The sequence below is a fragment of the Hesperophylax consimilis genome, chromosome 20, assembly GCF_061612785.1.
Source record: "Hesperophylax consimilis isolate HC1 chromosome 20, BYU_Hcon_1.0, whole genome shotgun sequence".
Lineage (NCBI taxonomy): Eukaryota > Metazoa > Arthropoda > Insecta > Trichoptera > Limnephilidae > Hesperophylax > Hesperophylax consimilis.
Window position 1 is genome coordinate 10,933,312 of NC_142855.1, and position 57,319 is coordinate 10,990,630.

Here is a 57,319-nt window from a genome sequence, read left to right on the forward strand (position 1 = left end):
CAGTATCCCCAGGCCGTCGAAGCAATAAAAAACAAAACATTACATGGACGACTATTTAGATAGTGTAAATTCAGTAGAAAGTGCGAAGAAATTAATACAAGATATTACATACATACATGCTCAAGGCGGGTTTAATATCACCGGCTGGGCAAGTAACGCGCCAGAGGCGCTAGAAAACATTCCCGTAGCCCACAGGTCGAAGAATGTTGTTTGTTTCGAACAAGGTGAGGAAAACATACAGAGAACATTAGGTTTGCAATGGGATCCAAATTCAGACACATTGTCATTCGATCTAAGCTTCAAAAAAATTCCCGGGGATATTATTTCTGGGAAGCAAAGACCCACGAAAAGGCAGATGTTGAAAGTCATTATGACAATATTCGATCCGCCCGGGTTTTTAGCACCCCTGACAGTTCGGTCTAAAATACTACTGCAAAATGTATGGAGGTCGGGTACTGACTGGGATAAGAAATTAAATGATCGTAATTTTAATGAATGGCTTCATTGGTTGGAAGCCTTAAGGTCAATAAGTAAAGTTAAAATTCCTAGGTATTACGAGATTTTATGCGATGGTGAAAACGCCGTAGACAGACAACTTCATATTTTCTGTGATGCGAGCGAAAAGGCAATGTGTTGTGTAGCTTATAGTCGTGTTCAAAATGCTAATGGTCAGGTCTTCGTAAATTTTATTGCTAGCAAAACCCGCGTAGCCCCAATCAAGCCGATGTCAATTCCGCGCTTAGAATTGCAAGCAGCCCTTTTAGGTAGTAGATTATATAAATGTATAATCGGTGAACACACGCTCACCTTTAACTCGAAACATTTTTGGACAGATTCAAAAACCGTAATGTGCTGGTTAAAATCTGATTCAAGAAATTTTAAGCCTTTTGTTGCGCATAGGTTAGGTGAATTGGAAGAAACAGTTGGTTCAGAATGCTGGCGGTGGCTTCCAACTAAAGATAATATAGCAGATGAGGCTACCAGAGATACTAGGATGACAGATTTAGGATTAGAGGGGCGATGGTTTTCTGGTCCCGAATTCCTAAAATCACCTCCAGAAGTATGGCCGCAAGAGAATTTGGCTAAACAGTGTGATAGCATAAACAAAGAACTATTAGAGTTAAAACCATCGGCTATCTTACTCACCACATCGGCGGCATGTTTCATAGACTTAAATAAATTCTCCAAATATTCAAGATTATTAAGAGCTACAGCGTACGTTTTTAAATTCATCAACAAATGTAGAGGCAAACTAATTCTCTTACTGCTGATGACTTAACTTCAGCAGAACATTTTCTTATAAAAGAGTCTCAGAAAAGAACGTTTCATAGAGAAATTATAATTTTATCCAAAAACGAAAGATTGCCAAAAGATAGTAGATTAAGACAATTGAGTGCGTATTTAGATGTAAATGGAATAATACGCATACAGGGTAGAATTGCGGCAATTGAAGACGTACAATTAAGTACAGTCTTCCCGATAATTCTCGACAATAAAGATAAGTTAGCTCAATTATTAATTACACAGTTTCACGAGATGTCTAGCCACGGTGGAGTTGAACACGTCTTAAATGCAATAAGACAAAAGTATTGGATACTTAATGCGCGTCAGTCCATTAGAAAAATTAAATATATATGTCAAACTTGCAAAAATAAGAGAGCCCAACCACAGGCACCTCTAATGGGATGTTTACCTATGGAAAGGTTACAACATCATATACGTCCTTTTACACACACAGGCATGGATTACTTTGGTCCCATGAAAGTAACAATAGGGCGCAGAAATGAAAAACGGTACGGTGTTTTGTTTACATGTTTATCAACAAGAGCCGTGCATATTGAAATCGCGGATTCCCTGACTACGGATTCCGCCATACTAGCAATCAGACGTTTTATTGCTAGGCGCGGTTACCCACTAACTATTTGGAGTGATAATGGAACAAACCTCAGAGGTGCTGATAAGGTATTATCAGAATCATTATCATCTCTAAACCAGGACAAATTAAATAACGAAATGTCGGTAAGGAAAATAAATTGGAAATTTAATCCGCCAGGATCTCCTCACCACGGAGGCTCCTGGGAAAGTCTAATAAAATCAATTAAAACTACGTTTTACGCCATATTACGCGAGCAAGCACCACGCCCGGATACTTTGCACACATTGCTGTTAGAAGCAGAAAATATAGTTAATAGTAGACCACTCACACACGTTTCTCTCGATAGCAAGGATTTTGAAAGTCTAACACCAAATCATTTCCTGTTAGGTTATAAATATGACACCCCAATCGTAGGGGTCTTTGATCACGGCGATTTATGCCTAAAAAAGCAATGGCGTATTGCACAATTTTTTGCCGACCAATTTTGGTCACGATGGGTAAAAGAATATTTACCTACACTGGTAAAACGTTCTAAATGGCATGATGTTATACCACCTATAAAGGTAGGCGATGTAGTTATCCTATGTGACAACACGTTGCCCCGGAATACCTGGCCAAAGGGTATGGTAGTAAAAGTATACCCCGGAGCCGATGGACAAGTCCGCGTTGTAGATATTCAAACAAATCACGGTACGTTTCGCAGACCGGCTACTAAAGTAGCAGTATTGAAGATACAACCATCGCATTCGTTTTATCCGCTAGGTGAAATGAATTCACGGGGGGAGGTGAATGCGAAATTACCTACTACAACCATTTAGTCATAAGATATACATTTTTACGGGATTTCTAGTTTTAAGACATTACCTACTACACGATATTTAGTCATAAGATATACATTTTACGGGATTTCTAGTTTTAAGACATTACCTACTACACAATTTTTAGTCATAAGATTTACATATTCCACGGAATTTTTAGTTTTAAGAGTAGCATAAATATTTTTATTTTAGTAATTTTAATAAATTTAACTGGTAATTTTTGTAGACAAGCAGTAGGTACCTAATAAAGATAACAGTCGCATTCTTTGCCTATTTTGTGAAGTATCTTCACGGGAGGAGGTATGTATCTTCCAGAATGCGACGTTTACATATTGCTCAATAAAATTTAGCCTTCAGGCGCATTCCCACAGTTCGTATTTTCAAGTTTAGTGTAGTTTCCCACATTTGCAGATTCGACCCTACAATAAAACAATTCATTGGCCTGGTATTTTTATAAACATATTGTCTTGTTTGTATCATTTATGATTTAAGAATTAGTGACATTTTACTGCAAGCAGCGGCAGTTTTCAAATAGAGCTGTTCGCTTTCTATTTTATGATGACCCTAGTTAAACCATTATGCCTAAAAATATTTGCCAATACCTTTCCCACCCCTGTCCCATAGTAATAAAAACCCCAAATAAAGTTTCATCTCCCTCAAAATAATTCCTTTAAAATATTTGTATTGTTTAAGTCACGTTTGTATCATTAAGAATAGTTAAGTGCATTTTATTTTATGTTTAAGAATGTTGTTTTCCGACGAGCGGGTGGAACAACTTTATTTTTGTAATATGTCCTTCAAGAATTTAGCTTAAATACAGATACCTCCCAGAAAAAAAGTCAGTATTGCAGTGTTGCTATAACTGGTAGGTACATGCGTACCTAGGCAGTCAGTCGTGAGATAATTACTAGGTTTATGTAAACCTAGGGAAAACTGAAGAATAGAGGAAACTAGACCTTTATTTCTTTCAGTTTAAGTTTTAGCAGAGGAAAATAAGATCCTCTGCAATTATATTGTGAATTAATAAATTTATATGTCAAGAAGAAGAAGTGTTTTCCTGCATTCCATCTGACGGCGTGTTCTCGTACCAGGATAGCAGAAACAATATGATTGAGATAAATTAATCTTTTTTCTATCGTTTCGCTTCAGTAGAATACAAATAAAAAAATTAATCCTGAATAAAAAATATAAATGTAAACTACATAAATGTAGAATACAAATAAAAAAATAAATTATTGAATAAAAAATATAAATGTAAACTACCAAAAATTTTTTTTTTTAATAAAAATGTATGAACCTGTTACATAAAAAAAAACTAAAAAAATACAATTTCATAGCTGAAATTATCTGCGACAGTTTCGCTCGATTAACTTTTTGCTTTCTCATAACATTATTGACAAAATAAATAATAACGAGTTTTGTGAATTCTTGAAATCGAGCGTTTCCAGACCTCCGTTTGTCCAGCAATTTTATTGCCTACAACCTACAATATGAGGTATACCAAGAATATACACAGTTTTGGTTTGTAACTTAAAGCGAAGCTTAATGCTAAATCACTATTTTGATTAACCTTATAACGAATTGGTTTAGATTATGAAAACCAAAAAATATGCTTGAGATAAATTGAAGGTTTTCCGATCGTTTAGACTCCGTTTGTCAAGCGATTTAAATGCCTACAACCTACAATATGAGGTATATCAAGAATATAAACAGTTTTGGCTTGTAGCTTCATCTTAAAGTGAACCTCAAAGCTAAATCACTATTTTGATTAATCTTTATAACGAAATGGTGTACATTATGACTACCAAAAAATATGATTGAGATAAATTAATCTTTTTTCTATCGTTTCGCTTCAGTAGAATACAAATAAAAAAATTAATCCTGAATAAAAAATATAAATGTAAACTACATAAATGTAGAATACAATTAAAAAAATAAATAATTGAATAAAAAATATATACGTAAGCTACTAAAAATTTTTTTTTTCAATAAAAATGTATGAACCTGTAATATAAAAAAACTCAAAAAATACAATTTCATAGCTGAAATTATCTGCGACAGTTTCGCTTGATTAACTTTTTGCTTTCTCATAACATTATTGAAAAAATAAATAATAACGAGTTTTGTGAATTCTTGAAATCGAGCGTTTCCAGACTCCGTTTGTCCAGCAATTGAATTGCCTACAACCTACAATATGAGGTATATCAAGAATATAAACAGTTTTGGCTTGTAGCTTCATCTTAAAGCGATGCTTAAAGCTTAATCACTATTTTGATTAATCTTTATAACGAAATGGTGTACATTATGATTACCTAAAAATATGATTTATATAAATTGAACTTTTTTCTATCGTTTCGCCTCAGTAAAATACAAATAAAAATATTAATTAAAGATTAAAAAATATAAATGTAAGCTATTAAAATTTTTTTTTTTCAATTGAAATGTATGAACCTGTACTGGAAAAAAACTTAAAAATACAGTTTCATAGCTAAAATTATCTGCAACAGTTTCGCTTGATTATTTTTTTGCTTTCTTACAACATTATTGACAAAATAAATAAAAACGAATTTTTTGAATTCTTGAAATCGTGCGTTTCCAGACTCCGTTTGTCAAGCGATTTTAATGCCTACAACCTACAATATGAGATATTCCAAGAATATAAACAGTTTTGGCTTGTAGCTTCATCTTAAAGCGAAGCTCAAAGCTAAATCATTATTTTGATTAATCTTTATAACGAAATGGTGTTCATTATGACTACCAAAAATATGATTGAGATAAATTAATATTTTTTCTATCGTTTCGCTTCAGTAGAATACAAATAAAAAAATTAATCCTGAATAAAAAATATAAATGTAAACTACATAAATGTAGAATACAAATAAAAAAATAAATTATTGAATAAAAAATATAAATGTAAACTACCAAAAAATTTTTTTTTTAATAAAAATGTATGAACCTGTTATATAAAAAAAACTAAAAAAATACAATTTCATAGCTGAAATTATCTGCGACAGTTTCGCTTGATTAACTTTTTGCTTTCTCATAACATTATTGACAAAATAAATAATAACGAGTTTTGTGAATTCTTGAAATCGTGTGTTTCCAGACTCCGTTTGTCAAGCGATTTTAATGCCTACAACCTACAATATGAGATATTCCAAGAATATATACAGTTTTGGCTTGTAGCTTCATCTTAAAGCGAAGCTTAATGCTAAATCACTATTTTGATTAATCTTTATAACGAATTGGTGTAGATAATGAAAACCAAAAAATATGCTTGAAATGAATTGAAGGTTTTCCTATCGTTTCGACTCCGTTTGTCAAGCGATTTAAATGCCTACAACCTACAATATGAGGTATATCAAGAATATAAACAGTTTTGGCTTGTAGCTTCATCTAAAAGTGAGCTCAAAGCTAAATTACTATTTTTATTAATCTTTATAACGAAATGGTGTACATTATGACTACCAAAAAATATGATTGAGATAAATTAATCTTTTTTCTATCGTTTCGCTTCAGTAGAATACAAATAAAAAAATTAATCCTGAATAAAAAATATAAATGTAAACTACATAAATGTAGAATACAATTAAAAAAATAAATAATTGAATAAAAAATATATATGTAAGCTACTAAAATTTTTTTTTTTCAATAAAAATGTATGAACCTGTAATATAAAAAAAACTAAAAAAATACAATTTCATGGCTGAAATTATCTGCGACAGTTTCGCTTGATTAACTTTTTGCTTTCTCATAACATTATTGAAAAAATAAATAATAACGAGTTTTGTGAATTCTTGAAATCGAGCGTTTCCAGACTCCGTTTGTCCAGCAATTTTATTGCCTACAACCTACAATATGAGGTATACCAAGAATATACACAGTTTTGGTTTGTAACTTAAAGCGAAGCTTAATGCTAAATCACTATTTTGATTAACCTTATAACGAATTGGTTTAGATTATGAAAACCAAAAAATATGCTTGAGATAAATTGAAGGTTTTCCGATCGTTTCGACTCCGTTTGTCAAGCGATTTAAATGCCTACAACCTACAATATTAGGTATATCAAGAATATAAACAGTTTTGGCTTGTAGCTTCATCTTAAAGTGAACCTCAAAGCTAAATCACTATTTTGATTAATCTTTATAACGAAATGGTGTACATTATGACTACCAAAAAATATGATTGAGATAAATTAATCTTTTTTCTATCGTTTCGCTTCAGTAGAATACAAATAAAAAAATTAATCCTGAATAAAAAATATAAATGTTAACTACATAAATGTATAATAAAATAAAAAAATAAATTATTGAATAAAAAATATAAATGTAAACTACTAAAAAATTTTTTTTTTTCAATAAAAATGTATGAACCTGTAATATAAAAAAAACTAAAAAAATACAATTTCATAGCTGAAATTATCTGCGACAGTTTCGCTTGATTAACTTTTTGCTTTCTGATAACATTATTGACAAAATAAATAATAACGAGTTTTGTGAATTCTTGAAATCGTGCGTTTCCAGACTCCGTTTGTCAAGCGATTTTAATGCCTACAACCTACAATATGAGATATTCCAAGAATATATACAGTTTTGGCTTGTAGCTTCATCTTAAAGCGAAGCTTAATGCTAAATCACTATTTTGATTAATCTTTATAACGAATTGGTGTAGATTATGAAAACCAAAAAATATGCTTGAGATAAATTGAAGGTTTTCCGATCGTTTCGACTCCGTTTGTCAAGCGATTTAAATGCCTACAACCTACAATATGAGGTATATGAAGAATATAAACAGTTTAGGCTTGTAGCTTCATCTTAAAGCGACGCTTAAAGCTAAATCACTATTTTGATTAAACTTTATAACAAAATGGTGTACATTATGATTACCTAAAAATATGATTTATATAAATTGAACTTTTTTCTATCGTTTCGCCTCAGTAGAATACAAATAAAAATATTAATTAAAGAATAAAAAATATAAATGTAAGCTATTAAAAAAATATTTTTTTTCAATTGAAATGTATGAACCTGTAATGGAAAAAAACTTAAAAATACAGTTTCATAGCTAAAATTATCTGCGACAGTTTCGCTTGATTATTTTTTTGCTTTCTTACAACATTATTGACAAAATAAATAATAACGAGTTTTGTGAATTCTTGAAATCGTGCGTTTCCAGACTCCGTTTGTCAAGCGATGTTAATGCCTACAACCTACAATATGAGATATTCCAAGAATATATACAGTTTTGGCTTGTAGCTTCATCTTAAAGCGAAGCTTAATGCTAAATCACTATTTTGATTAATCTTTATAACGAATTGGTGTAGATAATGAAAACCAAAAAATATGCTTGAAATGAATTGAAGGTTTTCCTATCGTTTCGACTCCGTTTATCAAGCGATTTAAATGCCTACAACCTACAATATGAGGTATATCAAGAATATAAACAGTTTTGGCTTGTAGCTTCATCTTAAAGTGAACCTCAAAGCTAAATCACTATTTTGATTAATCTTTATAACGAAATGGTGTACATTATGACTACCAAAAAATATGATTGAGATAAATTAATCTTTTTTCTATCGTTTCGCTTCAGTAGAATACAAATAAAAAAATTAATCCTGAATAAAAAATATAAATGTAAACTACATAAAAGTATGATAAAATAAAAAAAAAAAAATTATTGAATAAAAAATATAAATGTAAACTACTAAAATTTTTTTTTTTTCAATAAAAATGTGTGAACCTGTAATATAAAAAAAACTAAAAAAATACAATTTCATAGCTGAAATTATCTGCAACAGTTTCGCTTGATTAACTTTTTGCTTTCTGATAACATTATTGACAAAATAAATAATAACGAGTTTTGTGAATTCTTGAAATCGTGCGTTTCCAGACTCCGTTTGTCAAGCGATTTTAATGCCTACAACCTACAATATGAGATATTCCATGAATATATACAGTTTTGGCTTGTAGCTTCATCTTAAAGCGAAGCTTAATGCTAAATCACTATTTTGATTAATCTTTATAACGAATTGGTGTAGATAATGAAAACCAAAAAATATGCTCGAAATGAATTGAAGGTTTTCCTATCGTTTCGACTCCGTTTGTCAAGCGATTTAAATGCCTACAACCTACAATATGAGGTATATCAAGAATATAAACAGTTTTGGCTTGTAGCTTCATCTTAAAGTGAGCTCAAAGCTAAATCACTATTTTGATTAATCTTTATAACGAAATGGTGTACATTATGACTACCAAAAAATATGATTGAGTTAAATTAATCTTTTTTCTATCGTTTCGCTTCAGTAGAATACAAATAAAAAAATTGATGCTAAATAAAAAATATAAATGTAAACTACATAAATGTAGACTACAAATAAAAAAATAAATTATTGAATAAAAAATAAATATGTAAACTACTAAAATTTTTTTTTTTTTCAATAAAAATGTATGAACCTGTAATATAAAAAAAACTAAAAAAATACAATTTCATAGCTGAAATTATCTGCGATAGTTTCGCTTGATTAACTTTTTGCTTTCTCATAACATTATTGAAAAAATAAATAATAACGAGTTTTGTGAATTCTTGAAATCGAGCGTTTCCAGACTCCGTTTGTCCAGCAATTTTATTGCCTACAACCTACAATATGAGGTATACCAAGAATATACACAGTTTTGGTTTGTAACTTAAAGCGAAGCTTAATGCTAAATCACTATTTTGATTAACCTTTATAACGAATTGGTGTAGATTATGAAAACCAAAAAATATGCTTGAGATAAATTGAAGGTTTTACGATCGTTTCGACTCCGTTTGTCAAGCGATTTAAATGCCTACAACCTACAATATGAGGTATATCAAGAATATAAACAGTTTTGGCTTGTAGCTTCATCTTAAAGCGACGCTTAAAGCTTAATCACTATTTTGATTAATCTTTATAACGAAATGGTGTACATTATGATTACCTAAAAATATGATTTATATAAATTGAACTTTTTTCTATCGTTTCGCCTCAGTAGAATACAAATAAAAATATTAATTAAAGATTAAAAAATATAAATGTAAGCTATTAAAAAATTATTTTTTTTCAATTGAAATGTATGAACCTGTAATGGAAAAAAACTTAAAAATACAGTTTCATAGCTAAAATTATCTGCGACAGTTTCGCTTGATTATTTTTTTGCTTTCTTACAACATTATTGACAAAATAAATAAAAACGAATTTTGTGAATTCTTGAAATCGTGCGTTTCCAGACTCCGTTTGTCAAGCGATTTTAATGCCTACAACCTACAATATGAGATATTCCAAGAATATAAACAGTTTTGGCTTGTAGCTTCATCTTAAAGCGAAGCTCAAAGCTAAATCATTATTTTGATTAATCTTTATAACGAAATGGTGTACATTATGACTACCAAAAAATATGATTGAGATAAATTAATCTTTTTTCTATCGTTTCGCTTCAGTAGAATACAAATAAAAAAATTTATCCTGAATAAAAAATATAAATGTAAACTACATAAATGTAGAATACAAATAAAAAAATAAATTATTGATTAAAAAATATAAATGTAAACTACTAAAATTTTTTTTTTTTAATAAAAATGTATGAACCTGTAATATAAAAAAATACAAAAAAATACAATTTCATAGCTGAAATTATCTGCGACAGTTTCGCTTGATTAACTTTTTGCTTTCTCATAACATTATTGACAAAATAAATAATAACGAGTTTTGTGAATTCTTGAAATCGTGCGTTTCCAGACTCCGTTTGTCAAGCGATTTTAATGCCTACAACCTACAATATGAGATATTCCAAGAATATATACAGTTTTGGCTTGTAGCTTCATCTTAAAGCGAAGCTTAATGCTAAATCACTATTTTGATTAATCTTTATAACGAATTGGTGTAGATAACGAGAACCAAAAAATATGCTTGAAATGAATTGAAGGTTTTCCTATCGTTTCGACTCCGTTTGTCAAGCGATTTAAATGCCTACAACCTACAATATGAGGTATATCAAGAATATAAACAGTTTTGGCTTGTAGCTTCATCTTTAAGTGAAGCTCAAAGCTAAATCACTATTTTGATTAATCTTTATAACGAAATGGTGTACATTATGACTACCAAAAAATATGATTGAGATAAATTAATCTTTTTTCTATCGTTTCGCTTCAGTAGAATACAAATAAAAAATTAATCCTGAATAAAAAATATAAATGTAAACTACATAAATGTAGAATACAAATAAAAAAATAAATTATTGAATAAAAAATATATATGTAAACTACTAAAAATTTTTTTTTTCAATAAAAATGTATGAACCTGTAATATAAAAAAAAACTAAAAAAATACAATTTCATAGCTGAAATTATCTGCGACAGTTTCGCTTGATTAACTTTTTGCTTTCTCATAACATTATTGACAAAATAAATAATAACGAGTTTTGTGAATTCTTGAAATCGAGCGTTTCCAGACTCCGTTTGTCCAGCAATTTTATTGCCTACAACCTACAATATGAGGTATACCAAGAATATACACAGTTTTGGTTTGTAGCTTCATCTTACAGCGAAGCTTAATGCTTAATCACTATTTTGATTAATCTTTATAACGAATTGGTGTAGATTATGAAAACCAAAAAATATGCTTGAGATAAATTGAAGGTTTTCCTATCGTTTCGACTCCGTTTGTCAAGCGATTTAAATGCCTACAACCTACAATATGAGGTATATCAAGAATATACACAGTTTTGGCTTGAAGCTTCATCTTAAAGCGACGCTTAAAGCTAAATCACTATTTTGATTAATCTTTATAACGAAATGGTATACATTATGAATACCTAAAAATATGATTTAGATAAATTGAATTTTTTTCTATCGTTTCGCTTCAGTAGAATACAAATAAAAATATTAATTAATGAATAAAAAATATAAACGCAAACTACTAAAAACATTTTTTTTTCTATCGTAATGTATGAACGGGTAATGGAAAAAAACTGAAAAAATACACTTTTATAGCTAAAATTATTTGCGACAGTTTTGCTTGATTAACTTTTTGCTTTCTCATAACATTATTGACAAAATAAATAAAAACGAGTTTTGTGAATTATTGAAATCGAGCGTTTCCAGATTCCGTTTGTCAAGCGATTTTAATGCCTACAACCTACAATATGAGGTAAATCAAGAATAAACAGAGTTTTGGCTTGTAGCTTGATCTTAAAGCGAAGCTTAATGCTAAATCACTATTTTGATTAATCTTTATAACGCATTGGTGTAGATTATGAATACCAAAAAATATGCTTTAGATAAATTTATGGTTTTCCTATCGTTTCGCTTCAGAAGAATACAAATAAAAAAAAATAATTATTGAATAAAAAATATAAATGTAAACTACTAAAAAAAATTTTTTTTTCAATAAAAATGTATGAACCTGTAATGGAAAAAAAACTAAAAAATTCAATTTCATAGCTGAAATTATCTGCGACAGTTTCGCTTGATTAACTTTTTGCTTTCTCATAAAATTATTGACAAAATAAATAAAAACGAGTTTTGTGAATTCTTGAAATCGAGCGTTTCCAGATTCCGTTTATCAAGCGATTTTAATGCCTACAACCTACAATATGAGGTATACCAAGAATATACAAAGTTTTGGTTTGTAACATCATCTTAAAGCGAACCTTAATGCTAAATCACTATTTCGATTAATCTTTATAACGAAATGGTGTACATTATGACTACCAAAAAATATGATTGAGATAAATTAATCTTTTTTCTATCGTTTCGCTTCAGTAGAATACAAATAAAAAATTAATCCTGAATAAAAAATATAAATGTAAACTACATAAATGTAGAATACAAATAAAAAAATAAATTATTGAATAAAAAATATATATGTAAACTACTAAAAATTTTTTTTTTCAATAAAAATGTATGAACCTGTAATATAAAAAAAAACTAAAAAAATACAATTTCATAGCTGAAATTATCTGCGACAGTTTCGCTTGATTAACTTTTTGCTTTCTCATAACATTATTGACAAAATAAATAATAACGAGTTTTGTGAATTCTTGAAATCGAGCGTTTCCAGACTCCGTTTGTCCAGCAATTTTATTGCCTACAACCTACAATATGAGGTATACCAAGAATATACACAGTTTTGGTTTGTAGCTTCATCTTACAGCGAAGCTTAATGCTTAATCACTATTTTGATTAATCTTTATAACGAATTGGTGTAGATTATGAAAACCAAAAAATATGCTTGAGATAAATTGAAGGTTTTCCTATCGTTTCGACTCCGTTTGTCAAGCGATTTAAATGCCTACAACCTACAATATGAGGTATATCAAGAATATACACAGTTTTGGCTTGAAGCTTCATCTTAAAGCGACGCTTAAAGCTAAATCACTATTTTGATTAATCTTTATAACGAAATGGTATACATTATGAATACCTAAAAATATGATTTAGATAAATTGAATTTTTTTCTATCGTTTCGCTTCAGTAGAATACAAATAAAAATATTAATTAATGAATAAAAAATATAAACGCAAACTACTAAAAACATTTTTTTTTCTATTGTAATGTATGAACGGGTAATGGAAAAAAACTGAAAAAATACACTTTTATAGCTAAAATTATTTGCGACAGTTTTGCTTGATTAACTTTTTGCTTTCTCATAACATTATTGACAAAATAAATAAAAACGAGTTTTGTGAATTATTGAAATCGAGCGTTTCCAGATTCCGTTTGTCAAGCGATTTTAATGCCTACAACCTACAATATGAGGTAAATCAAGAATAAACAGAGTTTTGGCTTGTAGCTTGATCTTAAAGCGAAGCTTAATGCTAAATCACTATTTTGATTAATCTTTATAACGCATTGGTGTAGATTATGAATACCAAAAAATATGCTTTAGATAAATTTATGGTTTTCCTATCGTTTCGCTTCAGAAGAATACAAATAAAAAAAAATAATTATTGAATAAAAAATATAAATGTAAACTACTAAAAAAAATTTTTTTTTCAATAAAAATGTATGAACCTGTAATGGAAAAAAAACTAAAAAATTCAATTTCATAGCTGAAATTATCTGCGACAGTTTCGCTTGATTAACTTTTTGCTTTCTCATAAAATTATTGACAAAATAAATAAAAACGAGTTTTGTGAATTCTTGAAATCGAGCGTTTCCAGATTCCGTTTATCAAGCGATTTTAATGCCTACAACCTACAATATGAGGTATACCAAGAATATACAAAGTTTTGGTTTGTAACATCATCTTAAAGCGAACCTTAATGCTAAATCACTATTTCGATTAATCTTTATAACGAAATGGTGTACATTATGAATACCAAAAAACATGCTTTAGATAAATTAAAGGTTTTCCTATCGTTTCGTTTCAGTAGAATAAAAATAAAAAAATCAATTACTGAATAAAAAATATGTAAACTACTAAAAAAATTTTTTTTCAATTGAAATGTATGAACGGGTAATGGAAAAAAACTAAAAAAATACAGTTTTATAGCTAAGATTATCTGCGACAGTTTTGCTTGATTAACTTTTTGCTATATTATAACATTATTTACAAAATAAATAAAAACCAGTTGTGCTTGAATTCGATCGTTTCTAGACTCCGTTTGTCAAGCGATTTTAATACCTATTACCTACGATATAAGGTACGAGTATACCAAGAATATACACATTTTTGGCTTGTAGCTCCTCTTAATAATGTGTTGCGTTACCCTAAAAGTCAAAGTGCTGATTATAAACTTATAAATATGGTAGCCGAGATTTGAACATCGCATTGTGTCTTCAAATCAGAACTGAAGCGGTGCTTTTTGTTTAAATTCATTGTCGTGAAAAAATCATAATGCGTTATTTTGTAGAGATTGTGTTTACGTTATTAATGTTGGATTGTGTCGTGGGACTTCAGAAAGGTAATAATTCTATCTATTTACTCTTTTGCGGATGCGTGAAATGTTTTGTGCATTTCATATTATATTAAAACTTATTTCAACTTGTCGATTTCATTTTTCAAATTATAGATCAACTTTAAAAAATACCTTTAGGGACCATAAATTTAACATTTTATATTTATTTTTGAATAACTCCTAAGCATAACATGTTATTTTAATTTTAATCAGAGATTTACAATCCATAAGATTTATTTTTTAAAACATTACACAGTCCTATCTTCAAGTCTTTTTTTATTCGGGAACATTTTTGTCAAAATATATATTTTTTTTGGATATATATATTTTTAAATTTGGAATCCTGAGCTTCTCATTTCTTTTTACTTTTCTAAAATTATCTAATAATCGAGAAAATGTTTTTTTTTCCTTCTAACACAGTAAACTTATTTTGTGGCACCATTTTAATTGAAATTAATAAAATACTTCGTTTTTACCACTTTTATTGTTTATTACCAACATGTTTCATGAGCAACGCTCACTTCTTCAGGGTTTTTAATAAAACTTTATTAAAAACCCTGAAGAAGTGAGCGTTGCTCGTGAAACATGTTGGTAATAAACAATAAAAGTGGTAAAAACGAAGTATTTTATTAATTTCAATGTTTTTTTAAATTCATATTTTGTATTATAAAATATAATAGAGAAAATTTTATCTAAAACAATTAAAATCTTGTTGTTACATAATTACAAGTAAACATAAAATACCGAAAGAATTAAATATTTAACTGCACAGGTCAGGGGTTCTCAAACTTTTTAAAATATGATAACCAAAATTATTTATTATCTGAAATTAATTTTTTAATAATCAAATGAAAATATTATAGAACCGAAATAGTTATTATTATAGAATAAATATTATACATCCGAAATACATATTATTGTTGAGAAAATATTATAGAACCGAAATAGTTATTATTATAAAATAAATATTATACATCCAAAATACATTTTATTATAGAAAAAATATTATAGAACTGAAATAGTTATTATTATAGAATAAATATTTTTTAAATATTATAGAACCAAAATCATTTTTGGGAAATAATATATATATTTTTTAATCAAATTATTTTGGCACTCGTCGATAATTTAAATTTTGATTAAATGATAATAAAAAGAAAATATGAGCCACCCACTAAAAGTTCTCAAACTTTTCATAAAGGCATATCCATTATATCCAATCTACAAATTTATGAATGATTTATTTTTCTAATTATTAAATTATTTGCCAAAAATTAAAATTTTCTCTCTTAGAAATATTTGAAACCCTCTAACCCATGTTTTGTATCCGCTGAGGTGAGGTCTTACAAAAGTGGCGCTATATAAATTAGCCAAGAATAAATAAATATACATATTTCATGATATTTTTTATTTAATGTTTTTATAAAAAAAGTCTCCGAAAAATTAATTATTTTATTAAATATTTAATTTTTTCTCTGGCCTGTGTTCTGTAATATTTTTGTTATTTTGTACATCAAAGCATATATATGGCAAAAAGTAAATTTTTTGTAAAAAAATATCTCTTTCAGTAATGTTCGGCAACCGTTGACCCATGTTTTAATGTATCTTTTCTTTTGTTAGTCTATATTTTCACGTGTTGTAAATTATATTTTCTCAAATAATAAATTTCTATAAAGTCTATAATTTTATGAACACGAAAAATTTCAATGTTTGAGAGCCCCTGAAATCTGTTTTATAATATTTTCAAATAGAAGATTAATATTGGGGAAGTCCTTTTATAATATTTTCAAGTCTAGAGATAGAGAAAGATAATATTTTTGCTTGAACATTTTGGGCAGAAATAGTCATACACAATATGTGTACTAAGTATTTTCGCATTAGCCTGGAAAATACCCATTGAAACGTGTATAGTAATATATTCCTTGTGCACAAAGCAGAAAGGATATAACTATGTATCTTTTCATAATACGTTTCTTGTATTTGGCTTTTGATATGCCACGACTTTCTTCTCTCTTGGTGTATTAAGGTTATTACACGTCATGGTCTGGTCTATTTCAGCACATCGCTCGAATCACTACCAATGGGAATGTATGTCTGATAGCGTGTCTGTATGTGTCACCTGTTATTGTGCTATGTTACAGGTGATTCTTGCACCATGGAGAGTACCAGGCGGCCAGGCATATGCAGGCATATATCTCAGTGCCGCGTCGTCATTGATGCCTTCCAAGAAGGAATACCTCTTCAGGTGAAACCACTACTTGATTCTGTTATAGATCATCGTAACCAATCTGTACATACACTGTACTATACATACATATCACAGATATTAAATGAGATATCTTTCATTGTGAAATAATATTGCCTGCTATCAAACCTTTCTGAATTTTTTATGTTATGTGAAGTAAATACATATATTTTTTTTAGTAAATAATTTTAGAAAAATGAAATACAAAAAAAGTATAATTTTATAGTGTTACGGTTTTAGCGTGATCCCCGGTTTAATTCTCGGTGGCAATCTTTTTACTTGCTCTTTGATATTCTAATCTCAGAAATGGGATAGGTCTATGCCTGAATAATCTAGAAGCTCTGAAATATATAAATACTACAATAAACGGTTAGATAATGCGTTTTAAATTACCATTAATATTGTTTTCAGATATGCGATCATGAGGGAACCGTTCCGATTGTCTGCTGTCCTCGGGAGTCAGTATTAGAAGGTACAGTACTTATCCAGTAGACGATGGTCCTTCCATATGTAGCCTGGTGTATCTTGGTGGTGTGTGATTGTAGTAGGCGATGGTCTCTACCTATGTACCCTGGTGTATCTTTAATAATAATAATGACTTATTGTTTTCTTTTCTTAGTAACATATAGAGATAATTACGATTGGAGAATACTTTTTGGACGCGAGGCCTTCTTCAGAATGACTAGTTTAAAATACTAGCTACGTTTTTACAATTGACTGTAATTTTCCTCTTATTTTGAACGTCAGCAAGAGGTAGGGATACGTGTCGTTATTTTTTACACTAAAGAACGATTGCAAAATAGACCATCATTTTACCTACCTCAAAATTAGTAGGCTGACAAAGAAAATGGATTTAGATAATACACACGGTGTCCGGAAACTCGTAGCACAACCGTGAAACTGGTGAATTTGCCCCTGCAGAAGGTACCTCACTTTCATTTCAAACGCTTTATTCACCATCACCGGTTGTGTTGTATAACCCAGGTATGTCTGTTTTTTCGTAGGTGATAACTGCACGATGGTGGACACGGGAAGGGCGGGAGTGTGCAGTCGATTCGCCAACTGCCAGACAGCGAAGGAGGCCTCCAGTAAAGGCATTTTGCCACAGGTACTGTTCCTCCCTTTGTGAATCTGACAAGATCAAGTTTTCAAATTTATTTTCTACTACATATAATCAAAAATAAAATCAGCAATGAACAAACTGTTTGAAAGCAATTATCTTTTCAGCTGTTTTTCCTAAATCACTTTCATAAAAACAAGAAGTGTCCGGTGACAACAACAAAAACAATTTTATATAAATATAGTACCTTCAATAAACAAAGGTATGATAACATATAAACAATGCAACAATTCTTAGCGTTCAAACGCAATCGATGTAGACATCCGAAGCAATTCGGCGAGTTAGTCCCACAGGCCGGGAGATAAAACAGTCTTTAAAGAAAAGATCAGGATCAGGAACATAAAAATTAATTCAACAATGAATGCAAGTGGAGACTCATAATTCATAATACTTTTGAACTCTGAGTTATTTAACTGTTTTGGCCTCAAATCCAAATTTGATGTATTCCCCTCGGAGCGAGGACAGGTCCCGAGTTCGATTCTCGTACGTGAGCTAATCGTTTATTTTCTGTGCATTTTTATCCCTCAAATCTCAACAAAAAAATCAAAAAGAAGATTCATTTTAAAAAGGTAATTTAAAATAATAACAAAACTGTTTTGTTTTCAGACATGCAACGTAGAGGGCAACGTTCAGATTGTCTGCTGCCCTCTGGTAACAGTGGTTGAAGGTATAGTACCCAGAACTTAATCATCATTCATTACAAATCCAGTAGGCGATGCGATGGCTGTTGATTTCCTTGGCTCACTCATCATTACAATACCATAATTGCAAAAGTCAGCCAGTCTTCCGAATTTTTGATGACACATCTTACCGTAGACTGGATAACATCAATTGGAATCTGGATTGCAGTAGAATATTCATCGTCATGTTGTGTTGAATTGTTTAACCATGGTGTATCTGTTTGTTTGCAGGTGATAACTGCACGATGGTGGACACGGGAAGGGCGGGAGTGTGCAGTCGATTCGCCAACTGCCAGACAGCAAAGGAGGCCTCCAGTAAAGGCATTTTGCCACAGGTACTGTTCCTCCCTTTGTGAATCTGACGAGATCAAGTTTTCAAATTTATTAAATGAACAAACTGTTTGAAAGCAATTATCTTTTCAGCTGTTTTTCCTAAATCACTTTCATAAAAACAATAAGTGTCCGGTGACAACAACAAAAACAATTTCATATAAATATAGTACCTTTAATAAACAAAGGTATGATAACATATACACAATGCATCAATTCTTAGCGTTCAAACGCAATCGATGTAGACATCCGAAGCGATTCGGCGAGTTAGTCCCACAGGCCGAGAGATAAAACAGTCTTTAAAGAAAATATATCCATCAGGAACATAGAAATTAATTCAACAATGAATGCAAGTGGAGACTCATAATTTATAATATTTTTTAACTAAGAGTTATTTGAACTGTTTTGGCCTCAAATCCAAATTTAAGTTTTTAAAGAAAAAGGCCGAGAAACTGTTTCTTGATGCATTCCCCTCGGAGCGAGGACAGGTCCCGAGTTCGATTCTCGTACGTGAGCTAATCTTTTATTTTCTGTGCCTTTTTCTCCCTCACATCTAAACAACAAAATCATAAAGAAGATTAATTTTAAAAAGGTAATTTAAAATAATAACAAAACTGTTTTGTTTTCAGACATGCGACGTAAAGGGCAACGTTCAGATTGTCTGCTGCCCTCTGGTGACAGTGGTTGAAGGTATAGTACCCAGAACTTAATCATGTATATATGTAAAAGCCCTCTGGGCGTAAAATAGAATAAGTAAATCATTCATTACAAATCCAGTAGGCGATGCGATGGCTGTTGATTTCCTTGGCTCACTCATCATTACAATACCATCATTGCAAAAGTCAGCCAGCCTTTGGAATTTTTGATGACACATCTTACGGTAGACCGGAAAACATCAATTGGAATCTGGATTGCGGGTAGAATATTCATCGTCATGTTGGGTTGTATTGCTTAACCCTGGTGTATCTGTTTGTTTGAAGGAATGAACTGCACGATGGTGGACACGGGAAGGGCGGGAGTGTGCAGTCGATTCGCCAACTGCCAGACAGCGAAGGAGGCCGCCAGTAAAGGCATTTTGCCACAGGTACTGTTCCTCCCTTTGTGAATCTGATAAGATCAAGTTTTTAAACTTACGGCAATTTGATTTTCTACAACATATAATCAAAATGAAAACCAGCAATGAACAAACTGTTTGAAAGCAATTATCTTTTCAGCTGTTTTTCCTAAATAATAATAATAATAATAATAATTGGATAATTTGTATAGCGCCGTTTTTGTGAAAAATCACCTCAAGGGCGCAAAATCACTTTCATAAAAACAAGAAGTGTCCGGTGACAACAACAAAAACAATTTTATATAAATATAGTACCTATAATAAACAAAGGTATGATAACATATAAACAATGCAACAATTCTTAGCGTTCAAACGCAATCGATGTAGACATCCGAAGCGATTCGGCGAGTTAGTCCCACAGGCCGAGAGATAAAACACTCTTTAAAGTAAAGATATCCATCAGGAACATAGAAATTAATTCAACAATGAATGCAAGTGGAGACTCATAATTCATAATACTTTTGAACTCTGAGTTATTTTAACTGTTTTGGCCTCAAATCCAAATTTGATGCATTCCCCTCGGAGCGAGGACAGGTCCCGAGTTCAATTCTCGTACGTGAGCTAATCTTTTATTTTCTGTGCCTTTTTCTCCCTCACATCTAAACAACAAAATCATAAAGAAGATTCATTTTAAAAAGGTAATTTAAAATAATAACAAAACTGTTTTGTTTTCAGACATGCGACGTAAAGGGCAACGTTCAGATTGTCTGCTGCCCTCTGGTGACAGTGGTTGAAGGTATAGTACCCAGAACTTAATCATCATTCATTACAAATCCAGTAGGCGATGCGATGGCTGTTGATTTCCTTGGCTCACTCATCATTACAATACCATCATTGCAAAAGTCAGCCAGTCTTCCGAATTTTTGATGACACATCTTACCGTAGACCCAAAAACATCAATTGGAATCTGGATTGCAGTAGAATATTCATCGTCATGTTGTGTTGAATTATTTAACCATGGTGTATCTGTTTGTTTGAAGGGATGAATTGCACGGTGAAGGACACGAGGACTGCTGGAGTGTGCAGACCATTTGCCAACTGCCAGACAGCGAAGGAGGCCTCGACGAAAGGCATTTTACCACAGGTACTGTTCCTCCCTTTATGTGTCTCTGACAATAACAACATGTTTGACTTTGCGCCCCTAACATGACCTTCCTTTGCTTACAGAAATGTGACTTAACTAATAACGAGTCGGAGTTGGTGTGCTGCGCGGAGGCTGCCAGTCCGCCGCTGCCGAAAGGACTTGTCACTGAGCTACCGATTGTCTCCAAGGCCGCAGACTGTGAGTATTGCTAAACCAGACCACAAATATTATAAAATTATGTTGCATGTCTGAAAATCTGTTTCAGTTTTTTTTTTACAGTTTATTTGTAAATACACCTAATACATAGTTTCAAATTTAATAATTATTTTTGTAGTTTCTCAAATTAAAACTATGCAATAGAAGGTTGTACGAAAGAAAACGATAAACACCTACTAAAAGCAATTAAAGAGAAGTTGAATGTAAAAATACCAAAATGATGAAACTGTTTTTTGAATTAATTATAAATTTTAATATTCATAATTTCAAACACTAAATATTCTTAATCTTGATGCTCACCACTCTTCTAGACACAAGCGCCAGCTTCTACAGAAGAGGAACATTAAAAAATCAAAAGCAGTGAAAACTAATTGTAATAATTATTTGAGTTAACATTGATTATACTCTCTAATACATTGTACTGTAAATTGATTTATTATTTAATATATAAAAATAAAACTATGCAATAGTAGGTTATACGATAAATCTGTTACTTTTTTTTCAAAGTTCCCTTATTAGACATAATAATAGAGTTATTCTAACTTTAAGTAGGGCACTTCAATTTATTATTTCGAGACTTCCTACTAAACAACACATCCGCAAAAATAATTTTTATGTTTTTCCTTTAGCTTAAGTGTAAAAATTAACGTTTTAATTTTATTAAAGCATACGTTCAAATTTAGTTGACCGAGGTAATGAAACAAGAGGCATTATATTAATATACACATCTGATAATTTTTTTGTTTCCTCTACAGACTGCATAAAGCTGTCGGAAACTCGGGGAAACCTGTGTCCTCTGCACACACCAGACTCCAACATAGTATATCACGAGACTCCCATGATGACTGTCGCCGAGGCCCCGTACTTTGTAAGTTTCAGACATTAGGTAGCTTTATTTATTATATATTAATTAATTTCTTAAAATGACTAACTAGCCTTAACGCCATTTCCTGGAAGGGGCAGGCAGAGAGAATAGACCGTTACAATACTCTCGCATACACTCCTTGCTTTATTCACATTAATAATTCATCTCACATACTCTTGCGTTATTCTCACTTTTGACCCGACCCGACTCAAGTAACTTCCACGTCGTATGTTCTCTTTACACTGCTTTCTTCGTATATCCGCTCTACATGCCCAAACCATCTAAGCGTCAAGATGCCGAGTTGATAAAGAAATAATATGAAATTCCCTTGGTGGAAAAAAATACTCCAGTTCTATTATTTAACGTCCTGTAGGTATAAAAAAATTCTGCGTCTTTTCAAAATGCTGATTAACTAACTTAATTGTAGTGGTAAAAAAATACAATTTTTAATAAAATATCTGAATTTTTCTGTATTTTAAATAGTCCTAAACCTCTCCTAAACATACTTCCCAATTAAACAAACTCATCCACCTGTTCCAAGTATTCATCACTCACAACTATATTACATTGCTATTAACACATGACCTTAGAGTTGGGCTGGCTGCGCACCAGGCAGCCGCCCTATAAAGTAGGAGCTAGTTGTAGCTTGTAGCAGCCAATATCACCAGTTCTACTGGCTGCCACGACAAGTGCGTGAGGACTGAGGACTGAGGCATCCACACACATGTACCCTAGTCACATTTGAGGCTGGTTTCCACAGCCGACGATATTTGGCTTCCATAGAGCCCTAGGACGTTCCCTTGAATACACATTGCAGATCATGTTGGCTGCCTAGTGCGTGGCCAGTCAAGTATATACAAACTGCATTCATCCTAGACACGAGAGACCATCGTTCTTGAAATAAGCAACATTCAAACAGACGCGTACTTCCATACTATTTGCTTATTCATTGCAATACGTTTATGTATTTTGGGGATGTTATATTTCCACGTGTCATTATTTTGTCCTTTAGTTATTTCCAAACATGGTTGGTAAAGAAGTGGTTATCAATTTCTAACGCACGTTTCTCTCCAAATCAATGTTTGTTGTATCATGTTTAAGAAACGAATATTCTTGCTTATTTTACGACATGTTTAGAACACATTATATAAAAAATTCTTTCGAAGGCTTTTTTAAATGTAATTATTTATTAATTAAGTATGTTGGAGAAAAACTACATTTTTTAAACAAAAATGAAAGACCATTAATAGAAAGGAATTAAAACCAATTCAAATTAAGGATATAGATCTGAATTTTCTCTGAAAACATCGGCGGGCGGGTAAAATCCTTGGCTCTGGATTCAGTGGTCACGGGATCAAATAATAATGAATAATCATGTGTATTTAAAATATTTATATTCAATTTAATTTATTGTTTTTCAATTCATATTATACACTCAAACTAACATGTCAATTACTTCTTTAAATTACGGTGATTTCTTTTTGGGGTATTATGCCATGTTGCGCTACCAACTTCTTTATCCAAAGTTTCGGACAGCATTACAGTTTCCATCATCAGGGTAGATGTTATTATGAGGCTGAAGGTAGTGAAGCGGGGAACAGGTGGCCACTAAACACGGCTAAAGCCATTTCAAACCAATTTTCCATTCTGATGGCCTTTCACCGGGGCAATACTGAGATGTTTTACGATATTTTACTTCAAGTGATATAGCCCTACCATCTCCGGCCAGTCCAGGGCACCCGACTAGCAATCCGGAGGTCGCGGGTTCAAATCCCGGTATGTGCTGGTCAAGTTGTGTTATTATGTATTCATTTAAAATAGTATATAATATACAAGCACAGTTTAATCATAACTGAAACGCTGCTTGAAATGGCTTTAGTCGTGTTTGGTGACAATTTCCTTATTTTTAACACGGTCATACGTGATTATATCTGGATAGGCAGGTACTTTTCTCTTCCGCATCTCGTTCCCCTTCCCACTACCTTCAGCTTCACAACATACAGCAATTTGGGATGCCATAGTGTCACTGGTTCCAGATGGTTGGTTGGGATGCCATAGTGTCACTGGTTCCAGATGGTTGGTTGGGATGCCATAGTGTCACTGGTTCCAGATGGTTGGTTGGGATGCCATAGTGTCACTGGTTCCAGATGGTTGGCAGTAAAAAATGAACAAATCAAATGAAAAAACGAAAATCAGCAAACATTTAGCGAGCAATTTAAAACAACACTTGCTTAGAGATTAATATGAAGATGTGTTGTGTTCCCAGGGACGTATTGGAACAGGTCGGAGAGAAGAGATCTCCTGGCAGGGGAATCCAGTGACATTACTGAGTGACAGGTGGGTGGTGTGCGCTGCATACACCATTACAGCGCTTGGGTGAGTTTATTGTTTCTTCATTTTAAAATTCAACTCCTTGTAATAATGACTGCAAAGATGATTTGATATTTGAACAATCTCACTTTTAAGAATTAAGCGCATTTTAAACGATATTTCACAAACTTGTGGTATACATGGTGTCTGGAAACTCGTGGTAAACGCGGCGAACTAAAGAATTTACCTCACATAATTGAATGAATTGAGCGTTGCCAAGTCCTGTTTTAACTCGACCGTTTTGCATTTCATCTGTTTGTATGTTTAGTTTTGGGTTCAGAATCGTAGCCGTTTTAATTGTTCAGTAAAGATTACTTTTTATGTAAAATTGTCGTGTTTACTTCCTTATTTGCATTTTTTCAATATTATGGCACCTACCTGCCTGAAGAATATTTGAAAACAGAAATGTCATTGAGACCTTTTTGTATAAGTCCTTATTTGAAATTTAAAAAAACGGTACAAAAACCATATATTTGTTTTATAGGTAAACACGTATTAAATATCTACTAATAAATCTTATGACTTCAGAAGAAATTATGCTTACTATTAGCTTCACACAGGAGGCGAAAAGGAAGAGAAAAATAGTTCCCCACAAGGCCTACGTCCTCTTTGGGGATGCTGTGTGGGGCGTCTTTTTAGGAAAGGAAGGATGGGAAGTTCTGGGAAGGAAAAAGGTACAAGGGGTGAATAGGAATATGGGGGTTAGTTATGAATCCATCCCTCCCACTGCGGTGCGAGGCAATGTTCCGAGAGCGTCCTGCTGGAGAGATCAAAAGGTCTCCGTCAACCCGTCTCTCCCGATCCGGCCTGCCATGCAGTCGGTGGGCAGACACATCTGCCGCCAAGACCCTGATAAACCTGATGAACCGGGCACCCCTGCTAAGTCACCAAACGAAGCGAACCACTCGGGGTGACCTATGACAGAGGTGTTTGTTACGTAATAAATAGTTCTCGGGGCGGCGGTATCCACACCCGCCTCAGTTCACCGCGTATACGACTTCTTTTCCAATTCTAAGAGCTTCGTTAGTTCAACTCTGTTCGTTAATAAGCCAGTAATTTTGCACAACGAACGACATTATTAAAGAAGATGTGTATATTGACAGTTAAACGAAGCTTATCTGATGCTATGGAGGCCTAAAATATGTTTATCGGCCGTCGGATCATTTCTTATCAATTGTTGACCATATATGACATATGGCTTTATCGACTGACCGTGCTAGACCTACAGTAACTTTAAGAGATACAGATTGCTTTTGGAGTGTTTCTGTTGTATTAAGTAAGTACCGGTATTTCAATGGAAGATGCTCCGGGGAACGAGCATCATAGATCCTTTGCCACCGGCGCATAGCCGTGAGACCCGCCAAATATTTTTACACAGTTATCATATTCGCACACAAGAACAGGTTGTTTCAATGATTATCTTTTTATTAAATTCTACAGCTTGGCTGTGTTTGTTCCCTCCTAAGATATGGGTTTCTTCAAGACCCTCTTCAAGAATTACTTTCTTTCCTCAAAATAACCGACAACAGTGAAATTATTTTCCCGAGGCCTAGTTTAGTAATGTGGTTTTTTAATATTTCTGATTTTGGATCAATTTTGAAAATATCGTTTTTGTCAATCCTTAGCCATTTGCCAACCACTCTAGCTAAATAACTGAAAAGGCACGGACCGCCACTGGTATAAACTCATATAACTGTAATATACATTCAAACGATGTAAGCCTGACTGCTCTGTGCTTACCGTTAAACCTAATGTTAAATACATTGGTATTATATGAAGTGAAAATTACAAACAGTTCAAAGGATAACAAAATGATTGTTTAGTTTTTAAAAGAATAAGCCCGTCGTCCCACGGATCAGTAACCAAACGACACAGGGTTTTATAGCACTCGGTTTATTTCGATTCCTTACCGACCCGTTGGACAACGGGCTAAGATAAATATTTAATTTTAGAGTAGAACCATTTATTTCTCCCTGAATCATTCTCGGGGGAGGTACATTCAAAACATTCCACAAAATATTAATAAAAAATATTTTTAATTACCCCCCCCCCCCACTATCAGACTAATTCAAGACTTTAAAGTCCCTTCCCCGCAAATCTATTTATATAAATAAAAACGAAAATGTTAGTTTGTTCAAAATCTTAAATCTCCGAAAGTTTTTCTGATTGCTTTGTTATTTTGACACAACGTTGCATTCAAATACGCATTAGTTTTTATATACCTATAGCATATAGATGTCACCTGTGACAGGTAAAACATGCTTTTTTTTAAAACAACGCCATCTGTTGGACGTAAAAGTAACATGCGCCATTGTCTCTCTATCTACACAGACAGACAGAACCACAGCAACGCGTGGCGGGGTACTGCTAGTAATTTATAAAAAATAGATCTTTTACAAATTCACTTGTTTTGATGATAAAAACACAAAACCACTTTCGAACAGAAATAAACTAAATATTCTTGGCTGAATAACTATCATAACACAACCACAGACCAACCATTTTATAAAAATATACTCGCTGATGTACCATAGGCTTTCCATAGAGTTTTACTAAATCTAATGTAGACTGTAGCCTTCCTCTTGTTTTGAAGGTAAAGTGTGCAAAATTTCACCGATTTCGGAATAAAACTGTAGATTTATATATGTATGAAAGTTCCGCCGGTTTCCTCCCCGCGGCCGCCCGTGACTCCTTCTTATTATTCTGTTTATATTATATGTCTGACCATAGTAGAAAAGGAGATGAGAAGTTAGTTTCATGAGGATTTGTCATTTGGTGACAGATATAGCACCACATGACCCGACTGGTTTTAAGCCACGCATTCCGTATTTCCACCAATTTATAACACATTTCTCTTGAACACTTTAACATTTAGAGTTCCTGAAAAATATATATATTGTTTTTGAAGATAATATTTATACATTTGAGTCGAAACGGTAACTATACGAAATTCCATCGTACAAAAAAATCTCAAAGTGTGCTCCGAAAATGATAACAGACCAATTTTGTTCTGTTATTTAACATGTCGTAGGTATTAAAAAATTCACAGTGTTTCTTTGAATGCAACTTAGGCATTTTTAGAAAGAATTCTTACTAAACGAATCGTGTTTCATTAAATATTTTAACAATTTTCGCAAAATTATTGTCGTTTCATATCTCCCTTCAAACAATCTTCTTCATCTTTTTGAACGCTTACTACGGAGCCTTAAGAACTCTCTCTCTCTGTTCGAAGAGTAAAGTTAGCGAGATGAGTCAGTAGTTGAAAAGAATCAATTCTGATATCGACATATTATATATATTTAGTTTTAAGAAGTTGCTTTTAAATAGCATCTTTGTTGTCGCTAGTATGGTACGCAGTTATTTTATTTTTCACTCCATGTTTACAAATTATACACCGTAGTGTATAGCTACACTAAATTCTGCTTTGTAATACGAGTATGTATGTACCGACTTATATGAATGCAATTTATTTCAAGACACTTTGAAATTAACGATTTTTTAATGTTTTTAAAAGAACGAAAAATTGAATTGAATTGAATCAGCGGTTTTCCTTTGAAATATAAAACCATAACAAATATATTATGGTGGTGAATCTCAGATGACATAGTGATTGTATTAGACAATTAGACCTACTTAAGATGCACATGTCAATGTTAATATAACCTGCACTTCTTTTGTTTCAGCTCACAGAATGTCAAGTTCGTCGGATTGGGGGGGAACTTTACACCTCAGTACAACCCTGACGCTATTTACAATGTGATAAAAAAACACGCCCACCCACTATTCAACCATACTTACTCAAACGCGTATTACAGCATCGCCCTTCTGCAGCTTGACAGACAGTAAGCTTTTCATAATTATACGAAACATTGGAATAATGTTAGTAAAAATCACAAAATAAATAAGTTCATGGGTGCGACTGGAATTTCAATTAAAGACCATTTGCTATTACAATTACCAATCTGACGGCCACCGTGGTCGAGTGGCAAGGCTCTCGACTAGCAATCCGGAGTTCACAGGTTCAAATAGTAAATCTTATTTTGATAATTTATTCTGTAGCACATTTGCAGTACTTTCTATAGTGGAATATACTCTCAGTATCGCCCTGGTGTAAGACTGCCATTCCGAATTGAAACGTTGCTTGAGATGGCTTTAGCCGTGTTTGGTGACCAGATCTGAACAGCCAGGTACTTTCCCACCTTCCTCTTCCCCATCTCCTAGGTTAGTTCCTAATAACTTATTAGCAGGAATAGTTCCACCTGTATAGTGCCACCTCAGTGTAGGTCGACCAACAAACACTCCTATGTCCTGTCCTATCTTCCATTCTTGCTACATGCCCTGCTAGCGGAACAGGCCCACTGTTGCTTCACATGGTCTGATGCTCTGTAGGGAACTCGCGCGCATACAAGGGTTAGTTCAAGCAACGCCGGTTCCTTATAACTTATTAGCAGGAATAGTTCCACCTGTATAGTGCCACCTCAGTGTAGGTCGACCAACAAACACTCATATGTCCTGTCCTATCTTCCATTCTTGCTACATGCCCTGCTAGCGGAACAGGCCCACTGTTGCTTCACATGGTCTGATGCTCTGTAGGGAACTCGCTTGCATACAAGGGTTAGTTCAAGCAACGCCGGTTCCTTATAACTTATTAGCAGGAATAGTTCCACCTGTATAGTGCCACCTCAGTGTAGGTCGACCAACAAACACTCCTATGTCCTGTCCTATCTTCCATTCTTGCTACATGCCCTGCTAGCGGAACAGGCCCACTGTTGCTTCACATGGTCTGATGCTCTGTAGGGAACTCGCGCGCATACAAGGGTTAGTTCAAGCAACGCCGGTTCCTTATAACTTATTAGCAGGAATAGTTCCACCTGTATAGTGCCACCTCAGTGTAGGTCGACCAACAAACACTCCTATGTCCTGTCCTATCTTCCATTCTTGCTACATGCCCTGCTAGCGGAACAGGCCCACTGTTGCTTCACATGGTCTGATGCTCTGTAGGGAACTCGCGCGCATACAAGGGTTAGTTCAAGCAACGCCGGTTCCTTATAACTTATTAGCAGGAATAGTTCCACCTGTATAGTGCCACCTCAGTGTAGGTCGACCAACAAACACTCCTATGTCCTGTCCTATCTTCCATTCTTGCTACATGCCCTGCTAGCGGAACAGGCCCACTGTTGCTTCACATGGTCTGATGCTCTGTAGGGAACTCGCGCGCATACAAGGGTTAGTTCAAGCAACGCCGGTTCCTTATAACTTATTAGCAGGAATAGTTCCACCTGTATAGTGCCACCTCAGTGTAGGTCGACCAACAAACACTCCTATGTCCTGTCCTATCTTCCATTCTTGCTACATGCCCTGCTAGCGGAACAGGCCCACTGTTGCTTCACATGGTCTGATGCTCTGTAGGGAACTCGCGCGCATACAAGGGTTAGTTCAAGCAACGCCGGTTCCTTATAACTTATTAGCAGGAATAGTTCCACCTGTATAGTGCCACCTCAGTGTAGGTCGACCAACAAACACTCCTATGTCCTGTCCTATCTTCCATTCTTGCTACATGCCCTGCTAGCGGAACAGGCCCACTGTTGCTTCACATGGTCTGATGCTCTGTTGGGAACTCGCGCGCATACAAGGGTTAGTTCAAGCAACGCCGGTTCCTTATAACTTATTAGCAGGAATAGTTCCACCTGTATAGTGCCACCTCAGTGTAGGTCGACCAACAAACACTCCTATGTCCTGTCCTATCTTCCATTCTTGCTACATGCCCTGCTAGCGGAACAGGCCCACTGTTGCTTCACATGGTCTGATGCTCTGTAGGGAACTCGCGCGCATACAAGGGTTAGTTCAAGCAACGCCGGTTCCTTATAACTTATTAGCAGGAATAGTTCCACCTGTATAGTGCCACCTCAGTGTAGGTCGACCAACAAACACTCCTATGTCCTGTCCTATCTTCCATTCTTGCTACATGCCCTGCTAGCGGAACAGGCCCACTGTTGCTTCACATGGTCTGATGCTCTGTAGGGAACTCGCGCGCATACAAGGGTTAGTTCAAGCAACGCCGGTTCCTTATAACTTATTAGCAGGAATAGTTCCACCTGTATAGTGCCACCTCAGTGTAGGTTGACCAACAAACACTCCTATGTCCTGTCCTATCTTCCATTCTTGCTACATGCCCTGCTAGCGGAACAGGCCCACTGTTGCTTCACATGGTCTGATGCTCTGTAGGGAACTCGCGCGCATACAAGGGTTAGTTCAAGCAACGCCGGTTCCTTATAACTTATTAGCAGGAATAGTTCCACCTGTATAGTGCCACCTCAGTGTAGGTCGACCAACAAACACTCCTATGTCCTGTCCTATCTTCCATTCTTGCTACATGCCCTGCTAGCGGAACAGGCCCACTGTTGCTTCACATGGTCTGATGCTCTGTAGGGAACTTGCGCGCATACAAGGGTTAGTTCAAGCAACGCCGGTTCCTTATAACTTATTAGCAGGAATAGTTCCACCTGTATAGTGCCACCTCAGTGTAGGTCGACCAACAAACACTCCTATGTCCTGTCCTATCTTCCATTCTTGCTACATGCCCTGCTAGCGGAACAGGCCCACTGTTGCTTCACATGGTCTGATGCTCTGTAGGGAACTCGCGCGCATACAAGGGTTAGTTCAAGCAACGCCGGTTCCTTATAACTTATTAGCAGGAATAGTTCCACCTGTATAGTGCCACCTCAGTGTAGGTCGACCAACAAACACTCCTATGTCCTGTCCTATCTTCCATTCTTGCTACATGCCCTGCTAGCGGAACAGGCCCACTGTTGCTTCACATGGTCTGATGCTCTGTAGGGAACTCGCTTGTATACAAGGGTTAGTTCAAGCAACGCCGGTTCCTTATAACTTATTAGCAGGAATAGTTCCACCTGTATAGTGCCACCTCAGTGTAGGTCGACCAACAAACACTCCTATGTCCTGTCCTATCTTCCATTCTTGCTACATGCCCTGCTAGCGGAACAGGCCCACTGTTGCTTCACATGGTCTGATGCTCTGTAGGGAACTCGCGCGCATACAAGGGTTAGTTCAAGCAACGCCGGTTCCTTATAACTTATTAGCAGGAATAGTTCCACCTGTATAGTGCCACCTCAGTGTAGGTCGACCAACAAACACTCCTATGTCCTGTCCTATCTTCCATTCTTGCTACATGCCCTGCTAGCGGAACAGGCCCACTGTTGCTTCACATGGTCTGATGCTCTGTAGGGAACTCGCTTGCATACAAGGGTTAGTTCAAGCAACGCCGGTTCCTTATAACTTATTAGCAGGAATAGTTCCACCTGTATAGTGCCACCTCAGTGTAGGTCGACCAACAAACACTCCTATGTCCTGTCCTATCTTCCATTCTTGCTACATGCCCTGCTAGCGGAACAGGCCCACTGTTGCTTCACATGGTCTGATGCTCTGTAGGGAACTCGCTTGTATACAAGGGTTAGTTCAAGCAACGCCGGTTCCTTATAACTTATTAGCAGGAATAGTTCCACCTGTATAGTGCCACCTCAGTGTAGGTCGACCAACAAACACTCCTATGTCCTGTCCTATCTTCCATTCTTGCTACATGCCCTGCTAGCGGAACAGGCCCACTGTTGCTTCACATGGTCTGATGCTCTGTAGGGAACTCGCGCGCATACAAGGGTTAGTTCAAGCAACGCCGGTTCCTTATAACTTATTAGCAGGAATAGTTCCACCTGTATAGTGCCACCTCAGTGTAGGTCGACCAACAAACACTCCTATGTCCTGTCCTATCTTCCATTCTTGCTACATGCCCTGCTAGCGGAACAGGCCCACTGTTGCTTCACATGGTCTGATGCTCTGTAGGGAACTCGCTTGCATACAAGGGTTAGTTCAAGCAACGCCGGTTCCTTATAACTTATTAGCAGGAATAGTTCCACCTGTATAGTGCCACCTCAGTGTAGGTCGACCAACAAACACTCCTATGTCCTGTCCTATCTTCCATTCTTGCTACATGCCCTGCTAGCGGAACAGGCCCACTGTTGCTTCACATGGTCTGATGCTCTGTAGGGAACTCGCTTGTATACAAGGGTTAGTTCAAGCAACGCCGGTTCCTTATAACTTATTAGCAGGAATAGTTCCACCTGTATAGTGCCACCTCAGTGTAGGTCGACCAACAAACACTCCTATGTCCTGTCCTATCTTCCATTCTTGCTACATGCCCTGCTAGCGGAACAGGCCCACTGTTGCTTCACATGGTCTGATGCTCTGTAGGGAACTCGCGCGCATACAAGGGTTAGTTCAAGCAACGCCGGTTCCTTATAACTTATTAGCAGGAATAGTTCCACCTGTATAGTGCCACCTCAGTGTAGGTCGACCAACAAACACTCCTATGTCCTGTCCTATCTTCCATTCTTGCTACATGCCCTGCTAGCGGAACAGGCCCACTGTTGCTTCACATGGTCTGATGCTCTGTAGGGAACTCGCGCGCATACAAGGGTTAGTTCAAGCAACGCCGGTTCCTTATAACTTATTAGCAGGAATAGTTCCACCTGTATAGTGCCACCTCAGTGTAGGTCGACCAACAAACACTCCTATGTCCTGTCCTATCTTCCATTCTTGCTACATGCCCTGCTAGCGGAACAGGCCCACTGTTGCTTCACATGGTCTGATGTCTGTAGGGAACTCACGCGCATACAAGGGTGGACTACAGCAAACTGTGCAACACACTAAACACTTTAATATAGAAAGATACCTAGCGCAGACCCTAGAAAAATCACAGATTATCTGAATTCTCGACAAATCAGTTCCAATTTTGAAAATGATGACACTTAAGTGATTTATTTTTGGGGTATTATGCCATGTTGCGCTACCTCCTTCTTTAGCCAACGTTTCGGACAGCATTGCAGTGTCCATCATCAGGGCAGATGTGTAATCGAATGTGAATTTACATGTTTATTTGTAATTACTGTAATGCTGTCTGAAGTGGGCTAAAGAAGGAAGTAGCGCAATATGGCATAACACCCCAAAAATAAATCAAAGTTCTGGAGTTCATTGAACCAGAGTTACGGACAGAGTCACAACCGACATTAGAACCTATTTGTAATTATTATTACAATGTTACAGTCAATAATCTGTTGAAAAGTAATGTCACGATATTTATTATTTATATGAAATTTTATAATTTATTGTTACTTTATTACCATTATTTCCAATGTCAAATAGCAGGTGACAGGGTCTCAAGAGTGTCATGCGTCATGCGTCATGCGTCATGCAGGAATATCGGCATACCGCTCCTAAATGGTTAAGGAATATTATTGTATTGCACTACCACTTCAATGTTTTACAGAAATAAGTTATATAAATTTCAGGGTAATATTCACAAGCAGTATAATCCCAGTCTGTCTCCACACCGGCACAACTCTTCCTGACAGTGGGCTCATCCTCACTGGGCAGAAAGCCGCAATCAACGCATCTCCCCACAAGGTTAGAACACATTTCTCTGCCTTCAGAATGAACAATGACCGATGATGCGATAACTATATTATGGACAGCTGTGGCTGGTACTAAATGTACATTTGTTTAAATAGATATCTAACCCCGCAGGGGTAGGCAGAGTGGATGGACCGCCACACAACTCTGTTTTAACACACACTCCTCGCTTCATGCACATTCATACATAGGTTCTGTTAATCTGAATCTTGAGATGACCCAAGTACTTGCCATGTCTACCTTGGGAGTCCCAGACTCCTTCTACCATCCACTCCTTTCTCCGTACATTCGCTCTACATGTCAAACCCATCTTAGGGTCCCTTACATTATTGAATTCTTTCCCGATCTCCACATGTTTATGGTATTTCTACCACTCTGAAGAGGACAAATGAAATGTTGATTAAAGCACACACTTAGAAGTAGCTGCTTCAAATCCTCGCGTGTAATTTCACGATAAGTTATTAATTTATTAAAAGTGATGTACATATATATTTGTGGCACGTTCCAGAGTGGAAGATACTCTCAGTATCGCCCTGGTGAAAGATCTTCATCCGGATCGAATGTATCTTGAAATGGCTTTAGTCGTGTTTGGTGACTAAATCTAATTGGTCAGGTACTTCTTCACCTTCCTCTTCTTCATCTCCTTCGCCTGGGGATGTCATAGTCCCACTGGTTCTAGACGGTTGGGAGTAGTTGAGAGACTTGTGTAGTATTTTCATTAAAAAACACATTTGTTCAAAACCTCACTTCACATTGTAATACTATACGGATTTGTTCTCATTGGATAAAACAATTAGTTGGTACGTTTTTCAACATTTCAGACGACAATGCAGAGAGTATCTCAGGAGGAGTGCTCTAGAGCATACCCCGCTGGCACCTTTAGACACCCTGCCGGTGTAAAACATGACCTGGAGATTTGCAGCCGCCCAGTCAACACAGCTGGAGTATGTCTGGTATGTAACACTGGGATGCATTGTACACCAAGCTCATTATAACAAGGGTGTTTTTTATTATTTAATATTGATAATAAAACATTGATATAACAAGAATTTTATAAATAACAAAAGAGTAGTCCCGCTGCCTGCCCCATGACAGCTTGTCTACAGGTCTACCATTTTTTTCAATTTAATTAACATAACACATAATAATTTAGCATATAAAAATTAGTTTTAATTTCTTAATAATGTCTTTATTATGTAATGTAACATTCAATCTCTTAGGACGGGTTGTTTCACAGAATTTGAACAATTCATCAAATTTCAAAGTTGATTTTCAAGTTCTGTGAAGGTTCTTTTCAAGTTCTGTTAGTATTTCAGCTTTGTGAAGCCCTTGGCCAATAATTATATAATTTTAGAACTTGAATAGAACCTACACAGAACATGAAAGTCAACTTTGAAATTTGATGAATTGTTATTATTCCGCGAAACACCCCGTCCTTATTCTTCTTCTGATTGCTCTCTTCTCTCGGAATGTATCTACTATTAAGGAGAAACGACTTCCTTAATTAATTCCTCCCGTGGATTATCATTTGGGTAACTTTTTCATATTATATGATTAAGTAGGTAGGTATATAAGTACCTACTTACAAAGCTTAAGTTTTCAGAAGAAATTTTGATTTAATGAGAGAATAACGAAAACATTCATTTTTTGGGAGCGAGGACTTTTATTCACAGAACTACTAGGCTTAGGTTAGGTTAACCAAACCATTTTCATTCGCCATGAATGTAAACACTGACTACCTACCGGTTTTAAAGAAGCGATTAATTAATTAAAATGAATTAATAATCTGCCATTTGAAGTGTGTTCACTTTATAACTTTATTTGTTCTCAGGACTGGTACTACGGCAGCTCGCTGACAATAACCAACAGCCCCAGGGTGGCCTGTACTCACCTGCTGGTGGGGTTGGTATCCTCGTATAACACTTCACCCTGCATATTGACCAATACGCGGATATCTACCTTTGTCCCTTGGATAGAGGGTATTGTGTGGCCTGAAAGCGGTGTTGTTGTTTAGGACCGTGTTTTAAGCAATTTGTAAATATTTTTTTTTTTTCATTATATAATGGTATCAATAGAATTAGTTAAGGGGGGCAGTTGCCCTAATCCCCCCCAGTGTATACATGGTGTCTGGAAACTTGTAGTACAAGCGGTAAATTGGCGTATCTACGTCACATAGAAAACCTAAAAAATACTCTGGTTTTCAATTCAATTCTTTTGTTACATTTTTTCTATTAAAACCTTTTGTAGCCGGGCCGACGCTTCGACACATTTTAAAATACTACAAATTAAAAAAAAAATTAAAAATTCCAACTTCTGACTCAATTTACTCGAAAATGGAAACTCACATAGTAAAAAAAATACTTATGTGATAGGTTCATCAGTTTCCCCTTTGTACTATGAGTTTCCGGACAACATGTATTACACAAATCCCACACAGGCAAGGCCAGTGGGTAGGCATACTTGGGATTAGTTAAAGGTACTTAAACATGACTTATTGTGGAATGTAGGTACATACCTATATTATTTCTATAAAAATGAGATTTTTAAGTTTTAATAATATCAAAATCAGTTGTATTTTTTAAATTGTAAACTCGTTTTACAGAAGAAAAACATAGATTTGTAATATTGTTTCTTATACTAAACTTAAGTTCAAAAATGGTGCATTTAAATTTTTCTTACTTCTATCTGAGTAATACAAATTAAAATTAAAATGTTATCGACCTTATTCTGCTACTTTAAAAAAAACAGTTTACTGAAGTTATATAACAAATCTGAGGTCAATCGGCCAAGTGGTTATTGAGAAATCGTAGTTGCCGATTTGTATTTGTGCGTGTAAAATGGATGTACCATTGGGTGAGATTAAAATGAAGTAATTGATAGTTAGCAGCTAATCAGCCAACCCAGGGCCAAGAACAACTTGTTCCTCTCTCTTGGAAATTGGATTATAGTCAGTTTGGCATTCTGTCCTTCAGTTCTTGTTACTTGTTGCCTTCTCACTACTTGTCAGTACTCATACTTCCCTCTATTCTATAACTTTCTAAACAACAATACCGCATTAAGTAAGGTGGGGATGATGGGTAGATACTGCGTGCAAATTAATCATGAATATGTTTTAGTGTTTTGTGAACACCTCACTAGGAGAACAACATTATATGCTGAGGTGTTCACATGTCTTAGTTATGTGAATTATTAGAATATTATTAAGCATTATGTATTTAAATGCCTGAGTTATTTATATTATGTATTGTAAATTTTTTTGACGTTAATAAATTTTTTTGTAAATTTGTACGTCTTTTTTTTTATTCAGTTTTTTTTCCAACTTTAGTGTTGGTGTATTCTGTATTACCGATATTGTCGATAAAAGTCTTTATGGTCAATGATGGTTGAAGGTAGACAAATTAACGAAAGAAATAAAACTTAACTTAGAAAAGTTTAGCCAGAAAGAAAGAGAAAAATGCGCAAATACATAACAAATATTGATAAAATAAATAGAAAAATAAAAGCACCTGAATTCAGCGGTCACCTCTGGTGTGGAGCCCTAACAAGACCCCTTGACTTTGTGCTGAAACTGCAGACGGTGCGTTTGATAGATTTTCTTTTCTTAACAAACGGAAGAGCACAAGCGTCAGGTAGGAATGATCATGAGAAAACATGTGGAGATTGGCAAAGAAAGCAATAATGAGTAAGATTAAGAAAGGGATGCATAGACGGTTAGGATTAACAAATCACTATAACAGAAGAATACCTTATAAAGGTTTGACGGTTAGTTTTTGGTTTAGTTTGGTTTTACGTGATATCTGCACCAGTAGATAGTAGGAGATTTTCAAACATTGTTGGGTTATTCGTAACCCGGGAATGTTTGTCTTTCTTTTTAAAAAAAAAAAAAAAAAAAAAAAAAAAAAAAGGCCCAGCTGCCCAGAGCCAATTGTGATATGTCGTTAGCAGAGATGTGCAAAAATTTCTAGTTGTGTGATTGTGTTGTCAGAGTGTTTTTTTATTGTATTTGTACAATAAATGTGTTAGCATAAATTTTAAAGGGAGTTGACGTATATTTAAGACTTACTCAATAATGATCAATATCTTGTCGGTTGCTTGTTGATAACACGTATTACCATTTTTGGTGCTTTTTGAAGAGGATCAATAATAGTTTGAGTACAGTCACCCCAAATGATGATACCATATTCTAATATGGATTAGCAGAGAACATAGTATACTGATTTAATTGCTGTAGGAGTAAGGATATTTCTACGGGTTAGAAACACATAAGGATGCCGAGAGTTCGCTATGTGCTGATTCCAACGTAGATATTGTCAATCAGATATTTTATATTGGTGACTTGTGCCAAGATGGGGCAATTACAGGAAGAATTTTTTCTTGGACAGGAGTTGAGTAACAGAGGACAGACAGAAAGTTCTTAATTTTAAATAAAAAAAATATTTTTAACAACTTGTGGAATAACTTTCCTAAGTCGGGACTCATTTGAATTCTCCAAACAAATCATAGATACTGATTAGTACTGTGTAAGTGGAATAGAGCAAGTGGATGGGGTTCTTTGTTTTATATTTTAATCCAGCCTGTCCTGGACACAGCATTAGTGCAATTTTGTATGAGTGGCATTAAAGCCAAATCTAGGATGAGAGGAAATTGCCTGGCAGCCATCTTGTATGACATACTTTTGAACTGATTTGTGTGCAAAGTGGTGCATAATGAACTATTATAATTATATTTTTGTATTTTAATATAGTTATAACAGCTTATGATTTTTTGGGGTATTTTATTAGACAAGGAATGATATACGTCATCAAAAAATTAAAATAGGTTTTTGCATTTTCCATACAACTTCTTGCCGCGACTTCAAATTGTTCTCAAATTGCTCCGTCCATGGCTTTTTAGGTCAGTGTGAAGTTTGGTATCAGTTATTTATCCAGGGCTTCTACAGGGAGCAACTTGATACATCAATCATAGCGAGGACAAGGACCGACTGATATACGGAGAACATGAACTAAATATCTCTCATAGCGAGGACAAGGACCGACTGATATACGAGGAACATGAACTAAATATCTCTCATAGCGAGGATAAGGACCGCCTGATATACCTGGAACATGAACTAAATGAGATAATAGGAAGAATGTTACATAAAAAGTAATTTGATTAATAAATCTAATTTGAAAATGGATCAAACTTGGCTTGACATCATTGTCTAAAGGGTCACTATTCAGCTGCACATTCCCGACTATACTACTGTTGATACTGTTCTTCTAATTAATGGGAATAATTGTCCAGAAACAGAAGACACACTAAACAGGATCGAAAAATAGTTAGACTACCACTCACTTACACTTAGCTAGACTACAACTCACTTACACTTGGCTAGACTATAACTCACTTACACTTGGCTAGACTTCCACTCACTTACACTTAATGCTAATAAAACCTGTATAAAATGTGTCTATTGAAACTTTCAGACAGAAGAATAAGCACAGATTTAAAACTGTTACAAAGAATACTACATTTTAAAATTGACTGTCCCGAATTACTTCAATTTATCAATATCCATGTTCCCAAAAAATCATGCTGAAATTTCTTACCTTTTTACTTAAATAACACCAGGACACGAGCTCACCAAAATTCTCCGATTCCGAGACTTCACAATCTTTCTGATCTGGGTGATATATTTCATCTTAAAACTAATCAGTATAAATGTTGTATATTCTATCATTTCTATTCTTCTAGACACAAATAGACCTATGTACCATTATTACGCTTCTACTATTTTGTTTTGTTGAATCTTTTAAATTCAATTATATGCGTGAGGATTCTTAGTTCCTGTTTACATTTTTAATTATGAATTTTCTTCTGTGTTTTTTCTCAAACCTTTTTGCCATTATACTGATGTGTGTTTTATTGTTGATATGTATTTTGTTCAGTGTTTTTTTTAAACCTTTTTGTCATTATCTTTACATTTTTATTTATTGTATTAATTTTTAAGTATTTACTTTGATACAAATAGCTTGTAATTTTTTTAAAGAAAAGCTCAATAGGGCGTGTAATAAGTAAAAACCAAATTCATTACTTTCAAAATAAAAATTACAAAAACTCTGAAGTAACTCCGGATTTCTAATTTCATAGCTCCCGTCACTTAAATGGGCATTGTAAAAATTGTCCCTCATTGGAAAACGTTCACCGTATAACGAATATAGGTTTTAAAATTGATAAAAATTAAACATGGGATGAGCAAATTAACTATTTAAATAAAGTTATTTTTTCAAGACCATCAGGAAAGTCCTCAGTAAAAAAGACTTAAACAAGATCTACATGGCTCTTTGCCAATCACTGTTAGAATACGGTATTATCGGTTGGGGCAGGGCAAATGACAATATCCTAAAATCACTAATTAATTTATACTGAATGTCCTGTAAGAACTAGTTCTAATGAAATCGTCAACAATCTTAACATCATGTCAATTAAACAGCTCTATTCTAAAACAATAGGTACTCCATTACGTTCATTAATTCAAAACACAACAAATAACGACTTACAAATTGTATATTACAAACTATACATCTCAAACATATCCAACAAGCAACTACAACATACAACATTCCTATACTACGGTACTAAAATTTACAATCAAATAGCACTCTCATTCAAAACTCACACCAATATTATATATTGTAACTCCATGACCAATTTGTTGCTAAAAGTATTTTACACTATACAGTGTGGGGAAAAGAAAAACATTTTTTTAATTAAAAATAAAGATAATGATTAAATTTTGAAATAAAAAAAAGATATTTTAATAAAAAAAGCAACAAAAACATATTTTAATTTAACAAAATCTAATATCCAAAGATTTGCAAACTTTCAATTTCAGCTTTATCAATATTATGTTTTATGGAGATATAATATTTTAACTCTAAGATAACGAAAATATACTGTCACCATAGACATAAGAATATTAGTAGACCTGCCCTAAGTGATTAAATTAGGATTTCCTGAAAATCCATAAATAAAAGGAGATTTTCAGGAAATTCCAATTTGGCCGAGCACCGCACGGATTTCCTGAAAATCCAAACAAAAAATGAAGATTTTCAGGAAAACCAGTTTGGCCGTGCACCGCACAGATTTCCTGAAAATTCATAAAAAATGAAGATTTTCAGGAAATTCCAGTTTGGCCGTGCACCGCACGGATTTCCTGAAAATCCATAAATAAATGGAGATTTTCAGGAAATTCCAATTTGGCCGAGCACCGCACGGATTTCCTGAAAATCCAAACAAAAAATGAAGATTTTCAGGAAAACCAGTTTGGCCGTGCACCGCACAGATTTCCTGAAAATTCATAAAAAATGAAGATTTTCAGGAAATTTCAGTTTGGCCGTGCACCGCACAGATTTCCTGAAAATCCATAGAAAAAAATGAAGATTTTCAGGAAATTCCATAAAAAAATGAAGATATTCAGGAAATTCCAGTTTGGCCGAGCACCGCACGGATTTCCTGAAAATCCATACAAAAAATGAAGATTTTCAGGAAATTCCATAAAAAAAAAGATTTTAAGGAAATTCCAGTTTGGCCGTGCACCGCACGGATTTCCTGAAAATCCATCCAAAATTGAAGATTTTCAGGAAATTCCATAAAAAAATGAAGATTTTCAGGAAATTCCAGTTTGGCCGTGCACCGCACGGATTTCCTGAAAATCAATATAAAATTGAAGATTTTCAGGAAATTCCATAAAAAAATGAAGATTTTCAGGAATTTCCAATTTGGCCGTGCACCGCACAGATTTCATGAAAATCCATAGAAAAAAATGAAGATTTTCAGGTAATTCCATAAAAAATGAAGATTTTCAGGAAATTCCATAAAAAAATGAAGATATTCAGGAAATTCCAGTTTGGCCGAGCACCGCACGGATTTCCTGAAAATCCATACAAAAAATGAAGATTTTCAGGAAATTCCATAAAAAAAAAGATTTTAAGGAAATTCCAGTTTGGCCGTGCACCGCACGGATTTCCTGAAAATCCATCCAAAATTGAAGATTTTCAGGAAATTCCATAAAAAAATGAAGATTTTCAGGAAATTCCAGTTTGGCCGTGCACCGCACGGATTTCCTGAAAATCAATATAAAATTGAAGATTTTCAGGAAATTCCAAAAAAAAATGAAGATTTTCAGGAATTTCCAATTTGGCCGTGCACCGCACAGATTTCATGAAAATCCATAGAAAAAAATTGGCTTCCTGTTTTGGCTTCGGTTTGATTTCCTGAAAATCCATGAAATATTGAAGATATTCAGGAAATTCCATAAAAAATTGAAGATTTTCAGGAAATTCCATAAAAAAATGAAGATTTTCAGGAAATTCCAGTTTGGCCGTGCAAAGCACGGATTTTCTGAAAATCCATAGAAAAAAATGAAGATTTTCAGGTAATTCCATAAAAAATGAAGATTTTCAGGAAATTCCATAAAAAATGAAGATATTCAGGAATTTCCAGTTTGGCCGTGCACAGCACGGATTTCCTGAAAATCCATACAAAAAATGAAGATTTTCAGGTAATTCCATAAAAAAAGAAGATTTTCAGAAAATTCCAGTTAAACCGAGCACCGCAGGGATTTCCTGAAAATCCATCCATAATTGAAGATTTTCATGAAATTCCATAAAAAAATGAAGATTTTCAGGAAATTTCAGTTTGTCCGTGCACTGCACGGATTTCCTGAAATTCCATAAAAAAATGAAGAATTTCAGGAAATTCCAGTTTGGCCGTGCACCGCACGGATTTCCTGAAAATCCATAAATAAATGGAGATTTTCAGGAAATTCCAGTTTGGCCGAGCACCGCACGGATTTCCTGAAAATCCATACAAAAAATGAAGATTTTCAGGAAATTCCATAAAAAAAAAGATTTTAAGGAAATTCCAGTTTGGCCGTGCACCGCACGGATTTCCTGAAAATACATCCAAAATTGAAGATTTTCAGGAAATTCCAGTTTGGCTTCCTGTTTTGGCTTCGGTTTGATTTCCTGAAAATCCATAAAATATTGAAGATTTTCAGGAAATTCCATAAAAAATGGAAGATTTTCAGGAAATTCCATAAAAAATGAAGATTTTCAGGAAATTCCAGTTTGGCCGTGCACCGCACGGATTTCCTGAAAATCAATAAAAAATTGAAGATTTTCAGGAAATTCCATAAAAAAATGAAGATTTTCAGGAAATTCCAATTTGGCCGTGCACCGCACAGATTTCCTGAAAATCCATAGAAAAAAATGAAGATTTTCAGGTAATTCCATAAAAAATGAAGATTTTCAGGAAATTCCATAAAAAAATGAAGATTTTCAGGAAATTCCAGTTTGGCTTCCTGTTTTGGCTTCGGTTTGATTTCCTGAAAATCCATAAAATATTGAAGATTTTCAGGAAATTCCATAAAAAATTGAAGATTTTCAGGAAATTCCATAAGAAAATGAAGATTTTCAGGAAATTCCAGTTTGGCCGTGCACCGCACGGAATTTCTGAAAATAGATAAAAAATTGAAGATTTTCAGAAAATTAAAAAAAAAATGAAGATTTTCATGAAAATTCCAGTTTGGCCGTGCACCGCACGGATTTCCTGAAAAACCAAACTAAAAATGATGATTTTCAAAAAATTCCATAAAAAAATGAAGATTTTCAGGAAATTCCAGTTTGGCCGAGCACCGCACGGATTTCCTGAAAATCCATAGAAAAAATGAAGATTTTCAGGAAATTCCATAAAAAAATGAAGAATTTCAGGAAATTCCAGTTTGTCCGTGCACTGCACGGATTTCCTGAAAATACATAAAAAAATGAAGATTTTCAGGAAATTCCAGTTTGGCCGGATTTCCAGAAAATCCATAATAAATGAAGATTTTCAGGAAATTCCATAAAAAATGAAGATTTTCAGGAAATTCCAGTTTGGCCGTGCACCGCACGGATTTCCTGAAAATCCAAACAAAAAATTAAGATTTTCAGGAAATTCCAGTTTGGCCGTGCACCGCACGGATTTCCTGAAAAACCAAACTAAAAATGATGATTTTCAAAAAATTCCATAAAAAAATGAAGATTTTCAGGAAATTCCAGTTTGGCCGAGCACCGCACGGATTTCCTGAAAATCCATAGAAAAAATGAAGATTTTCAGGAAATTCCATAAAAAAATGAAGAATTTCAGGAAATTCCAGTTTGTCCGTGCACTGCACGGATTTCCTGAAAATACATAAAAAAATGAAGATTTTCAGGAAATTCCAGTTTGGCCGGATTTCCAGAAAATCCATAATAAATGAAGATTTTCAGGAAATTCCATAAAAAATGAAGATTTTCAGGAAATTCCAGTTTGGCCGTGCACCGCACGGATTTCCTGAAAATCCAAACAAAAAATTAAGATTTTCAGGAAATTCCAGTTTGGCCGTGCACCGCACAGATTTCCTGAAAATCCATAGAAAAAAATGAAGATTTTCAGGAAATTCCAGTTTGCCCGTGCACCGCTCGGGTTTACTGAAAATCCATTAAAAAATGAAGATTTTCAGGTAATTCCATTTTGGCCGTGCACCGCACGGATTTCCTGAAAATCCATAAAAAATGAAGATTTTCAGGAAATTCAAGTTTGGCCGTGCACCGCACGGATTTCCTGAAAATCCATACAAAAAATGAAGATTTTCAGGAAATTCCAGTTTGTCCGTGGACTGCACGGATTTCCTCAAAATCCATAAAAAGATGAACATTTTCAGGAAATTCCATAAAAAATGAAGATTTTCAGGGAATTCCAGTTTGGCCGGATTTCCAGAAAATCCATAATAAATGAAGTTTTTCAGGAAATTCCATAAAAAAATGAAGATTTTCAGGAAATTCCAGTTTGGCCGTGCACCGCACGGATTTCCTGAAAATCCATACAAAAAATGAAGATTTTCAGGAAATTCCAGTTTGTCCGTGCACTGCACGGATTTCCTGAAAATCCATAAAAAAATGAAGATTTTCAGGAAATTCCAGTTTGGCCGTGCACCGCACGGATTGCCTGAAAATCCATAAAAAATGAAGATTTTCAGGAAATTCCAGTTTGGCCGTGCACCGCACGGATTTCCTGAAAATCCATACAAAAAATGAAGATTTACAGAAAATTCCAAATTTTCTGGAAATTTCAGTTTGGCCGTGCACCGCACGGATTTCCTGAAAATCCATACAAAAAATGAAGATTTTCAGGGAATTCCAGTTTGGCTTCCTGTTTTGGTTTCGGTTTGATTTCCTGAAAATCCATAAAAAATGAATATTTTCAGAAAATTCCAGTTTGGCCGTGCACAGCACGGATTTCCTGAAAATCAATAAAAAAATGATGATTTTCAGGAAATTCCAGTTTGGCCGTGCACCGCACGGATTTCCTGAAAATCCATAAAAAATGAAGATTTTCAGGAAATTCCAGTTTGGCCGTGCACCGCACGGATTTCCTGAAAATCCATACAAAAAATGAAGATTTACAGAAAATTCCAAATTTTCTGGAAATTTCAGTTTGGCCGTGCACCGCACGGATTTCCTGAAAATCCATACAAAAAATGAAGATTTTCAGGGAATTCCAGTTTGGCTTCCTGTTTTGGCTTCGGTTTGATTTCCTGAAAATCCATAAAAAAGTGAAGATTTTCAGGGAATTCCAGTTTGGCCGTCCACTTCACGGATTTCCTGAAAATCCATAAAAAATGAAGATTTTCAGGAAATTCCAGTTTGGCCGTGCACCGCACGGATTTCCTGAAAATCCATACAAAAATTGAAGATTTTCAGGGAATTCCAGTTTGGCTTCCTGTTTTGGCTTCGGTTTGATTTCCTGAAAATCCATAAAAAAGTGAAGATTTTCAGGGAATTCCAGTTTGGCCGTCCACTTCACGGATTTCCTGAAAATCCATAAAAAATGAAGATTTTCAGGAAATTCCAGTTTGGCCGTGCACCGCACGGATTTCCTGAAAATCCATACAAAAAATGAAGATTTACAGAAAATTCCAAATTTTCTGGAAATTCCAGTTTGGCCGTGCACCGCACGGATTTCCTGAAAATCCATACAAAAAATGAAGATTTTCAGGGAATTCCAGTTTGGCTTCCTGTTTTGGCTTCGGTTTGATTTCCTGAAAATCCATAAAAAAGTGAAGATTTTCAGGGAATTCCAGTTTGGCCGTCCACTTCACGGATTTCCTGAAAATCCATAAAAAATGAAGATTTTCAGGAAATTCCAGTTTGGCCGTGCACCGCACGGATTTCCCATAAATCCATAAAAAATGAAGATTTTCAGGAAATTCCAGTTTAGCCGTGCACCGCACGGATTTCCTGAAAATCCATACAAAAAATGACGATATTCAGGAAATTCCATAAAAAACGAAGATTTTCAGGAAATTCCAGTTTGGCCGTGCACCGCACGGATTTCCTGAAAATCCAAACAAAAAATTAAGATTTTCAGGAAATTCCAGTTTGGCCGTGCACCGCACAGATTTCCTGAAAATCCATAGAAAAAAATGAAGATTTTCAGGAAATTCCAGTTTGCCCGTGCACCGCTCGGGTTTACTGAAAATCCATTAAAAAATGAAGATTTTCAGGTAATTCCATTTTGGCCGTGCACCGCACGGATTTCCTGAAAATCCATAAAAAATGAAGATTTTCAGGAAATTCAAGTTTGGCCGTGCACCGCACGGATTTCCTGAAAATCCATACAAAAAATGAAGATTTTCAGGAAATTCCAGTTTGTCCGTGGACTGCACGGATTTCCTCAAAATCCATAAAAAGATGAACATTTTCAGGAAATTCCATAAAAAATGAAGATTTTCAGGGAATTCCAGTTTGGCCGGATTTCCAGAAAATCCATAATAAATGAAGTTTTTCAGGAAATTCCATAAAAAAATGAAGATTTTCAGGAAATTCCAGTTTGGCCGTGCACCGCACGGATTTCCTGAAAATCCATACAAAAAATGAAGATTTTCAGGAAATTCCAGTTTGTCCGTGCACTGCACGGATTTCCTGAAAATCCATAAAAAAATGAAGATTTTCAGGAAATTCCAGTTTGGCCGTGCACCGCACGGATTGCCTGAAAATCCATAAAAAATGAAGATTTTCAGGAAATTCCAGTTTGGCCGTGCACCGCACGGATTTCCTGAAAATCCATACAAAAAATGAAGATTTACAGAAAATTCCAAATTTTCTGGAAATTTCAGTTTGGCCGTGCACCGCACGGATTTCCTGAAAATCCATACAAAAAATGAAGATTTTCAGGGAATTCCAGTTTGGCTTCCTGTTTTGGCTTCGGTTTGATTTCCTGAAAATCCATAAAAAATGAATATTTTCAGAAAATTCCAGTTTGGCCGTGCACAGCACGGATTTCCTGAAAATCAATAAAAAAATGATGATTTTCAGGAAATTCCAGTTTGGCCGTGCACCGCACGGATTTCCTGAAAATCCATAAAAAATGAAGATTTTCAGGAAATTCCAGTTTGGCCGTGCACCGCACGGATTTCCTGAAAATCCATACAAAAAATGAAGATTTACAGAAAATTCCAAATTTTCTGGAAATTTCAGTTTGGCCGTGCACCGCACGGATTTCCTGAAAATCCATACAAAAAATGAAGATTTTCAGGGAATTCCAGTTTGGCTTCCTGTTTTGGCTTCGGTTTGATTTCCTGAAAATCCATAAAAAAGTGAAGATTTTCAGGGAATTCCAGTTTGGCCGTCCACTTCACGGATTTCCTGAAAATCCATAAAAAATGAAGATTTTCAGGAAATTCCAGTTTGGCCGTGCACCGCACGGATTTCCTGAAAATCCATACAAAAAATGAAGATTTTCAGGGAATTCCAGTTTGGCTTCCTGTTTTGGCTTCGGTTTGATTTCCTGAAAATCCATAAAAAAGTGAAGATTTTCAGGGAATTCCAGTTTGGCCGTCCACTTCACGGATTTCCTGAAAATCCATAAAAAATGAAGATTTTCAGGAAATTCCAGTTTGGCCGTGCACCGCACGGATTTCCTGAAAATCCATACAAAAAATGAAGATTTACAGAAAATTCCAAATTTTCTGGAAATTCCAGTTTGGCCGTGCACCGCACGGATTTCCTGAAAATCCATACAAAAAATGAAGATTTTCAGGGAATTCCAGTTTGGCTTCCTGTTTTGGCTTCGGTTTGATTTCCTGAAAATCCATAAAAAAGTGAAGATTTTCAGGGAATTCCAGTTTGGCCGTCCACTTCACGGATTTCCTGAAAATCCATAAAAAATGAAGATTTTCAGGAAATTCCAGTTTGGCCGTGCACCGCACGGATTTCCTGAAAATCCATACAAAAAATGAAGATTTACAGAAAATTCCAAATTTTCTGGAAATTTCAGTTTGGCCGTGCACCGCACGGATTTCCTGAAAATCCATACAAAAAATGAAGATTTTCAGGGAATTCCAGTTTGGCTTCCTGTTTTGGTTTCGGTTTGATTTCCTGAAAATCCATAAAAAATGAATATTTTCAGAAAATTCCAGTTTGGCCGTGCACAGCACGGATTTCCTGAAAATCAATAAAAAAATGATGATTTTCAGGAAATTCCAGTTTGGCCGTGCACCGCACGGATTTCCTGAAAATCCATAAAAAATGAAGATTTTCAGGAAATTCCAGTTTGGCCGTGCACCGCACGGATTTCCTGAAAATCCATACAAAAAATGAAGATTTACAGAAAATTCCAAATTTTCTGGAAATTTCAGTTTGGCCGTGCACCGCACGGATTTCCTGAAAATCCATACAAAAAATGAAGATTTTCAGGGAATTCCAGTTTGGCTTCCTGTTTTGGCTTCGGTTTGATTTCCTGAAAATCCATAAAAAAGTGAAGATTTTCAGGGAATTCCAGTTTGGCCGTCCACTTCACGGATTTCCTGAAAATCCATAAAAAATGAAGATTTTCAGGAAATTCCAGTTTGGCCGTGCACCGCACGGATTTCCTGAAAATCCATACAAAAATTGAAGATTTTCAGGGAATTCCAGTTTGGCTTCCTGTTTTGGCTTCGGTTTGATTTCCTGAAAATCCATAAAAAAGTGAAGATTTTCAGGGAATTCCAGTTTGGCCGTCCACTTCACGGATTTCCTGAAAATCCATAAAAAATGAAGATTTTCAGGAAATTCCAGTTTGGCCGTGCACCGCACGGATTTCCTGAAAATCCATACAAAAATTGAAGATTTTCAGGGAATTCCAGTTTGGCTTCCTGTTTTGGCTTCGGTTTGATTTCCTGAAAATCCATAAAAAAGTGAAGATTTTCAGGGAATTCCAGTTTGGCCGTCCACTTCACGGATTTCCTGAAAATCCATAAAAAATGAAGATTTTCAGGAAATTCCAGTTTGGCCGTGCACCGCACGGATTTCCTGAAAATCCATACAAAAAATGAAGATTTACAGAAAATTCCAAATTTTCTGGAAATTCCAGTTTGGCCGTGCACCGCACGGATTTCCTGAAAATCCATACAAAAAATGAAGATGTTCAGGGAATTCCAGTTTGGCTTCCTGTTTTGGCTTCGGTTTGATTTCCTGAAAATCCATAAAAAAGTGAAGATTTTCAGGGAATTCCAGTTTGGCCGTCCACTTCACGGATTTCCTGAAAATCCATAAAAAATGAAGATTTTCAGGAAATTCCAGTTTGGCCGTGCACCGCACGGATTTCCTGAAAATCCATACAAAAATTGAAGATTTTCAGGGAATTCCAGTTTGGCTTCCTGTTTTGGCTTCGGTTTGATTTCCTGAAAATCCATAAAAAAGTGAAGATTTTCAGGGAATTCCAGTTTGGCCGTCCACTTCACGGATTTCCTGAAAATCCATAAAAAATGAAGATTTTCAGGAAATTCCAGTTTGGCCGTGCACCGCACGGATTTCCTGAAAATCCATACAAAAAATGAAGATTTACAGAAAATTCCAAATTTTCTGGAAATTCCAGTTTGGCCGTGCACCGCACGGATTTCCTGAAAATCCATACAAAAAATTAAGATTTTCAGGGAATTCCAGTTTGGCTTCCTGTTTTGGCTTCGGTTTGATTTCCTGAAAATCCATAAAAAAGTGAAGATTTTCAGGGAATTCCAGTTTGGCCGTCCACTTCACGGATTTCCTGAAAATCCATAAAAAATGAAGATTTTCAGGAAATTCCAGTTTGGCCGTGCACCGCACGGATTTCCCATAAATCCATAAAAAATGAAGATTTTCAGGAAATTCCAGTTTGGCCGTGCACCGCACGGATTTCCTGAAAATCCATACAAAAAATGACGATATTCAGGAAATTCCATAAAAAACGAAGATTTTCAGGAAATTCCAGTTTGGCCGTGCACCGCACGGATTTCCTGAAAATCCATACAAAAATTGAAGATTTTCAGGGAATTCCAGTTTGGCTTCCTGTTTTGGCTTCGGTTTGATTTCCTGAAAATCCATAAAAAAGTGAAGATTTTCAGGGAATTCCAGTTTGGCCGTGCACCGCACGGATTTCCTGAAAATCCATACAAAAAATGAAGATTTTCGAAAAATTATAAATTAAATTTTCTAAAACAAATAAAAAAATCGTTTTAAGTTAAAACAAAATCAGTAATGTTATTTTTTGTAATATTAGCACTCTTGTACACCCAAAAGTCACGAGCCGCCAAGGTCTCTTAGTGGTAGGCGATTCATCGGTTATCATTATGTCAGGAGTACATTTTCAGGATTATTATTATTTTGAATTCGTCCAGACGATAGCGATAATAGTTTATCATATTAAAAATATGCCTCGTGTAGTTTTATATCAAACCACACAGAAACGTACGCTCTTATGATAAATGTCGTTTTATATGACCAAATTTAACAGGATTTTTTTTAAATTGTACCAAACCTTACCAAAGTCTACCTTTCAACCATCAAAAATAATTCACTTACTTTATTCCAAGTCTTTGTTACATGAACTTAGATCTGGTATTTATATTTGCACCATTCAGTTTATTATTTATCTATTTCATTATTCCTATTATTCTTCTAATATAGAAAAAAAACCGTCCACCCTAATATAAGTAGTGGCATTGTCACTGAACTAATAATATTATCACGAGAGAGTTCGTGTTGTTGTAGTTTTACATAATTTTGTTTTAAACTTAGTTAATATTATATTACTCTAAATATTATTAAATAAAATCACTTTCCGCGTCTGTATGTGTGTACGCTTAGTTCTTCTAAACTACGCAATGGATTTTGATAGGGAAATTTTTCCCGGAATGTTTATATGTATAATATAAAAGTCGATGTTTTGTAATCATGTCGAAACAAATATGTTTGGGCGCTTACATTACTAACACTGGATTAACCTTATGGGATACATACAATAAGTATGTGGAATAGTATATGTTAAAAAGTCCTACAGAAAAGTCCTTGACGCTATATGTCTCATAAGGATAACGATAAGGACAACGTAAAGTCTATTTAAGAGAATAAACCTCTTGAAGTCTACAACTGTGGAAATGTGATGCGTCTTGGATTAATTAAAGACTATTACAAAAGTGGCATAACTTCATTTACACAATCGCATTTCAATATAAAATAAAGGTGACCCTGACACGAATCCCTGACAATGTAGAAACGTGCAGTCACTAGATAAAATACTGCATTCACTTCACACACAAAACTATGACATCTTTGGGGATGCCGTGTGGAGAGGAAACACAAGAGTTGTGTTATGAGACGATGTGTTCTCTGCCTACCCCCGCGGGAAACAGCGTGATGGTTTCATACATTTGTTTTATATCCACAGAAAGAAAGGCTCGTAAATATAATTATTTTATTTACATGCAGTCACGCATTACATAAGTCATAAGATAGTAGGCTCTTTGGTAAGTAAGATACTTTCAGAATCTCCCTGGTGAAAAATCAGATGCTATTAGTAATAATAATAATGATTGGATTATTTGTATAGCGCCGTTTTCGCAAGAAAATCATTTCAAGGGCGCTTTAAAACTCAATATATTCCTATTACTTTATCAAAACACAGAAAGCACACAAATCCCTTTTGTTATCAACAAAAATACAACACTTATATTGAAACAACACTAATTTACTGATGTGTACCCGGCGTTGGTCGGACACTCTTCACTACTTTCTATAAATGTGTTAACCTGTAGGAAGAAATTCTCTAAATGATAGTGAAAACCCCTTTCAAAATACAACACTTATATTGAAACAACACTAATTTACTGATGTGTACCCGGCGTTGGTCGGACACTCTTCACTACTTTCTATAAATGTGTTAACCTGTAGGAAGAAATTCTCTAAATGATAGTGAAAACCCCTTTCAAAATACAACACTTATATTGAAACAACACTAATTTACTGATGTGTACCCGGCGTTGGTCGGACACTCTTCACTACTTTCTATAAATGTGTTAACCTGTAGGAAGAAATTCTCTAAATGATAGTGAAAACCCCTTTCAAAATACAACACTTATATTGAAACAACACTAATTTACTGATGTGTACCCGGCGTTGGTCGGACACTCTTCACTACTTTCTATAAATGTGTTAACCTGTAGGAAGAAATTCTCTAAATGATAGTGAAAACCCCTTTCAAAATACAACACTTATATTGAAACAACACTAATTTACTGATGTGTACCCGGCGTTGGTCGGACACTCTTCACTACTTTCTATAAATGTGTTAACCTGTAGGAAGAAATTCTCTAAATGATAGTGAAAACCCCTTTCAAAATACAACACTTATATTGAAACAACACTAATTTACTGATGTGTACCCGGCGTTGGTCGGACACTCTTCACTACTTTCTATAAATGTGTTAACCTGTAGGAAGAAATTCTCTAAATGATAGTGAAAACCCCTTTCAAAATCCGTTTCGTCAGGGCGTTTGCCCACCTGCTGCGTGGCCTCTCCAGCCGGACTCTCTCGACCAATCGCCTTGCGCCGCATTGGGAGGGATTTATTGATGACATTAATATATTATCAATTATTGTTTCCGCGTTTTTTATTTACTATTATACATCTATTTTTATTAATAGGATGAATTTAAAAATATCCAATAATATTGTAATTTCCTCCACAGGGACTGTACTCAACCGCGCTAACAACTGAGCCGAATCCCGATTGGGTATGACCGACATTTATTTCGAATATTAACTGCTGTTATTTCATTCAAATTCAAAGTAAAGCGTATATTTCCGCGGGTGTATGCGCGATTGCCACCAAAGTTAATAAATGCATTGTCATCGACAACGAGTATATCTGCCGAGATTCAACTCGATCGGTTGTCGGGAAGTGGGTTAAAATCCACTTACAAGATTTTCATTCATTCGTAGACATATTTAAAATTGATTTATGACTTGTTGACGGCATCTCACAATTTATTCATTTAAAGTAATACATAGTTACTTGCGGCACGTTCCAGAGTGGAAATCAGAATTGAAACGTTGCTTTAAATGGCTTCAGCCGTGTTTGGTGACCAAACCTGAACAGCCAGGTACTATCCTACCTCCCTCTTCCCCATCTCCTTTCACTCGCCACTACCTTCGGCCTGACAACATACCCCAATGCGGATACTATTGTCTCACTGGCTCCAAACGGTTGTGAGCAGTTGGTATTGGAAATTTTATTTTAATAAGATTTTCCATACGGGTCCCGATATAGTTTCGTGTAAAGCGCCCATTAGTTAGGAAATAATGTGTCAATGACAAACGTGGCGAGTGCGCGCGCAACTGTCCTCAAGGTGAACTTGCCATCGTGCTATCATCGGTACCTAACCACGCTCTTGGAAGATACTAGGTACTCTCAGTATCGCCCTGGAGAACTTTCACCTCCTTAATCCCTTCACTCGCACAGCATACCTCAATTAGGGATGCAATAGTTCCACTGGGTCCGGTAAAACAATAAGCAATTGGGACTCTTGTGTGGTATGTGTAAATATAGTATCGTCGTTGCTTTGTTAATTATACAAATCTGCAGTTTTATTCTGAAATTGATGAAATTTTGCACACTTAACGTTTAAAACAGGAGAAAGGTCACCAAACTGCTCCCAACCGTCAGCAACCGAAGCCAGTGATACTATAGCATTCTGAAGGTAGTGGAGAGGTGAAGATGAAGGTGGGCAAGTACCTGGCTATTCAGATCTGGTCAACAAACACGGCTAAAGCCATTTTAATCAACGTTTCATTTCTGAATGGTGGTCTTGCACCAGGGCGATACTGAGAGTATCTTCAACTCTGAAACCTGCCGCAAATATACATTGCATCTGCATGAGATTTCGGAAAACCACCCCACCCCATTTATAACGGAGGATTCAATAGTATGATATGGTGGAATGCACATACGCCTCAGGGATCTCATTTCCCCACAACATACCTCAATTGGGGATTCAGTTGGGCAGTTGGGACACTTGCTCTGTAATCACATAACTTTTAAAACCACATATTGAAAAAAAAATTAAGTATCTTAAATAAATTACGTTGGTATTTTATCTCCATATTTATTTTACTTATTATCAGTTCCAAGTTTGAAAATTAAAAGTCCATTGAACTTGAATAATGTAAAGCACTACGCAGGAATATTTTCCATTACCCATGCACCGGAAACGAGATGTTTAATTATTCAAAAATTAGCGTTAAAAGAAAGGATTGGTTCGTTTTTCTTTGGGTAACACGTCACTGTATACCACTAAAGCAGGGGTAGGGAACCTTTTAGCCGTCGGGGGCATTTGAACGTTTGTAGGATCACCCGAGGGCTGCACCTAGTTACTTGCACTAGAGGGGAGGGGGGGGGGGGGAAATCCTAAACATATTATTTGGACTCATTTTACCAAATACCGATTTTTTAATATCATATCTGAAAAATGGTTAAATTGTGACCAGATGTCATGTTCATAAACTCCGCATCTAGCAATTTATAATTGCACTCGAAAAGAGAGAGTTGTTTCCCTTGAATTGTGACCAGAGAACCAGAAAAGTTTGATTCCAGTATTTTTTATATATTTTTTTTTATTTTTTTTTATAGTGAATACCTCACAAGAGTCCCAACTGCTCCCGTCTGGAGCCAGTGAGACTATGGCATCCCCAATTGGGGGATGTTGTGAGGCTGAAGGTAAGTGGGGAAGGGAAAGAGGAAGGTGGCCAAGTACCTGGCTATTCAGATCTAGTCACTAAACACGGCTAAAGCCATTTGGAGCAACGTTTCAATTCTGAATGGTGGTCTTACACCAGGGCGATACTGGTAGTATCTTCCACTCTGGAACGTGCCACAAATATACTATATATTATTTTTAATTAATTAATTGTGAAATAACACAAATTAATCAAATAAAATTTATTTGCGCACGCCGGGTTCGAACCCGCGACCTTCGGAATGGCAGTCCAATGCGTTACCACTGGACTATGCCGGCCGTCAAAATGCTAGTTATATGCGTTTAGTATACAAGACTGGTTTTAACTTAAAAGTAATTCTGCATAAGAGTCCACAAGCTTAAGTAAAAGGAATATAAGAACAGTTTCCTCCTAAATGAAACTAGAATTTGAACTGTGCATTTGGAATTCAACATTGGTTTAAACTTGATTGAATCTTTATGTCAGTCGCCAGCTTTAATAATAAATACACACATTTACATTCTCAACACAAAACTGGTTTTAACTGATTGCTTAGTTTTGTGTTAAACACAATATATATTTATGCGTCAACAGATGATTCCACAATTAGATATTTTTTGGTGCATTTTGAACACAAGACTGGTTTTAAATAATAAATCTGCTTTGGAGTCCATCTGTCCTCCAGCTATTATAATTGTACTGACGTTTTATAATTAACACGAATTTAATTATATTAATTAATGTATCTGACATCATACTGCGAAAGAAAACCGTTTTGTTTCAGCATGACCCGATGCACGCACCAAGAGTGCTCGCGGGCCGCAGTTTCCACACCCCTGCACTAAAGAGTGCAAACACATCATCATCATGTATTTTAATTTATCTCGTTTACTCATATCGTAATTAACAAAGCGTTGGTTTTCCCGCAACTTGCTCTGTACAAACACATTACTGATAAAGGCAGCAGTTACGGAATAAACATATTATTTTTCCTGTTCGTCTCCTGTTTTAGAATATAAATATTTGATTGTTTGTTATTTAAATATGACTATAAGCTCGTGACTATTATCTCGGGCCCAGAGGTCAGCGAGGTCAGAGAGGTCGCTGATATAAAACTGTACTAAGGAAAATACAATTTATTGGGATTTGTTCATAAATTATAATTGAAATTTCCTCTGAAAAGTTTTGTAAGTAAGTACTTATGTAGGCATATATATTTTAAATTTCAAATAAGGAATTATAAAATTGGTCCATAGAAACAACATCTCTCAGACAGGTAGGTATCATAATATTTTAAAAAAATGCGAATAAGAAAGACACAATGATACCCGATGTCACATTTAAAAAAAAAAACTGTACCATTCAAACGGCAACCATCTCGAAACGGAAACGTACTGTACAAACAAAGTTACAGACAGACGGTCGAGTTAAAACAGGAGTGTATTATTTGATTATCGGTAAGCACTTACAGTCCAGTAACCATGTACATCAGACAGATCCGGAGCTGTTTATGATGTTGGTCCAATGAATAATCCAAGATTCCGACTTCGAGCGTCGAACGCAACATTATCAAAAATCCAACAAACCTCGACATTTTCTACCTTTCTTCATTTTTTGGCGATTTTAACCTTGGAGGACTAGTTTTCGACTATAAATATGTCGAAAACTAGTCCTTCGACATAGTTATAGTCGAAAACGAATATCCTGCTTTGTGCATGACAAGCAAGAAAACATTCTTCCAGCGTTGAAATGTTTGTTCATATTTATCCTGCCCAAAATGTTGGCATTTTGTGTATTAACCGTGAACATGGCAACGTTGGAGGAATGTTTTTCTTGCTTGTCATGCACATTCTGGAGGAGGCCCACCACTTCCCCGCCCTGTTTTAGGTACTGATGGTACCCCTTCAGAGCTCTCGCAAGGACGCTAATTTTTTTGATATGACGAGTCTACATTTAAAATTTCAAAACAAGACCTCCAAAATGTCCATGCATACAATGTTATTTGCAGTATGCAAGTGCTGCGTATTAGTAACTTGTTAATAAGATCCATTCTATTTTGTTAGTTTAAACAAATCATATGTACAAAGTATCAATAAATCAAATAATAATTCACAGCCAACTGCAACATT

The 57,319-nt window shown here is 35.0% G+C and overlaps 1 protein-coding gene across 4 annotated transcripts; it reads left to right on the forward strand.

The window, feature by feature from the left end:
• Nucleotides 1-14,487: 14,487 nt before the first annotated feature.
• On the forward strand, nucleotides 14,488-37,403 carry LOC149414070 (serine protease persephone-like). 4 transcript variants are annotated; one of them, XM_089644034.1, is made up of 17 exons: nucleotides 14,488-14,618; nucleotides 16,754-16,857; nucleotides 17,269-17,329; nucleotides 17,862-17,965; nucleotides 18,584-18,644; nucleotides 18,889-18,992; nucleotides 19,617-19,677; nucleotides 19,968-20,071; nucleotides 20,777-20,837; nucleotides 21,082-21,185; nucleotides 21,269-21,383; nucleotides 22,157-22,269; nucleotides 24,533-24,642; nucleotides 28,320-28,478; nucleotides 33,999-34,113; nucleotides 34,941-35,072; nucleotides 35,951-37,403. In XM_089644034.1, the coding sequence occupies exons 1-17, from the start codon at nucleotides 14,552-14,554 to the stop codon at nucleotides 36,131-36,133; spliced, it is 1,758 nt and encodes a 585-aa protein (XP_089500160.1). In that variant the 5' UTR covers nucleotides 14,488-14,551; the 3' UTR covers nucleotides 36,134-37,403. The 4 variants fall into 4 exon arrangements, with proteins under 4 accessions (XP_089500160.1, XP_089500163.1, XP_089500161.1 ...); XM_089644037.1 differs by lacking the exons at nucleotides 19,617-19,677; nucleotides 19,968-20,071; XM_089644035.1 differs by lacking the exons at nucleotides 18,584-18,644; nucleotides 18,889-18,992.
• Nucleotides 37,404-57,319: the final 19,916 nt, after the last annotated feature.

Excerpts from the sequence above, each read along its gene's own strand:
- LOC149414070 (XM_089644034.1), top strand. The coding sequence starts at position 14,552 with ATGCGTTATTTTGTAGAGATTGTGTTTACGTTATTAATGTTGGATTGT. Across the intron at positions 16,858-17,268 it reads AAGAAGGAATACCTCTTCAG|ATATGCGATCATGAGGGAAC; the intron begins GTGAAACCACTA and ends TATTGTTTTCAG. Across the intron at positions 20,072-20,776 it reads GTAAAGGCATTTTGCCACAG|ACATGCGACGTAAAGGGCAA; the intron begins GTACTGTTCCTC and ends TTTTGTTTTCAG.